Source organism: Prionailurus bengalensis, chromosome B1 (assembly GCF_016509475.1).
Source record: "Prionailurus bengalensis isolate Pbe53 chromosome B1, Fcat_Pben_1.1_paternal_pri, whole genome shotgun sequence".
In the NCBI taxonomy this organism is placed as follows: domain Eukaryota; kingdom Metazoa; phylum Chordata; class Mammalia; order Carnivora; family Felidae; genus Prionailurus; species Prionailurus bengalensis.
Window position 1 is genome coordinate 137109846 of NC_057344.1, and position 72089 is coordinate 137181934.

Below are 72089 nucleotides of genomic sequence, written 5' to 3' on the forward strand. Positions count from 1 at the left end.
TGTCCAACCGTTTTTTAACCTTGGTTCAAAATGCCATTATTTCCATGTACCAAATTCTTACATTTGCTTAGATAATTTCTGGACTTTAAATTCATAGCTTTATTCACACAGGTACAAAACATTTCCCAGTGAATTAATTCTTATATACAGGTGTTTTATCATTGTGAGTGGGATTTTTTAAAATCGATGATATTCTCTAACAAATTATTAGTATTAAATGGGATAGTTATTGCTATATGTATATTTATCCTATAACATACCATCTTGCTGAACATTATTTCTAATAACACTTGAATTGGCCTAGCCAGATACACAATTACACGACTTCCAAATTATTGCAAATGTGTTTTCTGCTTTCAAATATTCATGCTTTAGATTTTGTTTTCATGTCTTGGTTCAAGCTTTCAGAATAATGTTGAATAGTAATGGTGACTGTGGACATTCTAACTCCTGACTTTCATGGGACTGCCTTTAGAGAACTGGTATGAACTCAAATGCCTGGCAGGGAAGAAACAAGTGACGTGGACCAATGTAAGGAAAATAACAAGGCAAGTGGCATGAAACAAGTCACTGCCACCTGTTCTCTGTGCAGAGGAAAGAGTGCAAAATGCTGGTAACTGTGGCAAACTGAAGCATCCATGAGTAGCCAGACTGCTGTGGGAAGCCACTATTAAGCTATAGTTAATTTTTGTCATGTGGGCCTAAGTTGCCAGAAGCCAAATATCTGGACGTTTATGTAAAATATTGTGACTTTTAAATTCTGGCGACGAAGCAGGGTGTTTATTTTCCATCCCTATTCTATATTGCAAGGGGGCAGATTTTTAAAGTTTCCAAAAAATCTATAGGTTAGGAGCCTGTAATTGCCATGACAAAATTCATGTGACAGTTTATTTATATGCTCATATTGCAACTCATATTGCAACATCTAATTACAATGGATTCTTATATATCAGTCTCTTCTGCTGGATGATGAGACCCTTGGTAATGGGGACTATGACTTACTCTTCCTTGTATCTGTGATGTCTTACAGAAGGCCATGTGGCACAGCAAACTTACTCAAAAGTGTTAAATTGAATAGTGCTGCTAAAAATATGAAATAATTTTTGTATATACTTAGAAATTTACATATTTTAAAATTATGTTTGTACACATTATTTCATTTGATTATACATTCTACTAATTTCAAGAGGAAAAACAGCTGTAATCAAAGTAGCTAAGTGATCTTAGAAGATAAATTTCAACCTAAGACTAATAAAGTAAGGCACAGTTTTTCTTTGGTAACAATTGAGAGGTTTTTTTTGTTTTTTGTTTTTTGTTTTTGCAGAAAATATGATTTATGTGGGAAGAATAAGATATATTGGGTAAATATTGAGGGATAGCTCACAATTTGAATGACAAAAACTGGTTTTTGGAATTATGTTATGCTTCCTGGTCTTATTTTCTCTGATGTAGGTCAACTTGCCAAAGCCTTGAACACAGTGCTTGCAAAGACAATAATGATGTTTACTAAACTGAAAGAAAATCTTTTATGCTGCTTTAACTACATATATATAAGGCTGTTTTTTTTTTCTCAAGTGGAAATAGTCATAACCCAGGCCAAAGCCTGAAAACTCCCAAGAGCATTGCTGGTCAGCTGCACAGCAAGACCATGTTACTACTTGCATGGCAAGTGCAGGTAATTCATTCTCATGACAATGTCAAGACAGAAGGGCTGAAATGAAAACAGTAGTGAGTGATGTGTCACTGCTTGACCTTTTTCACTGGGGAAATGTGAATATAAGAGAAAGTAATTTAAACAGAAGTAAAATAGGGCTACCTTTACTTTGTGAAAATCCCGGAAGCCCCTTGTCATTCTTCTAGTACCACACAACTCTCATCTGTGCCCTAGACCAAAGTTACTTGGGATGGCTAAACTAGGGCCAAATTTTTTAAAAAACAAAACAAAACCTAGAAAACAGGAAAACAGTGAAGGAACCGTGGCCTCAATATTACAGGATAATAAGTCATACGAAGTAGAAGTCAAATGATAACGTCATGTTGAAAGTGATATTTCAGGAAGATTAATTTAGTGGCTCTTTTCATCATCACTGATTGAAAGGGAGAAAGAGGAGATCAATAGTTTAAAAAGTCTACTTCCAAGATGTAGGTGTACCTTTGTAGCATACGAACTACAGGAAGGGTGACATGAACAAAAGGGTGGCAGCAAGGACACTGCAAAGGAGCAGGAATAGGGCTCAGGGATCATATGGATATAGGTGTGTGGGGGGGGTGAGAGAAATAAAATATCTCCTCCACCCCATACCGTGGCTTGATGTTCATGATCAAATGGTCATTTAGTGTTAGACAAATTACTCTAAAGTAGACTGGTTTTAAAAAGGAAATTTGAAAACATTCTGTGTATTTTTTTCCTGACTTGGTAGCGATTCCCTTTTACCACATTCTTTCATTCACTAAGAATATATAATTAAGAGTCAGCACAATGCAGTGAATACAACAGTAAAGTAAGCTGGCAGTGCTAAGTTCAAGTTCCTCTTCTGCCCTCAAATAACTCTGTGACTTACCTTTTTGAAGCCTCAGCTGTAAAATGAGTTTGGGCTGGACATTCTGTAAGGCCTGTTTCATTTCTAAATTTCTATATTGCAATATTTTCTCTAATGTAAAAGATGAAAATATGGCATTTCTATGAAGGGTGTTGCCTCCTTAAGGTGTAGAATTTTCCTTTGACCTTTGTCATTTTATTGGCATCTATCTTTATCAGAAAACCCTTTATGTTTAAAGACTTCCATAAATTCCAGTTTGTGAACTCAGGAAAATGGAAAGATCAGAAGAATAATTTAATGCTGTTACAGGCAGTCGGGCAGGCCAGAAAAACAGAAAACGAAACTAAGTCAACAAGCAAAATGATGGATGCCACACAAGCTAAAGGGTGTTTTAGAAGGGAGAGAAATGCCACTGCACCAAACCATATGGCTCATTAAAACCGGAGAGGACATCAGCACATGCCTTGAATATGGGTGGATTTGTCAGCTCATTCCTTCTTTAACCCGCTGACAAAATTCCTATTTTGGGGAATTGAACCAAGATTAAAGTGGCAACAAGGTGAACAATGGGAGATGGAAAAATAACACTTGCCCTGATGATTTAAGCTGAAACTATAGTAAGTCACAAACAGCTTGGAGTAATTTCATTTGTGCCAACCTGGGAGCAGATAGATTTCTGAGACTGCACTAAGGTTCCTATCTGTCTAGCTTCTGTCCACTTCTTTTAGGATCATCAATAGCTAAAGGCCTTTAATCTTGGAAAAATATCACCTATTTCCCAATTAGGACTAAGGTTCAAAATACAGATATTCCTGGAGGCAATATTATGTTGGCTTAAACTCGTACTAGACTGTGAGTGACTGGTAGAAGATTTTGCCTAAAAGTAGGTTTTGAGAGCACAGAACTAGAAAGAGATATGTTTCTAAAATCCATCCTAAGAAGGATGCTATAGAGAGAAAAGAAAAGGTCACTAAAGAACAGTAACTGACTTGCTTGCTTTACACTTTGCAAAAGCTAACGTATTTGATCCTCAGAATTAGTCATTGTAAGCTGTCCTTGGGAGCCACATTTGTGTTGATGGTTTCTGTTAGTGATTAAAGAGATTTCTAGATCTTTCTCTACTCCTTGAATCCTTCTGCCCAAGGCATCAGCCTTGTTGCTCCTCTATTGGTAGAAGCAGAATGGCTAAGATGATTGCTGGAAGGAAACAAGGAGAAACCAAGGTGCATTTCCTACTTAGTAAACCCGTTTCTCTTGGCCTGGGTGGAGCTTCTCTAGGAACAAATACTCCCATGTACGAAGAGATGCCTCAGAGTCAAGATTATTGAAAAATGGATTGGCAGACTAAGTTTCTGAAGGAATAAATATGTGCCTTTCATAAGTATAAGAAACAACTTGCTCATTGGACTTCAAGATTAGCTTTGAAAGCAGCAGTTAAGTCTTGTGAGCACCTACTCTCTATTATTATAGCTAATCGAAAATCCATAATGTGAACTAAGCACATTTTTTACTAAAGGGAAAAAAGATGAGTTCAGCTAGAGCGGTTTGCAAAGTAGCCCGGATGCTGCTCTCTAATGATGTCTTAATGTAAAATTATCAATAGAAGAGAGAAAGGAACATATTGGGTCATGCATTTAAAGAAATGATGACTCAAGAGTATAGGGTTTGAATGAATGGGGTCTTCATTTCTGAACTTTAGCAGACCTTGCTGATATTTTTAGCTGCCTTTAAACAGTCATGAGAATTAGCTCAGCATGTGAAAGAAATTAGGTCAAAGTTTTAAGGAAAACAGGATGAGGGAAAAATTGTTTACATGGAAAGCCTGAGCAATGGCACAAGTCCTGCCCTTCTTCTGATTGCCAATGTCCTCAGCAGAACCATTGCAGTGACGATGTGGAGGTGGAGAGTGGAGAAAAAAGGTCAACAGGACGCAAGATGTTGCCTTAGCCCATCTGCAAAATGTTCATCTGCAAAACTCAGTTTTAGGGCTTATGCAGAACAGGCTTGGAATTACCAATTTATTTTCAAAAATTCACCAGTTTGGGGAGTGGGAATCTAACTGGATTTTTTTTCAACTTTCATTTTGAAATAATTTCAGATTTGCAGAAGAATTGCAAAGATGGTATAAAAGACTTCCATATAATTTTCACTCAGTTTCTGCTATTGTTAACATTTTACATTCCCGTGCAGCATTTATCAAAACTAAGAAAGTAACATTGACGTGATACTATTAATTAAACAACAGCTTTACTCTTCCTCTCCAGAATTATTTTTGCCTCTTTTAGTTCCTTTGCATTTTCATGTAAATTTCAGAATCATTTTTTCAATATCTACAAAATACTTTGAGATTTTGATTAGAAATGCATTGATTCTAAAGATCTACAGACTAAACAATATTGAATCTTAAAATCCATGGGCAGGTTTTATTTCTCTAGCTACTTAGTTCTTCTTCAACTTTTTAAATCATGTTTTGTACTTAACATATGGAAATTGCACACATTTTCTTTCATTTATACCTACATACTTTATTGTTCTGGCCCTATTATAAGTAGTAGTTTTTAAATTTCAATTTTCAATTTGTCATTGCTGACATATGGGAAAACAAATGACTTTTTTATATTGACTTCATAGCCTGTGTTCTCGCTGAACTCCACATTTCTAGAAGCATTTTTTATAGATTCTTTAAAATTTTCAATGTAGACAATCATGTGTGATGGTAGGAGGTGTGGAACAGAAAGCGTTCTCTGATGTTATGATTAAACTTGAGTCTAAGGCAGATATTCAGCATCTGGGGTCCTTCTAAATGCTCCAGCTCTTCCTTTAGCTCTAATGTTGGGCTTAGCATGTATTGCTGTTTTTCCCAAAAAGGCAGCACATTTTTATATTTCATGTTCCTTTACTCCAGATGCAGTGGGCTTCAACCAGTGTACTAAAGTACACTGAAGTAAAGTTGTTTTTTCCTCTGTAGATTAAGACTTTTTCACCAGGGAGATAGGAGATATGGGTCTGGGGATAGTTTTACTAGGGCCACCGTCTCCTCCATCAAGCTGGCATTACAAGGGAAGCTTTTTTGGGATTCTTCCTGATCTTCCCTGTGAGCATCTTGAAGAGTTTGTGGACAAAAAGGTTGTTTGAGGGTGAAAGGCCCCTATCACTGCATTCTCCAGAAAACTTGATTAACTGAATTTTGATGTGCTTTTCAGCTGCTAAATTCTATGGCTTCTGAATTACAGGTTTCCACGTCTGTTTCTTTCTTTCATCTTATCTCTTAGGCACATTTTGTGAAAGATATTCACTAACGTTTCAAGATCTTCAAAGAAAGACTATAATAATATGTTTTTAATTAGCATCCTTCTATTGGGTGCTTTAAATACATTGAATAGTGAGACTCTTATTTATGTATAATAATTTTAATACCCCTCACAAAAATTATTCCTCTGTAGTGTACATGATTATAATTATTACTTCTTATGATAACTAAGCAGAGCTGTTTATTTCTCATCTTCAGTCTAGCATCTAGCACAAGGGCTTGAGTGTTGTAGATTCTCAATCTATATTGATTGTATGGGTATCAATGAATGAAAACTTGAATGTACCCCCCAGAACAGTTACAGTGTCAAAATTAATGACAAATGGTCAAATAGACTGTGTGAGCGACTTATCACATTCCAGGCCATTGTGCTATTAATGAGTATGGACAGAAAAATGCTGATTGTGTACTATGTACATTTAAAGTGGATCCAGGAAGCCCAACCCAGCCCAGAAACAGTATAGACAAAGGAGGGAACTGTTTCCCCATCAAAAAAAAAAAATGTCCTCATGTGTCTGCTAATGCCCTAAATAATTTAAAAAAATTGTTAAGCTTTTAATACCATAATTGATTTAATCTCAGACTAAGGGGAATAAGACTAAGTAATATTCTTTTCCTGTAGCCGATATTGATAGGGTAAAGAAGTAATTGGAACAGAAAGGAGAAAAGTCAGGAAAACGAACCCTGCCAGGTATTGAAAACAGCTTTGTCAACTTTATATTTCTAAATGGGACTTGCCCCAGCCAGTGATGGTGGGTTGCTGATCTGAGCTGCCACATGTAGTGGCTTCGAGCTTTCTGGGTTGTACGGGGAGCAGAACAGTATTGGATTCTCTAGGATGGCTTTCTTTCTTTCTTTCTTTCTTTCTTTCTTTCTTTCTTTCTTTCTTTCTTTCTTTCTTTCTTTCTCTGGGATGGCTTTAATGATTGAGCCTGTATGGTAGTACACCTGGAGAAGTTCCTGAGTAGACACACACCTCTGGGTTTTACTCAGATATCACTTAGCCTATCCTGAAGCAGAAAAAGGGTGATTTCCTTGAGTTGAATACAAGTTCTAGAATTTTCTAAGAATACTGGGGGTGAGAGCAGCAGGAAATAGCATCCACGCTACACAGAAAGTTGGCCCATTACTACTGTCCTGCCCACATGAACTGGCAGCTCCTACTTACCTGCTTTGCAGATCTAATATTTTTAAAACATCAACTATGAGTTCAAAGTGAGAGCCGCCATTATAACCATGTTAAGGGTAGATGCAGAGTAAACCATGGTTGGGGTTTTATCGAGAAAGTTTGAAGGGGAGACCAAAGCCACTGAAGGTTTACGCAGAGGAATAATTTTATTTATAGACCATTATAGACCATTCCTGAGCCTTTAAAGAAGGAAGTGTGCATATAAGCAGATAGTACAGTTAAGGGTTAGAGATGTTAATACATCAAACTGTTTGAATAGAAGCACTTAAATGTAAACTGGGAAGAAAGGAATTGGGATAATTGAAATTGAGATTATAGAGGGAATGTGATTATTGGTAATGATAAGGTTGAAATAATGGAGTAGTTGGGTTAGTGGAGTCCATTACTGGAAGTAAGGAAACCAAGAAGTTGAGAAGTCTTGGAAAGATTATTGATGTGGATGTTGAAATGACCACGAATTATTAAGATAGTAGTGTTTGAGAGAGACCAGTTACTAAAATCTGCAGGAAATGAGGTCTTACAGAGATCTGGGGATGGTTGCTTCAAGGAGGGGTTGAGTGTGGTATAGTCTGTAGCAAGACCTCCAGAAGAAGTGTGAAGTTTAAAAAAGAGAGAAGAAACAATGCATGGTGAGCAGCCCATTGGCAGAAGGTGTGTAGGAGGGAAGCAGCCACTGTTCCACAGGGGTGTTGGTAAGAGAGAGTAAACTTGTGATAAAGCAAGAAAAGTGAAGAGAAACATTAGGGAAGAGATTGAAGCTCTAGAAATTTTTCTCATGACAGACTCTAAAAGGTTCAGAAATTTGGAATGCACTGTGAAATTGAGTCCAATTTGGGGATATATAAAGCTACATGGTATGAGAATCCAGGTAATGAATGATAACCTGAAAATTTTTGATTTCTTGTGCTCATAAATTTGCCCAGAGTTTCTTAGAAAGCATGTGGTCATGATGTGAGTGTTTGGGTCTTGCCAGGATCTAAAGGAACCTTAGTGGGTCTCTACATCAGTCACACTGATGGTTGTGTCCAAGTTGGTAGAGGTGGTCCTATGAAGTAAGCATTGTCACATTTCACAGAAGGAAAAATGAGTTCAAAGAAGTTAAATGATTTGGCAAAGGATAAAGTGTGGCAGGGCCTGGACTGAAGATCAGATTTGTCAAATCTCAAAGTCTGCATTATGGAAGGTCTGATGGCTGCCTTCTCTTAACTATAAGGCTCAATTTTTCCTTTGGGCTACTGTTTTTATCAAGTTTTTAGTGATTAATCCTTCATTAGTCAATTGAAACAGTGACATTTTTGAAATCATGTTCGTATACAAATAACACATGACAATTGCAAATTTCTTTTTACTTTTCTTATTATCATCACAACCTGATTACATTACTATTCCACACAATCATTCAGATGTTCATGTCATTAAAATGTACCAAAATGCTTTCACCTTTTAAGCAATAGACCAAAATACCCTTTTAGTTTCTTATACATATTGTGGAAAAGAATACATGCTCCTAGTCAATTTACAGGAAGATTGGAGGTAAACAAAATAGAATATAGCATTTGTTATATACACTGACACACAAACCAAAATAATAGTATTTGGAATTCTTGAATCATGGAGTATAAGAGATTTTGTTTCACTTTGGTTTTTTTTCCTTCTATATTCAAAGTGCCTAGAACAGTAAATGAATAGGCATTTAGTTTGTTCCCATTTTATTACTGCTACAAAAAATGTGATAAACCTCCCCATCAATGTCTTTTTGAGCATATGAATAAGAATTTCCATAGGATGCAAAAGTAGAAGTAGAGTTACTAGAACCTCAGATATATATATCTCATACTTTTTAGATGCTACTAAATTATTTGTTAAACAGGTTGTACTGATTTACATTCTTAACAGTGTAGAACACTTTCTATTTGTTCTCATTCTCACCAGATTTAAAAATCTACTCACCTGTTAGAATGTTGTTTCAATTTGCAATTTCTAGGTTATTAAGGTTATATTTTCTTATGTTTTATTAGCTAGTTAGGTTTCCTCTTCTATTGCCTATTCATACCACTAGCAACTTTTCTCTTCCTTCCTTCCTCCCTCCCTCCCTCCCTCCCTTCCTTCTTTCCTTCCTTCCTTCCTTCCTTCCTTCCTTCCTTCCTTCCTTCCTGTTTCTTTCTTCCTTCCTCCCTTCTTTCCTCTCTCTTGCTCTCTTTCTCTTTTAAAAAAAACTCTTTGCCTTTTATAGATTCTTCATATATTTTTGATCCAACATTTGTCTGTTACTTGCATTGTGAGTATCTTCTGCAAATTGAAGAGGATTGAAAAGAAGTGAAGCTTTGAATATTAATGCACTCACATTTATCAATTTTCTAAGGTTTATGCATTTTCATGTCTTCTTTAAGAAATTTTTTTTTTCTAGTAGGTCATAAAAGATACTATCACTTTATGTTCTAAAGTTTTACTTTTTAAGCACTTTGGAATTTTGTACACTGTATGAAAGACACTTTTTGGGGCACCTGGGTGGCTCAGTTTGTTAAGTGTCTGACTTCAGCTCAGGTCACAATCTCGCAGTTGGTGAGTTCAAGCCCCACGTTGAGCTCTGTGCTGACAGCTCAGAGCCTGGAGCCTGTTTCAGATTCTGTCTCCCTCTCTCTCTCTCTGCCCCTCCCCCACTCATGCTCTGTCTCTCTCAAAAATAAAAATAAACATTAAAAAGTTAAAAAAAGAAAGAAAGACACTTTTTCCCCATAGGGATGACCAATTTTTTCATTATTTCTTATCAAATAGTCTTTTTTATTCTCCACTTGTAATGTAAATAGTCCAATATATCCATGCATTTTCTTATAGGTGCTATTCTCTGTTCCATTAGTCTACTTGTCTATCCTTACACTGCCACACTATTTTGATTATTTGCTACTAACCATTACCAGATTTTAGATATCTGGTAGGGTAATCCTCCTGCTTTATCCTTCATAGATTTTTTTAAAACAGTTCTTGGCCACTCATTTTCCTATTTTAATTGTAAGTTCAGTTTATTAAGTTATTTGAAAAATGATTTTGAAGGTTTTGAAGATGCAATAAATGTATAGGTTTATTTTGAGATGATTGACCTGTTTGTGATATTGACTTTTTCATTTCAGGCATATTATAAACCTTTCTATTATTTAAGCTATCTTTCATCTCCTTCAACAATAATTAATATTTTTCTTCATAAAAATCTCATACAGGTTTTATTTCTTTTCTTGCTTTATTACACTAGCTACAATAATTAATACAAGGTTAAATAGATGGGGCGCCTGGGTGGCTCAGTTGGTGGAGTTTCTGACTCTTGATTTCAGTTCAGGTCATGATCTCATGGTTCGTGGGTTCAAGTCCCATGTGGGCTCTGTGCTGAGTGCTGAGGGTGGATTCTGCTTTGGATTCTTGCTCTTCTCTCTCTGCCCCTCCCTTGCACTCTGTCTCTGAAAACAAATAAATACAAATATTTTTAAAAAGAAGTAAATGGGGGCACCTGGGTGGCTCAGTCGGTTAAACGTCCGACTTCGGCTCAGGTCATGATCTCGCGGTCTGTGAGTTCGAGCCCCGCGTCAGGCTCTGTGCTGACCGCTCAGACTCTGTGTCTCCCTCTCTCTCTGACCCCCCCCCCCCCCATTCATGCTCTGTCTCTCTCTGTCTCAAAAATAAGCGTTAAAAAAAATTAAAAAAAAAAAAAGAAGTAAATGTAATGGGTTTTTTTCCTTTATTTTAACTTTAAAGGACACATTCTTTACATGTCACCAGTGAGAGAGATTTGTTGTTATAGGGTTTTCTTAGCTGTCTTTTATCAGGTTTGAGAAGCTCCCTTCAATTTCTTGTGGGTATAAGGTATTTTTGCAATTATTAATAGTTGTTGAATTTTATATAATATTTCCCATACTTATTGAGACAATAAATTCACTTTTAAAGAAATAATGTATTAAATTGCTTAATAGATTCTTTTCTTTCTTTCTTTCTTTCTTTCTTTCTTTCTTTCTTTCTTTCAGAAAGAGAGAGAGCAAGTGGGAGAGAAAGGCAGAGGGAGAGAGAGAGAGAATCTTAATCAGGCTCCACTCTCAGCATAGAACCTGTTGCAGGGCTTGATCGCATGACCTGGGATCATGAGGAGAAGAAATCCAAGAGTCGGACACTCAACCGACTGAGCCACATAGGCACTGCTCTTGATAGAATTCTTAATGTTAAATCATTCTTTCAGTTCCAATATAAATTTTCTTTAGTCATTGTTAATTAAAAAGTACATTACTGAAATAATTAGTACATTAAAATTTTTGCTTCTATAGTTGAGAATACTTTATAAATTTTTCTTCTTGTACTTTCCTACTCCAGTTTATTTATGACGTACATATTAGCATTTACAAAATAACTTTCACAAATATTTATTTACAACATTAGGAGAGCTTTTCTTCTTTTTGTAGTCCACAAACTAATCTATATAAGTGGGGGGGGGGGTTCTCCCTGGAAGTTTGGTAAAACTCACCTATAAATTTATAAAATTGTATGGGCCCTTTTCTTCTACTTGGGATCAAGTTTGATGAGACTGATTTCTTTAATGGGGATAGGTCTATTCAGTGTTTTAATTGCTTACTGAATAAATATTGTCATTTATGCTTTTTTTCACAGATTTATCCATATTGCACACATTTTCAAATTTAGTAGCATAAAATTATTCCTAATTACCTTTATATTATACTTTTTATTTTTACCTGTAGGTATGTCCATTTTTCCATTTCTAATATTGATTCCTTTTCTTGACACTCTGTCCCTTCCAACCACCCTGAGTTCGGTCACATTTGGCAGAGTTTTGCCTTTTGTCTTTCCAAATAACTGGCTTTTGTTTACTTGATTCTACTATATTAATTTCTGCTTTTATCTTAACCAGTTCCTCCTACATACATTCTTTAGGTTTTAGTTTGCTAAACTATGTTTTACAGTTTTACTGTATTGTACTAAAAGTATTTTGTTCAGAATTATATTAATTATTTGGTATTTTTTGAGACTTCCTTAGTGACTTAGAAAGATTTTTTTAGGTCAATTTCACATATGTAGGTTTATGTATGCTTTAAGATATAATCCTTCTAGAGAAATTAGAGTAACTTCTTCCCTTGCATGTTACTTGAATCTTCTATATTTTTCCTACTTCTTGGCTGCTTTATTTCTAATTTTTGAGACAGATACGTTCAAATCTCTTAATATCAATATGTATTTGTTTCTATTTGTGATCATAGTAATTTTTTGCTTCATACAATTCAAGATTATAGTGTTGGGTGCATACAGGCTCAGGAGTTTTAAATCTCCCTGGTAACTTTCTGTTTTATCATGAAATTCAGACTCTTTACATTTATCATAATTTGTAATAACCTTTATAATTTTCTAGTGTTAATATGGCTACATCATTTTTCTTTTAAATTTTTTCCGATAATTTTATTTATATAACTATTATGTATATAACTATTTTCAAACTTTAAGTGTCCACATAATATAAACATCATATATGTAGATTTCTTTTTGAAACCCAGTGTCACTTATACATAGCACATTACAGGATTTTAAAAATCCAGTCTGAGTGTCTTTCCTTAATATTGAGCTTAACTTGTTACATGTATTGTGATTGTTGATTTATCATGTCTTATTGGTATTATTTTATTTTGTGTTTCCTAGATATCATGCTTTATATTTTAAATTCCATTGTTCATTAGATTGATTGATTAATTTATTGATTGAAGTATACAGTCAGTGTTATACACTGATACACAGGCATACAGTGTTATAACAGTTTCATGTGTACAACATACTGATTTGACAATTCTATACATTACTCAAAGCTTACCAAGATAAGTATAGTCACCATCTATACTTATCTGTAATAAATGTTATTACAATATTATTGACTATATTCCCCATGGTATACTTTTCATCTCTGTGACTTATGTGTTTTGTTTTGTTTTGTTTTATTTGTTTTGTTTTTCTTAATTACATGTTTCCACTGTATTTTTTTTTCTCCTTTTTAAAAAATTTAAAACCAAGTTAACATACAGTGCAATAATGGTTTCAGGAGTAGAATTTAGTGATTCATCACTTACATAGAATACCCAGTCCTCATCCCAACAAGTGTCTTTCTTAATGCCCATCACTCATTTAGCCTGTCCCCACACCCAATACCCCTCCAGCAACCCTCAGTTTGTTCTCTGTATTTAAGAGTCTCTTATGGTTTGCCTCCCTCTCTGTTTTTATCTTATTTTTCCTCCCTTCCCCTATGTTCATTTGTTTTGTTTCTTAAATTCTACATGAGTGGAATCACATGATGTTTGTCTTTCTCTGACTGACTTACTCTGCTTAGCATATGATAGATACATTGCAGTTCTATCCACATTGTTGCAAATGGCAAGATTTCATTCTTTTCTATCACCAACTAATATTCCATTGTACATCTTCTTTATCCATTCATCTGTCTATGGACATTTGAGTTCTTTCCATAATTTGGCTATTGTTGATAGTGCAGTGAACATTGGGGTGCATGTGCCCTTCGAATCAGTATTTTTGTATCTTTTGGGTAAATACCTAGTAGTGCAGTTGCTGGGTCATAGGATAGTTCTATTTTTAATTTTTTGAAGAAACTCCATACTGTTTTCCAGAGTGGTTGCACCAGTTTGCACTCTCACCAGCAGTGCAAAAGTCTTCCCCTTTCTCTGCATCTTCACCAACATCTGTTGTTTCCTCATTTGTTAATTTTAGCCATTCTGATGTGTGTGAGGTGGTATCTCATTGTGGTTTCAATTTGTATTTCCCTGATGATGAGTGTTGTTGAGCATCTTTTCATGTGTCTGTAAGCCATCTGGATGTCTTCTTTGGAAAAGTGTCTGTTCATGTCTTTTGCCCATTTCGTCACTGGATTATTTGTTTTTTTTAGGTGTTGAGTTTGATAAGTTCTTTATAGATTTTGGATACTAATCGTTTATCTGATATGTCATTTGCAAATAATTTTCTGCCATTCTGTTGGCTGCATTTCAGTTTTGTTGACTGTTTTCTTCTCTGTGTAGAAGATTTTTATCTCGATGAGGGCCTAATAGTTCGTTTTTACTTTTGTTTCCCTTGCTCCCAGAGACATGTCTAGTAAGAAGTTGTTTTACCCGAGGTCAAAGAGGTTGCTACCTGTTTTCTCCTCTAGGATTTTGATGGTTTCTTGTCTTATATTTAGGTATTTCATCCACTTTTAGTTTATTTTTGTGTATGGTGTAAGAAAGTGGTCCAGCTTCATTCTTCTGCATGTTACTGTCTAGTTTTCCCAACACCATTTGCTGAAGAGACTTTTTTCCATTTGATATTCTTTCACGCCTTGTCAAAGATTAGTTGGCCAAACATTTGTGGGTTAATTTTTGGGTTCTCCATTCTGTTCCACTGATCTATGTATCTGTTTTTGTGCCAATACCATATTGTATAAATGATTACAGCTTTGTCATACAACTTAAAGTCCAGAATTGTGATGCCTCCAGCTTATGTGTTTTGTGACTGGAAGTTAGTACCTCTCAATGCCCTTTATCTATTTTGCCCATCCTCCCCCCCCACCTTCCCTCAGGCAACCACCCATTTATTCTCTGTATTTAAGAGTCATCTCGGTTTTTGTTTGTTCCTTTATTTTGTAACTTAGATTCACATATTAGTGAAATCACACAGTATCTCTCTTTCTCTGTCTGATTTATTTCACTTAACATACCCTCTAAGTCCATCCATGTTGTCAAGATTCATTTATTTTTTAAATCTCTTTTTCCCATCCTCTACTGATTTGGAAGTTATATCTTATCATTCTCATTTTCATGGCTTCCTTCAAAATTTGAGCATACATATTTGTGCTAATAAAGTCTAATATCTCTATACTCCTTTCAAACCAGAAGACTCTTAAATTCCTTTAAATCTGATAACCAACTCCCATTTCCATGTGTTCTAGAATTTTTATCTTTTCTTGTTTTAAACACCATCCAATTTGTCTTTATTTTTTTAGTGCTTGTTTTGAATATTTTTAATTATATTTACCAATTTGTGTATATTGCTTCACACAAACCCCACTCTTTTCCTCTTAGATTTAATTATTCTTATTAAAGTATATCCTTTAGTAGTACTTACAGTGGATGTTTGTGTGGTCAGTTCTCTCAGTGTGTTTTAAATATCATTATTTTCCCCTCCCTCCTACTTAATAGTTTAACACTTATGAGATAGTATTCCATTGTCCTTTGGTCTCTGATGTTGCTGATGAGTAGTTTATTGTTTCTTGAAGGAATCTGTCTTTTCTCTCTGAGTTATGTTTTTTTTTCTGTCTGACTTTAATGTTTTACAGTTTCTCTGCTCTTTGGATTTATTTTTATTTTTCTCTGAGCTCACTCTGCTTCTACAATCTAGGAGTTCATGTCTTTCATTAATTATTGAACATTCTCAGTTATTATCTTTTTTTGAATGTGGAAAAACATGGTAGGAGCCAAATTATGACTACAGAATGGAGCATATTTCCATTTAGCCTTCAAGAATATGATTCACTAACATTTAACAGAATACAGGCTCTAACAATTTGGAGATAAAGGGCAAGAGAAAACATGGGTTTTCTATTGCAATTCTATTTTCAGTATTATGTTGTAGAAAATCAAGGCATAAAGATTGTATCACGTGGCATCGAAGATTCCAGTTGGAATCTTCTTCCAGTAAGGAAGAAGGTTAGAGGGCAAATAATGTATTCCAGTAAGGAAGAAGTTAGAGGGCAAATAATGTATTCATTGATTGATTCATTTATTCTTCAAATAGTGATTAAATATGTTCTGAGTGCCAGGTAATGAGTTAGGCTTTGAATTCGGAGATGAATAATATTTATATCTTAGATTTGACCAAAACCTGAATAAAGTTACCCAGTATTTATTGTTCAAAAAAGACAAATCTATTTCAAACAAATTTTTTGCTTAAGCATTCTTGGGTTTATTAAGGTGCTATTGAAAAGTCTCTTTCAGTAGATTTCTTTCATTCAAAATATGGGCTGTATCATACATATATCTTCTTATGCTATTTAGCACAGCCTGTAGTGTTGGGAGATTAGCTTCAAATGGCCTAACTTACTCAAGTTAGGCTGTTTTATTTATGGAAGTAGAACTCCATGTGGGGTAGTGAAAATATCATCTTTGGAAGAATGCCTCTTCACACCTTCCCAAGGGTCAGACTCTTTAATGAGGGCCTCAGTGACCTTGTGCTGTTTCTCTGAGGAGTGGTCTTGAAAATTTCCCAGTTAAAGGAAGGTCTGAAATTTTAGACGTTATCATTAATGAATATGAAAACTAATGGGAGTTTTATTGTTTTAATTCTGTGTCAAGGGAATAAGTTGGATGGTCATAAAGAGAAAGTAGGATCAAATTTGAATAAAGTTATGTGTTCTTTTGTAGAGTAATGCAAAAATTTCAACTTTGAACATGTTTGTGAGGATGAGGGGAGAAGTCTTAGAGAAAGAACTTCTGAAAGCAAATATGCATTAGTCCTGAACATGCTATGTTTTTTTAATCTAATAAAAATACATGGTAAAAGACTGTTTTAGCAGAAAGTCAACATAAATGCAAACCTCAATTGAAGTGGAGAAAGTAAGCATATCAGAGTTTTGTTTTAATATCCTAATTGTTATTAGTTAAATATGTCATTATATTCTTTGATGTGCTACTCTCCCTCAAAAAACAAAACAAAACAAAGGCATGACTTCCTTAAGATTTTGATATGACTAGGTGATCATACAGCTAAATTGAGAATTGTGGGTTATGATTTGTGTCTTTCCACCAGACAGCAAAGTTTAGTCTGACTTTATTTTGTTTGTTTTTTATAGAGGTAAATGTTTTACTCTTTTCCCATATATTTTATTATAGTAGTTAAAATTCTTTTAATCAAGTAACACATACACTTCCCCAGGGATTCTGATAAAGCTCTTGTGGCAGTTAATCCCCAGACAGTCTCCAATGAGCCATGCTTCCTGGTATTCACAGCCTTGTAGAGTCTCCTTCCACATTATACATAGGCAGCCAGGTAATTAATGACCATTTGTTTTTGGAAGGCCCAGAATGGCCATATAAGGAGTCCAGCTATCTTGCTAGTGAAGTCACATGAAGAGGAGAGACACGGAGGGGCAACTTGGATTAGGAAGAAAGGGCAACTGCCTCCATATCCTCACTGATTCTGGATAGAGGAACATCAGCCTCTGTTACAATCTATTTGCAACCTTGTCACAATCTATCTGGGTGGACCTGAGTGAAACCAGAGGCACAGATCAACTGAGCCCAGTCACTGCACAAAACCATGAAAGATTATATAATTGTTGCTGTTTTAAGCTACTAGATTTGGACTGACCTGGTATGCAGCAATAGTTAACCAAAATTAGCCCCAGTGGGCACTGGGTTTCCTCCCTCCCCATCTCACCACCTCACTTCTATTGAAAATTGCTTATACAATGAGATCTGGGGCAGGAAGGTGGATGAATGACATACCAACAGAAAAGTCACTGTAGAAAGATATTTCTTTAAAATACCATACTTAAAGCAATTTGTGTTAAAGAGCCAACATCATAATTCTGATTTCAACTTCATATTTCTGTAAACATGTATATACATACCTATAACTTTATATCTCAAGCTGAGTAGAGGATTCAGTGGGACTAACTACCCAGAGCTATACAGTAGTACAATCTTCCCAAACTTATCTATAGATCCATTTTAATCTCAATTGAAATTTCAGAACTGTATGTGGGAGATGGTAGATTAGCAAGATTATTTTAAAGTCTGTATGGAAATGTAAAGCCCATGAAAAGCCAAGACAATATTGAGGAAGATTCCAATTTGGAGGGTTTACCCTACAAGTTATCAAGAATTCTTTTAAGGTAGTAATTGAGACAGTGTACTCTTGGTGCAGAGATAGACAAATAAATCAATGAAACAGATAACAGAGTTTAGAAATAGACCTACACATATATGAAAACTTGATTTATGATAAAGGCAAACTATGCAGCAGTGGATAAAGATGGTCTTTTCAATAAGTTGTGCTGGATCAATTGGATATCTACAAATAAATCTTAACTCATACCATACACCATTCCAAAATTGAATGAAGACCCAAGTTTGAAATATAAAACAATAAAATTTCTAGAAGTTAGCAAAGGAAAATGAATATCTTCATGAACTGTGGGTGAGGAATGATTTCTTAAACAGAACCAAATAAAAACTAATCATATAAACAAAATACTGATATGTTGAACTTTATAAGGAATGCAGAGTGAAAAGACAAACCACAGAATGAGAGAAGACATTTGCAACATACATTTCTGTCAAATGATTCATGTACAAAATATATTAAGAATTCCTGAAGATTAATAAGAACTGAGGGACAAACTGATTTTAAAATGGGCAAGTCTTGTTACATTGAGATATAATAAGAAAAATATATTTGGTCTTTGTCCCTGGTTCCTGGCCCAGAGCTAGTAAAATCTTTGGAATTTCCTGAGTGATAAGGGTGAAAGGAGCATCTTTTGTTATTTATAATAAGCCCCTTCCAACCATAGCTTGAGTATATGCTAATGAGGTGACTCTTAGAGGACAGGGTGCTGGTTATCAGAGAAACCAACCAGGTGATTTGAAGGTTGAAACTTTGAACCCTCAATCTCCAGGGAGGACCTAGAGATTGAGTTCAATCATCAATGGCCGGTGATTTAATCAATCATGCCTAGGTAATGGAACCTACATAAAAATCCTTGATGACAGGGTTCAGAGAGCTTCAGCGTTCGTGAACACATACTTTCCCCATTCAGCTATTTCTCAGTTGTATCCTTTATAATAAACCAGTTATAGTGAGTGAAGTGTTTCCCTTTTCTGTGAGCTGTTATAGTAAATCACTGGACTTGAGGTGGGGTTTATGTACAGTCAGGAGTACAGGCAGTAACCTGGCAACTGCAACTGGCATCTGAAGTGGGGCAGTCTTATGGGACTGAGCCCTTTCGTTTGTGGAATCTGGCACTAACTCCAAGAAGATAGTGCCCGAATTGAATTAAATTGTAGGACAGTCAGTTGGTGTCTACAGAGAATTGGAGGATTGCAATGTGTGGAAAACCCATACATTTGGTGTCAAAAGTGTTGTGGGTATATAGTTTTCTTTTTATGTTTTTTCTTTAGTATTGAATAAGTACTTCACAAAAAAAGATATTCATATAGCCCATAAACAAATGAACAGGGTCTCATCCTTATTATCAGAGAAGTGCAAATGAAACTACCCTGAGGGGCGCCTGGGTGGCGCAGTCGGTTAAGCGTCCGACTTCAGCCAGGTCACGATCTCACGGTCCGTGAGTTTGAGCCCCGCGTCAGGCTCTGGGCTGATGGCTCAGAGCCTGGAGCCTGCTTCCGATTCTGTGTCTCCCTCTCTCTGCCCCTCCCCCGTTCATGCTCTGTCTCTCTCTGTCCCAAAAATAAATAAATGTTGAAAAAAAAAAAATTTAGAAACTACCCTGAGATATCACTGCACATCTATCACTAGTGCTAAAACAAAATAAAATACAATCTGACAGTATAAAACAAATGTGATCTGGCTAAGTGTTGGCAAAGTTGTAGAGTAACTGGAATTCTTAGTATAACCACTTTGTACAACTCTGGAAATGTCTACAAAATCTTAACATATTCATATTCTATGTCCCAGCAATTTTACTCCTAGGTATATATGTAACAGAAATAAAAACACATATAAGAGTGTTCTTAGCAGCATTAAAAAAAAAAAAAACCAAAACCCAACAACCCCAAGCTGGAATGCCTATAAACAATTGAATGGATAAATAAAGTGTGGTATGTTCTTGGGGCACCTGGGTGGCTAAGTCGGCTGGGCGTCCGACTTCAGTTCAGGTCATGATCTCACAGTCTGTGAGTTCGAGCCCCACGTTGGGCTCTGTGCTGACAGCTCAGAGCCTGGAGCCTGCTTCAGATTCTGTGTCTCCCTCTCTCTGCCCCTCCCCTGCTCATGCTCTGTCTCTCTCTGTCTCAAAAATAAATACAAACATTAAAGAAAATTTAAAGTGTTGTATGTTCTTATTTACAGATCCTGCTAAAAACCAAATTGCATGAAGAAATTTTTTCCTAAATCTGTTCTTTTTTTCCTAATCACACATCAGTGAAAATGAATAAATTACTGCTATAAGCAAAAACATGGATAAATTACACATAATGTTGCATAAAATAAGCAAGTCACAATGAGTACATACTGTATAAAGGGTATAAAGGGTATAAAGTTGAGAAACAAAAGCTAATCAATGTGTTATGGATCAAAATAGTGATGAGGTTTTGGAGGGGAGGTGAGGAGAGTGCTTAAAAACCTGGAGGAGCCGGAAGATTTCTGGGATATTAATAGAGTTTTATTCTTGAACTGGATCCCTGGTTACACAAGACTGTTCACTTTGTGAGAATTTGCCAAGTTAGAATTTGCCACACTTGCAATTTGTATAATTCTCTGCATTATGTTTTACTTCAATAAAAAAAAAATTAAAGTAGTACTAAAGACAGACAGAAGAAGGAGGAGGAAGAGGAGAGAAGGGAGATAGAAAAGAAAAAGAAAGGGGTAAAGAGGGGGTAAAGAAAGAAAAAAGGAAAGAAAAGAAAAGAAGGAAGGGGAAAGAAGGAAGCAGAGAAGGAAGGAAAAAAGGAAGGAAAGCAATTGTATAGCTTTTATATAAAATTATCATAGCTTTGGGGCAGTGTGAATTATCTGTCTTCCAAAATATTGATACTTTAGAATTATGAATGCCTGCAAAGACATCTCTTGCTTAGAATACATATTATTAGAATCATGGAAATTTGGAACTCATGGATTATCTGGATTATCCCCTTACCTCTAAAATGCATGATTGTGGTCATCTCATTATGAATAAATAAAAATATAATCCAATTAATAATGGGAAAGAAATAGAGACTTTTTGGTCAAGTGTCAAGGCCATAATTCTATTGAATAAATTTTATCTGTATCAAACAACTCATATCAAGTGCTAGCATATTTAGCATCAGGTCTCAGAAAAAATGTGTTTACTTAATGACTTTTTCTCCTTTTTTTTCCAAAACCTTCGACTTTATGAAAGTTTTTTAAATGGCTTCATTTTATAGAAAATGTGCTGTGAATCTCCATCATTAACAGATGTTAAAGGGTGGGAGAGTGGGCAAAATACAGAGCTGTGGGCTTCAGCTCTAAAAGACCAGCTACCTCAGCAATAAAGACACATAAACCTCAGTTGCCCTTGGCTGTGGTTAGTGTAGAAAGCCGAAGCCAGCAGTGCCCTAGTAACAGAAGGATCTCATACTGTTTCTCCAAATATATGTCACCTCCCTACATTTTGTGAAAAGCCTTTGATGTTGATTTGCAGATGGATGCCCTGGACTTTTCCTTTTTCTTATGCAAACAAAGCAAGGCAATTTAAGTTTTCTCGGCAAATACTGTCAGATGTTTTACATTCAGGAACAAAAATTAAGTGAAGTTTTTCTTGCTTGAAATTCTGCTACTGACCATAAATTAAAACACATATAGATTCATACAAAATTATTGTAAGGAAATAAAACTACAGAGCCAGTATCTGTACAAAATACTCTTTAGAAAACCAAAACCTGTGAAAGAATGTTTTCCTGAATCTATGCTGTCATTAAAAAAAATTTTTAATAAGATTTTTGTCTTGGAATAATTTTAAATTTACAGAACAGTTGTAAAGATAGTACAAAAGATTTTTATATACCCTTCACCCAGTTTCCCCTAATTTTTAAATTAAGGTATAATTGACCTCCAATATTAATTTATTAGTTTCAGGTTTACATCATAATAATCCAACATTTGTATACTGAGAAATGACCACCACAATAAGTCTAGTTACCATCTGTAACCATATAAAATTACAACTTTTTTCTATGATGAAAACTACTCTCTTAGCAACTTTTCAGTGTGCAGTACAGTATTATTGACTATAAAGCCACCATGCTCTACATTACATTCTTATAACTTAATTATTTTATAACTGAAAGTTTGTACCTTTAGACTACCTCCATCTACCTCAAGTCCCCTTCCCTCTGGCAACCACTAATCTGTTTTCTATATCTTTTAGTTTAGTTTTGGTTTGTTTTTTTGTTTTTTTGTTTGTTTGTTCTATTTTTTAGATCCTACTTAGGAATCATGTGGTATTTTTCTTTCTCTGTCTGTCTTATTTCACTTAACCCAATACCATAAAAGTTTATTCATGTTGTCACAAATGGCAAGATTTCATTTTTTTTAATAGCTGAGTTTGTGTGTGTGTGTGTGGGGGGGGTTATCTTTATTCATTCATCTGTGAATGGACACTTAGATTGTTTTTACATCTTGTTTACTGTAAATAATGCTGCACTGAACATAGTGGTGGATATATCTTTTTGAGTGAGTGTTTTTGTTTCCTTCAGATGAATTCCCAAAAGTGGAATAGTAGCTCTATTTTTAATTTCTTGAGGAGTCTCCATACTGTTCTCCATAGTGGCTGCACCAATTTACATTCCCTCCAACAGTGCATGAGGGTTCCCTTTTCTCCACATCCTTACCAACATTTGTTATTTCTTGTCTTTTGGATACTAGCTATTCTGACTGGTGTGAGGAGGTATCTCATGGTGGTTTTGATTTATATTTTTCAGGTGATTAGTGATGTTGAGCATTTTTTCATGTGTCTTGGCCATCTATATGTCTTCTTTGGAAAAATGTCCATGTCAGATTGTATTTTTTTCTGTTATTGAGTTGTATGAGTTCTTTATGTTTTTTATGTTAACCCCTTATTAGATATATGATTTGCAAATATCTTCTTCCATTTAGTAGGTTGTCTTTCATTTTGTTGATGATTTCCTTTGTTGTGCAGAAGATTTCCAGCTTGATGAAGTCCCATTTGTTTACTTTTTGCTTTACTTGTCCTTGCCTTTAGAGTCAGATGCAAAAAATCATCAACAAAAGAGCTGTTGAGGAGCTTACTGTCTGTTTTCTTCTAGGAGTTTTATGGTTTCAGATCTTGCATTCAAGCCTTTAATCCATTTTGAATTTATTTTTGTGTGTGGTGTAAGATAGTTTCATTCCTTACATGTAACTCTCCAGTTTTCCTGCCACCATTTATTGAAGAGATTATCCTTTCCTCATTGTATATTCTTGACTCTTTTGTCATAAATTAATTGTCCATATATATGTGGGTTTATTTCTGAGCTATCTATTTTATTCTACCAATCTACGTGTCTGTTTTTATGCCAGTACCATACAGTTGTGATTGCTATAGCTTTGAAATCAGGAAGCATAATACCTCTAGCTTTGTTTTTCTTTCTCAGGATTGCTTTGGTTATTTGGGGTCTTTTGGGGTTTCATGTAGATATTAGATTTTTTTCCTTTTTTACTGTGAAAAAATGGCATTGGAATTTCACTATGGATTGCACTGAATCTACAGATTGCTCTGGGTAATATGGACATTATAGCAATATTTATTCTTCCAATCCATGAACATGGAATATCTTTCCATTTATTTGTGTCTTCTTTAATTTCTTTCATTAATGTATTATAGTTTTCAATGTATAGGTCTTTCATCTCTTTGGTTGAATTTATTCATAGGTATTTTAATCTTTTTGATGCAATTGTAAATAGGATTTTTTTTAAGTTCTCTTTCTGATAGTTTGTTGTTAGTATATGAAAACACAGTAGATATTTTGAATATTCATTTTGTACTCTGAAACTTTATTGAATTCATTTATTAATTTTGATAGCTTTTTTGGTGGAGTTTTTAGTGTCTTGTATAAAATTATGTCCTCTGCAAATAGTGAATTTTACTTTATCTTTTCCAATTTGGAAAGCTTTTATTTCTTTTTCCTACCTAATTGCTCTGGCTAGAACTTCCAATACTATGTTGAATAAAAATGGTGAGAGTGGGCATCCTTGTCTTGTTCTTGATCGTAGAGGAAAAGCTTTCAGTTTTTTACCATTGAATATGTTAGCTGTGGGTTGTTCTATATGGCTTTTATTTTGTTGAGGAATGTTCCCTCTATATGCACTTTGTTGAAAGCTTTTATCATAAATGGATATTGAATCTTGTCAAATGATTTTTCTGCATCTATTGAGATATCATATAATTTTTACCCTTCATTTTGTTAATGTTGTATATCACATTGATGTTAAGCCCATTCTTGTATCTTTGGAATAAAGCCCAGTTAATCATGGTATATGGTTCTTTAAATGTATTGTTGAATTCTGTTTGCTAATATTTTGTTGAGGGTGTTTGCATCTATGTTCATCAGGGATATTGACCTGTAATTTTCTTTTTTTTTGGTGACCTTGTCTGATTTTGGTATCAAGGTAATGCTGGTCTTATGAAATGAATTTAGAAGCATTCATTCCTCTTTAAGTTTTTGGAAAAGTTTGAGAAGAATGGGTATTAAATCTTCTTTAAATGTTTGGTAGAATTCACCAGTGAGGCTGTTTGGTCCCTGGATTTTTGTTTGTTGGGAGGTTTTTCATTACTTATTCAATCTCTTTACTAGTAATCAGTCTATTCAGATTTTTTATTTCTTCATAAGTGAGTCTTGGAAAATTGTATGTTTCTAGGAATTCATCCATTTCTTCTAGATCGTACACTTTGTTGGCATATAATTATTCATAATAGTCTCATGAACATTTGTATTTCTTTGATATCAATTACAACTTTTCTTTCATTTCTGATTTTATTTTAGCCATCTCTTTTTTTCTTAGTGAGTCTGACTAAAGGTTTGTCAATTTTTTTTCATCTTTTCAAAGAACCAGCTCTTAGTTTCATTGACCTTTTTATTCTTTTTAGTCTCTATTTCTCCTCTGATCTGTATTATTTCCTTCTGTCTACTAACTTTGGGCTTCATTTGTTCTTCTGTTTCTAGTTTCTTTAGATGTAAAATGATATTGTTTATTTGAGATTTTTCTTATTTTTTGAGGGAGGCCTGTATTGTCATAAACTTCCCTCTTAGAGCCACTTTTGCTGCATCCCATAGATTTTGCTATGTTGTAATTCAATTTTCATTTGTCTGAAGATATTTTTTGATTTCTCCTTTCATTTCTTCATTGACCCATTGGTTATTCAGTAAACATGTTGTTTAATTTCTACATATTTGTGATTTTTCCAGTTTTCTTCTTGTAACTGATTTCTAGTTTCATACTATAGTTGTTGGAAAAGATGTTTGATATGATTTTAATCTTCTTAAATTTATTGAAACTTGTTTTGTGGTCTAACATGTGATCTATCCTGAAGAATGTTCCACAAGCACTTGAGAAGAATGCATATTCTGTTGCTTTTAGATAGAATGTTCTGTATATATCTATTAAGTCCATGTGGTCTAATTTATCACTTAAGGCCAATATTCCTTATTTGATTTTCTATCTGAATTATCTATCCATTGATGTAAGTGGGATATTAAAGTCTCCTACTATTATTGTAATTTTGGCAATTTCTCCCTTTAAGTTTTTTAATATTTACTTTTTATATTTAGGTTCGTCTATGTTGGGTGCATAAATATTTACAAATGTTAGATCTTCTTGTTGAATTGACCCTTTATCATTATGTAATGCCCTTCTTTGTCTTTTATTACAGTGTTTGTTTTAAAGTCTATTTTGGCTGCTAGAAATATAGCTACTTAAGCTTTTTTCTTAAGTTTCTGTTTGCATGAAAGACCCTTTTCCATCCTTTCATTTTCAGTCTGTGTGTGTCCTTCCATATAAAGTGAGCTTTATAGGCTGCATAAGGATGGTTCTTATTTTTTATTCCATTTAGCAACTCTGTGTCTTTTAATTGGAGTATTTAGTCCAATTAGTATTTAGGTGTGTCCTTATATTGGCATTTTTAATGCCTAGACATATTCTAGGTGTTTGGTGGTTCCTCTCTGTTCCTTTCTTCTTCTCTTGCTCTCTTCCCTTGTGGTTTTATGACTTTCTTTAGTGTGATGCTTAGATTCCTTTCTCATTATCTTTTGTGTATCTTTCTTTAACGTACTCTTCATAGATTTTTACCTTGTGGTCACCACGAGGCATATATAGATATATATCAATGAGTCTTTTTTACATTTGTAGTAAGTTAAGTTTAATGCATTCTAAAACTCTGTATTTTTAACACCCCTCCCAATGTTTTATGTTTTTGACGTCACATTTTACATCTTTTAATTTTGTGTATTACCTAACTAATTATTGTTATAATGATTTTTACTACTGTTTTCTTTCAACCTTCATACTAGCTTCATAAGTGGTTCATTCACTACCTTCACTATATATTTACTTTTACCAGTGAGATTTTTACTTTCTTAGGTTTTGTAGTTACTAATTAGTGCTCTTTCTTTTCAGCTTAAAGAAGCCCCTTTAACATTTCTTATAAGGCCAGTTTAATAGTAATGAACTTTAGCTTTTGCTTATCTAAAGAACTTTACTTATTCCTCAATTCTGAATGATAGCCTTGTCAGGTAGAGTATTCTTGATTGGAAGTTTTTTCCTTTAAGCTCTTTGAACATATTATGCATTTCTCTCTGGCCTGCAAAATTTCTAGTGAAAAATCTGCTGGTAGCATTATGGGGATATGTATGTATGTATGTAACAAGTTGTTTTTCTCTTGCTGCGCTTCAGATTGTCTCTTCCTCTCTAACTTTTGTCATTTTAATTATAATCTGTCTTGGTGTAGATCTCTTTGGGTTCATCTTATTTGGAATTTTCTGGGTTTCTTGGATCTGGATGTCTGTTTTCCCAAGTTAGGGAAACTCTTAGCCATTATTTCTTCAAATAAGTTTTCTGCCCTTTTCTCTCTTTCTTCTTCTGGGGCTTATAATGCAAATATTATTTTTGCTTGATATGGTCACATAAATCCCTTAAGAATCGTCACCTTTGAAAATTATTTTCTTGGATTCCCAGGGCACCGGGGTTGCTCAGTTGGTTGAGCATTCAGCTCTTGATTTCAACTCAGGTCATGATCTCATGGTTCATAGGTTTGAGCCCTGCATTGGACTCTGTGCTGACAGCATGGAGCATGCTTAGGATTCCCTCTCTCTCCCTCACTCTCTGTCCCTCCCCTGCTCATTCTCTCTCTCCCTCTCTTTCTCCCTTAACATACATAAATAAGCTCAAAATAATAAAAATGTAAAAATTGTTCTCTTGGGGTGGCTGGTTGGCTGAATCAGTTAAGTATCTGACTCTTGGTTTTGGCTCAGGTTATGAACTCATAGTTCATGGGTTCAAGCTCCCCATCAGGCTTGTGCTGCCAGTGCAGAGTCTGCTTGAGATTCTCTCTCCCCCTCTCTCTTTCTTCCCCTCCCCTGCTCATGTTCTCTCTCTCTCAAAATAAATACATAAATAAATAAAACTTAATAATCTTTTTTCTTTTTGCTATTCTGTTTAGATGAGTTCCACTGTTCTGTCTCCCAGATCACTGATGCTTTTTTCCACCTTATGTGGTATGCTTATTGAATCCCTTTTGTGTATTTTGCAGTTTGATTATTGTATTCTTCAGCTCCATGACTTCTCTTTCGTACTTTTGTATATTTCCTATCTCTTTGTTGAAGTTCTCACTGTGTTCATTCATTCTTCTCCTAAGTTTGGTGAACATCTTTATGATCATTACTTTGAAGTCTTTGTCAGGTAAATTACTTATCTCTATTTAATTAAGGTTTCTTTTCTCTGGGGTTTTACCTTGTTCATTTGGAACATATTCTTCTGGTTGCTCATTTTGCTTGACTTTCTGCATTTTTTCTATGTATTAGGTGGGAAACAGCTATCTCTCTCATCTTGAAGGAGTGGCCTTATGTAGGAGATGAGTCTTATTATATAACCTTGCCCAGTTCTTGGTTGTCTCTTGAAACTTCATGATTGGCTAATCATCCTGATTGATTCTTGATAAGTCTCAGTTGAGGATGCACCAAGTCCCATCCAGAGGGAAGGATCTGTCAGCACCTAGTTTCAGGCTGATTGGAAGTCATATTCATAGGCAGTGGCTTTTAAAGTATGCAAATATATACTGTCTTGTGGGACCATAACATAAACACTGCTGGCCTCTAGACCAGGCAACCTAGATGTGTCCCCTTGGTGATAGTTGGTGGAAAATATTAGGGTTCAAAACAAGTGTATAAGCTTTTTTCTGGGAATTACTGGCAAGCTGTGGCCAAGGGAGAGTGCAAATCTGGTGCCTCCCAATCTACATTCCCTAAAATCACTTCTGTAGCCTCTGTAGCCTCTAGATATGTGGTAAACCAGAAACCTGCTTCTCAGGCAGAGGCTCCAAAACAAGTAAATGGGCCTTTTCACAGAAAGGTTGGGGGTGTGTTTCAGTCTGTGGTCTGTGCAGTGCCTTGGGGTTTCAGCCTTTGTGTCTCTGAATGTTTCAGACCTGTAGGGCCCAGAAGCACAAGCCTTCCTGGTTACAAGAACTAGGCACTAAAGGGGTGTCCCCTGTGTAGACTGTGTGTGCCTGGTAGCTTTAGGGGGCTGCCAGTGAGTATGGTGGTGGGGCATGCCCACTGGTGGTAGCAAGGTAGATGGAGATTGTGAAAATAACATCCACTAGTGCCTCCTTCCCTAGGGAGAGTCCCAACAGGCTTCTGCCTCTCTGATAGACACTTTAAGATTAGCAAAGGAATCTTCCTTTGTGTATGGTCTAGGCACTTTTCAAACTGCTGTTTTGTGGTAAGTCCTGCGGTATGTCTGGGTGTGAGCTCTTTAAGAGTGAACTCTCATTTCCTATGGCCCTATGGTTCTCCTAGATGTATGCCTTATTGTTTTCCAAAGCCAGACATTTTAGGGACTTACCTCTTCAATGCATAGTCCAAGGGTTGGGATGTCTGATGTAGGGTACAAATCCCTTACTCTTCAGGGAGAAGCTCTGTATTTGTGAGGTCTCTCTTGGTTGTGGATTGCTGTCTGGGGTTAGATTTTTGGTGAGGCTGTTTTTCTGCCTCTCCTACCTGTCTTGATGTGATCCTTTTATCCTTTGTTGTGAAGCAGCTGTTTAGTTTTCAGGTCTTTTTCAGGGGGAATTGTTCCATATGTAGCTATAGATTTGGTGTGTCTATGGAAAGTGGTGAGTTCAGGATCTTCCTATGCCACCTCTTAACCTTCCTCTGTCTTATCATAAAAAAAAAATCATATATTCACCATATGCATCCCAAACTCTGGCCCAATTTAAAAAGAGTCAAATTTTAGAAGTGCTTATCATCAAAACAGTATGGTACTGGCACAGAAATAAACACAAGATCAATAGAACAGGATAGAGAGCCCACAAATAAACCTGTGTTTATATGGTCAATTAATTTACAACAAAGTGGGCAAGAATATACAATGGGAAAAAGACAGTCTCTTCAATAAATAGTGCTGGGAAAACTAGACAGCTGCATGCAAAAGAATGAAACTGAACCACTTTCTTACACTATACATAAAAATAAACTCAAAATGGATTGAAGACATAAATGTGAGACCTGAAATCATAAAAGTCCTAAAAGAAAACATAGGCAGTAACCTCTTGGAGATCAGCATTAGCAACATATTTATGGATATGTCTCCTCAGGCAAAGGAAGCAAAAGCAAAAATAAACTATTGGGACTACACTAAAATGTGCTTTTGCACAGCAAAGGAAACTATCAAGAAAACAAAAAGGCAACGTACTGAATGGGAGAAGATATATGTAAATGATATATCTGATAAGAAGTTAATATCCAAAATATATGAAGAAATTTTACAACTCAACACCAAAAAAATAAGCAATCCGATTTAAAAAAAGGAGAACACCTTAACAGACATTTTCCCAAAGACATACACATAGCCCACAGGCACATGAAAAATGCTCAGCATCACTGCTCATCAGATCAAAACCACAAAGAGATATTACTGCATATCAATCAGAATGGCTAGTATCCAAAAGACAATAAGTAACAGATGTTGGTGAGGATGTGCATAAAAGGGAACCTTCATGAACTGTTGGTGGGAATGTAAATTGGTACAACCACTATGAAAAATAGCATGGAGGGTACTCAAAAAATTAAAAATAGAAAAACCACATGACCCAGTAATTCCACTAGTGGGTATTTACTGAAAGAAAATGAAAAATGAAAATACTACTTCAAAAAGATGTATGCATCCCTATGTTTATTGCAGCATTATTTACAATAACCAAGACATTAAAACAACCGAAGTGTCCTTTGGTAGATGCATGAATAAAGAAGATATGGTATATACAATGGAATATTAATCAGCCATAAAAAATGAATGAAATCTTGCCATTTGTGACAACATCGATGGACCTGGAAGTATGCAAAATGAAATGTCAGAGAAAGACAAATGTCTTATGATTTCACTTCTATGTAAAATAAAAAAAAACAGACTAAAATATGGAAAACAAACTAGCAGTTGCCAGAGGGGAGCTAGTTGGGGCAACAGGTGAAATAGGTGAAGGAGATTAAGAAGTACAAACTTCCACTTATAAAATAAATAAGGGATGAAAAGTACAACATAGGTATATTGTCAATAATTTTGTAAAAAATAATAAAAATGAAAGAATAAAAGTGTCTTGTTACTTAAAAAAATTTTCCTAAAATGTTTTAGCCAAAATGTGGTATGTTTGTTACTAGTGTTCAAATGAATTACTCCTCAGATTCAAAATCTTTTAACGATTTGACTCTGAATGTAGTAGAAAGTCCATATTTCTTAGTTTCAAATTTAAATATAATACAAATACCAACAGGGGTCACTTTGTACTATAAGATGTTGATAAGGTTGGCTCAAAGCTTGTTGCACATCTTTTAGAAAGCTTACCACCATCTTCACATTTAGGTTTGAAGAAAGAAGAAAGAGAGAATGAAAAAACTTCTGTTCATGGTCCATTCTGGCTTTAAGATGCTGCTTCTTTTGAACTAGTTTATGAATTTTCTTGTCATCTCACATATGGACTCTGTTCCACAGATTATCATCCCAATTTTGGAACACAGTATTTTTCTATGGTTTCATAAAATATATTTCTCTCTATAGATAGGTAGGTATGTAGGTTGGTAGATAGATAGATAGATAGAGATATGCAGGTACAAATACAAATAAAATAGACATTCTGTTCCTAAAATGTCTTTTGGCTGTCCTACCTCAACCCAAGTTATCCTGAAAAGCATCATGGCTTCCTGACTCTTGTTTACTCCTCCTTTTTCTACCTCCTCTTTTCTCATAATCTACCTCTTAATTGACTATAGAATTATACATTCTGGTCCTTCAGTTTGAAGGGAATTTCATTTCTTTCCAGAACTTCCACCACATTTCTATATCAGAAATGTGCCAAGGTTCTCAGTTAAACCTGAGATAGGGTTCTCTACTCCTTAGGAACCCCAAATACTGGCAGTTTTCTCTGGATTTTTCTCTAACCAGATTCCTTAATAAGAAATAAGGAGTCATTTTAAAGCATTGCTGCTTCCTTCCTTGTTATATCCTTCTCTGTTACATTCTCCACACTCTGGCTTCTTCATCAGTTTGCTACTCTCTATCTGATATAGTGACTCTAAGCCCAAATGGAGGGAAGGCATCTCACATCTTCATACCCCCTACTCCTGGATCAGTGGCATGTTAAAAGTAGTTGCTAAAGATACACATTCTTCAATTACCATGAGCTATTACAGGGTAGGGAACGTGGTGGTGTTTGACTTGTATTCTTGCAGCATCTGGCACAAGGCTTGGCTTGTAGGGAATACTCAAGTGAAATGTTTTGCATATGACTTTGAATGGTGATTTGTTCATGATTAAAATATGTTAACATATACTTAGCACAGTACAACTCATTAAAGAGGCCCAATAAGAATAGCTACAAGCAAGGAATATATTCTCCTGTGCAATCCATTGGAGTTATCCAGTGACCCTACCATGCCCTTTATTTCTAGTTCCTAACACTCTTCAGTTTAACTTTTGACACCTACTTCTTTTAGCTGTAGTATTTAATTGTAGATTTCCTTAACTGGTGGTGGTTAACAATCCCCATTGCTCCTCCTCAGATATCAGACCAAGCTAGCAATTCACTGTGTATACCTGGTTGGTACTAATTTCCCCAGACTCCGGTTTCTAGCCCTGAGCATCCCTTGTGACATTATTCTGCTGGGGACTTTTCACTTTGAGGTAATACAGTGAAGGACCTTACCTTTCAAATGGAAACACCTCCATTTGGAAAGAAGATAGAATCTGTGGGTACATAACACATTCATTTTTTTCCTATTAAAATGTCCCTGGCAATCTTTGGGAATTGTAGATTTTCCATGTGCTGGTCATTGCCTATATGTAGGCTTTAGGGTCCCTGTAGTCTACAAGATAAAAGTGGGTTTATTTCATTATCCCTAAATTGGAGAAAGATGATTGACCAACTTAATGGGTACTAACCAGAGTTCCTTACTCATGAAATGGAAGTTTTCTGTGAGATTATGAGGTCCAAAAGATGTGGGCTTTTCTGGAAGGTGGCAAATATTTTCTTGCAATATAAAGGTTATTATTTCATTCTCAAGCACTTTAATACCTGCTTCCTGGCCCAGAAACTGATGGTCGTTGATCCTGTCTAGTAGGGAAGGATTGACTGGAAGACTTACGGAGAATGGCATCTCACACATACTCACCCAGGGAAGATCCAGCACCTTTGGACATCAAGCCAGGTAACTCTTGGGCTGCAAGATTATCACCTAATAGTAAACTGATACAGCCCTCTTGCACAGACTTAGTGAACTAACAGGAGGTCTAACTATTAAATCAGGGCAGGCAGACGTTTCATAGGAGACTGACCAACATTCAGAGAGACCTTGCTAATGTTGACTTATGAATCCACATTCTTTTCAGCTTTAGCTTTCCTGTGCAAATTTTGGAAGCTGATAGTTGAAATCAGGGTGGGAGACCAGCTCCCTTCCCACAGGTTTCATGAGCTCTAAAACCTTAAAATATATAGAAAAGGGAGTTGCAGGAAGAAGAGGAGAAGGAGGAAGAGAAAGGAAAGAGGCAGGGGAGTAGTATTATTTATTGATCAATTTCTATAAAATTCCAGGTGTTTTTCCTATATTATTGATAATATTCACAACAATATTGCAAGACAGGCATTGGTATTCTATTTTTAAAATGAGTAATTTTGGGGGGCACCTTTGTGGCTCAGTTAGTTAAGCAGCCAACTCTTGATTTTGGCTTAGGTCATGATCTCATGATTTGTGAGATCAAGCCCCACATAGGGCTCTTCACTAACAGTGTGGAGCCTGCTGGGATTCCCTCTCTCTCTGCCTCTCTCTCTCTCTCTTTATCTCTCAAATAAAAAATAAACATTAAAAAATAAAGAATTTTGATGTAGAGAAATGAAGTAAACTAGTCAAGGTCATATAGCTAGGAAGTGACCAAGATGAGACTGGGGCGCCTGGGTGGCGCAGTCGGTTAAGCGTCCGACTTCAGCCAGGTCACGATCTCGCGGTCTGTGAGTTCGAGCCCCGCGTCGGGCTCTGGGCTGATGGCTCAGAGCCTGGAGCCTGTTTCCGATTCTGTGTCTCCCTCTCTCTCTGCCCCTCCCCCATTCATGCTCTGTCTCTCTCTGTCCCAAAAATAAATAAAAAACGTTGAAAAAAAAAAAGATGAGACTTAAAGCCAGGTCTAACTATAAAATCCACATTATTTCACTACTTCATGATGTTAATTAAAGAAAAAAGTACAAGAATTACCTCTTATTGAACCTCTGTATACACAGACACCATTCAAGATGCTTTTATATCTATTTTCCTCATTCTTCAGAGCAATTCAGTGTATTGATATTATACCAACTTTACAGATGGAGATACTAAGCCTCAAGGATACCAATTAACTTCACCTAATATACAGAGTTAAAAAATTGCACAACTGCAGTAGCTTCATTAACCAAACTGTAGTCCTTTGGGAATGACATTCCATTGTGGTAGAGAGATCATGGAAGAAACTGAAACCCAGCCCCAGTTCTAAGGGGCCCTTTACTTTCCAGAAATATTCAGATGACACATTTCCTCATGTTGGGCAGTCTTCAGTTTGTCTCCCGTTTCTGGAGGACTCTCCACAATGCTCCAGAAATTAAAGTGGCCATGCCATCCAGGCTTTGACATACGATCTCCAATTCAGTGGGGGCAGATAAAATACCAACATGGGAAGCTAGCCTAGAAACTAGGGCTTTTTGCCTTGTCAGCCATTCAACTATCCTGCCTTCTCTCCCACTATTTCTGTTGAAGTTCAACCTTAGCTACAATCTAGAACATCCAGTCCTGTAAAAATTGCCAATTTTCAACCTCAATACCTTCCTCCACTCACATCTACCCCTGGGGTGACTTTAGTCGGTGACTTCCCAGCACAAGTTTTCTTAGTGTTGTTTTAGAGTCCACCTATATTCAAGTCAGTAGGTGTGCTTGTTAAAAATTCAGATTGTGGAACCCCATCTCAGATATACTGAATCATTATCACCAGGAGTGAGGCTCAGAGATAGGCACTTTTAACAAGTCTCTCTCACCCAGTTTATTCTCATGTTTACTAAGTTTGAGAAATACTGACTTAGCTGGACTTGGTGAACCTTTGAATCTGCAGGCCAAATTTACTGGTATGAAAACTTACTACAGACCTTTGTACACCAGGTTCTTCATATAAGATGTTGAGTCTCTCTCTCCTTATATGAGCTCTAATACCAGATATAACTTACTGGAAGTGCATACTGGGATCCTGACCAGCTTTTGCCATATGAACTATATAGCTTTCTTCCTGCAGATGCTTCTGTGTACAATGGACATCCTGAACTCAATTCCATCCAGTATAGAGCTTGGCAAGAACCATGCACGTTTCTTACACCTACATCCACTGGATTTGATGAGGAGACTGAATATACCATCTGGGCCTGATAATTCCAGTGTAGGTGCTAATATATGGTGTGCTGGAAAAATGGTAGACCCAAATAGGAGCCCGTTGTACATGTACAATCTCAATTTGATGCCCACAGCCCACTGTCACACCCTCTAAAATTATACATTCTTCTTAGCCCAAAGAAGGTAGAAGAACCTAATGATGAAACAATAGTCAAAACTAAGTAATGTCTTCAAAATAATAGTGTGAAACCCAACATCCCAGAGCAAGAATTTTGGTGACAGAATCAATGAATCACCTTGTAGGAAAGCAAATACCCATTTTCCCTGTTCCGAAGTGCACCCTTTAGTTGGTCATCTGGGGTCTATCTGGGTAATGATTCTTAGGACTCATTATTTATAGAGCAATCTTTTCCTAACACTGCTTCTCAGCTCCATGATGGAACTTGCTCCCTGCTCATGCATGCCTTATTCTGACCCTTTACAATCTCTACCTTCATCTAGATCCCCTGTCACGCTGGATATGTCATTAGTGCTGATTATGTATATTATCTAGAATTTCCTTCTGAGTGGTAGAAAGCACTTTAAGTGTCTCCGTGTTTGAACAGCTGGATTAAATGGCACTCTATGGGTCTGAAAGGAATAATACATCTCCCCAAACTGCCTACCACCCCCAGGGGACTAGCTTAATCACCTTGTAGAATTAACCTATTATCTAATCAATCTTTACCAAAACCCTGCATTAGATTTAAAACTCAGTTAGATAGACACAAGAACTCAAAAGAAAAAAAAAGGTTAGAGATCTCTGCTACATCAGTCCTTTCTCTAAAACACAATTACTATCTTAGCATCAGTGAGGCACTTTAACACTACGTATTCCTTGACTCTACCTTGCTTTTCAGATAAACTCTTGTATTTTTCTTCTAACTCTCTTGAACAAACTCTCCCCATTCTTCTAGTTTCCTGCCTGTCCTTTACAGTACATGGGCAATGCATGTCTACACATGTGCTTTGTATCCTATTATATTCTATAACGATATTATTACAAAAGTTGTCTAACATGATATGTAGTGGCATACAGGTATTAAGAATATGGAAAAATAAAAAGTGCAGTAAAATTAAATCAAGACTAAATAAGAAAAAAGGCACTAAATAGAAGTTTAGAGCCTTAGCAAGAAAGTGAATGTACGTTAATTTCTGTATTACTGAAAGCAGCTGATTGATGGCTGTGGTATTTCCTAGGCCCTTCATGTCAAGTGGATATACAAAATGCATAATTTTCATAGTCATGTAATTTCTCATGAATGAGAAGGATGATCTTTAAGTAATCTAGCACTGTTCTGTTCAAATTGCTGTCTTATTATTTAGGGGATATTTACTGTTGCATCCTGTGAAGGCAGTTATGAGATCTGTCATGGCCCTTGCTTTCCTTTCCCTGCATGCTGTTACTATGCATGTTGAAATTTAAGCACCAAGTACACACAATTTATTCTTTTTATTAGCCTTGATTGCTTTTTAAATTTTTAGGCTCATTTTATGTTCATATACCACAACCGTTGTTTGGCGAGTTGAAAGAAAGAAATGATTTTTAAAGAATTTATTGATGCCTGGATTGGAGGGAAAAAAATAAAAGCCACATTAATAGTTGATATATGGCTTAAATTTGTTAATAGGCAATAGAGTTAAAATGGCTGTTTAAAACAAGATGCTGTAAAATCATGGAAACAGAGGTATTTCATATGAGATATGTTGTTCATTATCCATGGGAAAATAAGTAAAAGTCACAGACTATTTAGGTTGACAAACCTTTCAGTCAGTATCTTTGTATGTTCATCCAATGAATGACAAAGACTGAATTAACCCACTGTAACACAATATTGCTGAATTTTTCATCAAAATAAATAGATTGACAGCTATATTAACAACCAGAAAGATGAAAGACTAAAAATCTCTCAACAAGGTATGTGTAAAATCCATGAAGAAAAAATTTAAATGATGAAATAAGACAAAATGGAAAGTTTCTCATGGTTTTCAGGGATTAAATTAAATGTAATTGCAATTAAATTTCCAATGGTATTTATTCAGAAAAGGATAACTTGATTCTACATATCATATGGAAAAATAAAAAACAAGGACGTTCAAAAAACCTCTGAGAGAGGTGCATAGGTGGCTCAGTCAGTTGAGCATCTGACTTTGGCTCAGGTCATGATCTCGTGGTTCATGAGTTCAAGCCCTGCATCAGGCTCATTGCTGTCAGCACAGAGCTTCGGATCTTCTGTCCCTTTCTATCTCTACCCCTCCCCCACTTACACACGCAGGTGTGTGTGCACATACTATCTCTCTCTCAAAAATAAATAAACATTTAAAAAAATAGAACAACAGACCTCTGAGAAATTACAGCATTGAGAAGAAATTGGCTTTTATAGACATTAAAATATATTCTAAAGGTATTAGCTAAAAAGTGTGGTATTAGTGACATAAGCATGTACAGAAATTTGGTGTATTTTAAGATGTCATGTTAGGTTAGTGGCAAAATAAGTTACAAAGAGATTTCTACCAAGAAAAAAAAAGTTGACTTCCTACCTAACACTTTGCATCAAAATAAAATCAGATAGATAATATATTTAAATGAAGTCCAGAAGAAAATATAGATGTTTGCCTTGTTATTGTCAGAATGAGAAAAACATTTGTGAACGACACAAATCTTCAGTCACACACCACACACAAAAGAGGCAATGAATTCACCCACAGAAAACTCAGAATTTTCTGTTTGACAAATATAGATGATCCCTGACTACTATGGTTTGACTTACAATTTTTTTGCTTTACAATGGTGCAAAAGCTCTATGTACATTCAGTGGAAACCATACTTCAAATTTTGAATTTTGATCCTTTCCTGAGGTAGCGGGATGCAGTACAGTGACTCTGATGCTGGGCAATGGCAGTAAGCCTCAGCTCCCAGTCAGCCACATGAGCACGACAGTGAATGACCCATACGCTGACAACTGTCTTGCACCCATATGGTCATTCTTATAGTCATGTATTTTACTTTCAGAACAGTATTCAACATACCACATGAAATATTCAACATTTTATTAGAAAATAGATTTGTGTTAGAGGATTTCACCCAACTGTAAGTGTTCTGAGCACATTTAAGGTAGGTTAGGCCAAGCTATACTTGGTAGGTTAAGTGTAGTAAATGAGTTTCCCACTTACAATATTTTCAGATTACAATGGGTTTATCAGGATGTAACCTGATCATAAGTCAAGGAAAAGCTGTATAACCAAAAAGAAAGTTGAAAGACAAATGTTTGCATCAAATATTACAAAGGGCTACTTCTTTGGGGGAAAGAAAAGACTAAGTTCTCAGTAGAAAAATAGGTAAAGAATACATACAGGCTTTTTCCTATTAAAGGATAGAAAATGCATTTTATAACTACCTTCACTTATAACAAGAGAAATGTCCATTTTGTAATTCCCATCAGGTGGCTACCCACCTGCGTGCCCATCTATCACATTTTCCACTTCTCCCTCAAAGCATCCACATTTTTGTTGTTGCTCATGTACTTTGCAGTATTTCTTCATCCAAACATAAACATAAATATATATTATTACATCTCTTTTCTTTCACAAATGGTAGAATTCTCAATACATTATTCTATTTCTTGTGATTTTCACCGAACAATTATTTTGGTGATCCTTTTTTATATTTAGAGAGAGCTTTCTTACATTTTCATGTTAATTGAGAGGTTGCACCATAGTTTATTAACCAGCTCCATATAAATGAACACTTCAATTGTTTCAAGTATTTTGCTATTGTAAACAATGCCCCCAAAATAATCTTTTACACACATCATTTAGCATATGTATATTTGTAGGATAGGTTCACTAAAGTAGGATTGCTGGAATAAATGCAATTATATGCATTTATTACCATTATATGAATGTATGCAAATATACGCATAGCATTAAATGCTTGAATGAATGCAAAGAGTAAATGCAACTATAATTTTAGTTGATACTGCTAGATTTCCTTTATGTAAGTTGTGCGAAGTTTTAACCACCACCCCATCCCCATCAATATATGGGGTGTTATTTTCCCTATAGCCTCACCAACAGTCTGGTGTCAAACTTTCGTATTTTTTCAAATGTTACAGGTGGTAGGTGTTTTATTTCAGTGCATTTTTCTACGAGGAGGCTAAATGTATAAATTTAGAAAATAGCAATCAACTTTGATTCCTTTAGCCAGTGGCCATGCTACATGTTTGCACTATGAAACAGCACAGTTTCATAGGTAAGCAGTTTTTATGCTACGACACAGTACTTATTTGGCAAAAAAAAAAAAAACAAACTTGCCTAGTGAAAAATAAACTATTCTCTCTCAGCATCGAGATGGGGAAAAAAAAAACCCAAACAACTGAAGAAGTTCAATGATAGATTTGCACCTTAAAAACATTTTTTTTTCTCCTTAACAAATTGTTGGGGTGAATTTTGTTTGGAGATAGAAATTTAACTTCACATAGTTTTTCTTAAAAGATTGTGGGTGGTTATGCAATAGACTTTGAAGCGATTCATTACAAGGTAATAAAGATGGTTAGAAAATAATAGGGAAATATCTAAGAATGGAGCATTTTTTTCCTTTTATTCTTTTCTATAATTTACATATAATTGACAAAGCATTATGTAATTTTAAGCAATGTGTTGATTTGATACATTTATATATTGCAATATGTTTACTGTGGTAGCATTAGCTAACACCTCTACTAGGTCCTGTAACTATTAATTTTTTTAGTTGGTGAGAAAAACTAAGATCTAATCTCTTAGTAACTTTGAAGTTTCTAAAACAGTATTGTTGGCTGTAATTGCTATGTTGATTATTAGATCTCCAGAATTCATTTATCTACAGTTCCAAGTTGGTACCTTTAAACATCTCCCTGGCACCAAAACAGACACATAGACCAATGGAATAGAATAGAAACCCCAGAACTAGACCCACAAACGTATGGCCAACTCATCTTTGACAAAGCAGGAAAGAACATCCAATGGAAAAAAGACAGCCTCTTTAACAAATGGTGCTGGCAGAACTGGACAGCAACATGCAGAAGGTTGAAACTAGACCACTTTCTCACACCATTCACAAAAATAAACTCAAAATGGATAAAGGACCTGAATGTGAGACAGGAAACCATCAAAACCTTAGAGGAGAAAGCAGGAAAAGACCTCTCTGACCTCAGCCGTAGCAATCTCTTACTCGACACATCCCCAAAGGCAAGGGAATTAAAAGCAAAAGTGAATTACTGGGACCTTATGAAGATAAAAAGCTTCTGCACAGCAAAGGAAACAACCAACAAAACTAAAAGGCAACCAACGGAATGGGAAAAGATATTTGCAAATGACATATCGGACAAAGGGCTAGTATCCAAAATCTATAAAGAGCTCACCAAACTCCACACCCGAAAAACAAATAACCCAGTGAAGAAATGGGCAGAAAACATGAATAGACACTTCTCTAAAGAAGACATCCGGATGGCCAACAGGCACATGAAAAGATGTTCAGCGTCGCTCCTTATCAGGGAAATACAAATCAAAACCACACTCAGGTATCACCTCCCGCCAGTCAGAGTGGCCAAAATGAACAAATCAGGAGACTATAGATGCTGGAGAGGATGTGGAGAAACGGGAACCCTCTTGCACTGTTGGTGGGAATGCAAATTGGTGCAGCCGCTCTGGAAAGCAGTGTGGAGGTTCCTCAGAAAATTAAAAATAGACCTACCCTATGACCCAGCAATAGCACTGCTAGGAATTTATCCAAGGGATACAGGAGCACTGATGCATAGGGCCACTTGTACCCCAATGTTCATAGCAGCACTCTCAACAATAGCCAAATTATGGAAAGAGCCTAAATGCCCATCAACTGATGAATGGATAAAGAAATTGTGGTTTATATACACAATGGAATATTACGTGGCAATGAGAAAAAATGAAATATGGCCTTTTGTAGCAACGTGGATGGAACTGGAGAGTGTGATGCTAAGTGAAATAAGCCATACAGAGAAAGACAGATACCATATGGTTTCACTCTTATGTGGATCCTGAGAAACTGAACAGGAACCCATGGGGGAGGGGAAGGAAAAAAAAAAAGAGGTTAGAGTGAGAGAGAGCCAAAGCATAAGAGACTGTTAAAAACTGAGAACAAACTGAGGGTTGATGGGGGGTGGGAGGGAGGAGAGGGTGGGTGATGGGTATTGAGGAGGGCACCTTTTGGGATGAGCACTGGGTGTTGTATGGAAACCAATTTGTCAATAAATTTCATATAAAAAAAATAATAAATAAATAAATAAATAAATAAATAAATAAATAAATAAAATGAATGAAAAAGAAAAGCAAAAACAAACCCATAAATACAGAGAACTGATGGCTGCCAGAGAGGTGGGATAGGGGAATGGATAAAATGGGTGAAGGGGAGTTGGAGGTACAGGATTCCAGTTATGGAATGAATAAGTCACAGGGTTAAAACATTCAGCATACAGAATATAGTCAATAGCAATGTAATAGAGTTAGATGGTGACAAATTATAGCTATTTGTGGTGAGAATAGAATAACTTATAGAGTTGTCAAGTCACTATGTTGTTCACCTGAAACTTATGTAACATTGTGTGCCAATTATACTTCAATGAGAAAATAAAATTGAAATTAAAAAAAAAAAAAAGAATAAACATCTCCCAAATTCCCCCACCTCCCAGCCCCTGGTAACCACGGCTCTACTCTCTATTTCTGTAAGTTCAGCTTCTTTTAGATTCCACATATAAGTGACATCATACAGTTATTTGTATTTTTCTGTCTGACTTAACTCACTTCTCATAATGTCCTCTAGGCCCATCCATGTTGTCACAAATAGCAGGATCTCCTTCTTTCTCATGGCTGAATAGTGTTTTTAATGAAATAGCAGCTTCTATGTAGCAGTTTCTCATGAACTTAGGAATTTGTGAAATCCACTTTTTACTAAATGTTGAGCATCCTGTCTTGAGGAAAGTGGACATCATATTGAATCAACTGTCAACATTCCTTGGTGCTACACCTACCAAGAGTTTTCACATTATTGGGAAGATTGTAAATAATGAGATTAAAGCTTATAGGCAAATCTGAATTAAAGGAAGAATTACAAAACCTTCTCCTACTCAGTTCATGTCATCTCAGATGTTAGAATAGGTCCAAACATTGCAAGAAATGAAAATCTATGCCCCCCCCAATTCATGCCCTTTATCTACATGTTAACTATGACCAGTAATAACTTTGAAAATTCCATATTTTCCCATTTTATATTAATCATGCATACTCAAACAACTTTAATGTTATATAAGCTGAGAGATTTTGGAATTCCATGAAGTACTTGGACAATTTCATACAGCCTCTGAAACCACAATCAAATACTTAGTGTTCATATAACGTTGTTCTCAAGTAAATATTCTACTTGAGCAATGCTGCATTCTTCCAAAGAGAATGTATTTTTGATGTGATGACTAAAATCAGGAGTCGAATTTATTTTTTGAGCTATTCAGATAGACTTCTGTAATTGAAAAAGAGTAAAACTGAAAGTAATAACAGGTCAGGATTATTTAAGTTTTGTTCTGAATTGTGAAATGTACCTTTTAGAGTTCTATCCATTTTTGTTGTATGCAAATATGATTGTAGAGATGCATGCGTTTGCCTTTTTTAAAAAAAAGGACTTTGAGGGACATTATAACATGACAAATGTGTGATGAAGTTATTAAATTAGAAGTAATTAAAGTAAAATAAGAGGTAAAGAGTATGCTAACATATGATGCTCTTAGTCATCTGTGACTGACTATTTAAAATTAGCCTTTGGGGCACCTGGGTGGCTCAGTCTGTTAAGCAACCGACTTCAGCTTGTGATGACCTCATGGTTCATGGGTTCAAGCCCTGTGTTGGACTCTGTGCTGACAGCTCAGAGCCTGAAGCCTGCTTCAGATTCTGTGTTTCCCTCTGTCTCTGCCCCTCCCCTGCTCATGCTCTGTTTCTCTCTCTCTCAAAAATAAACATTAAAAATTTTTTAATAAAATAAAACAAAATAAGCCTTTGACCTTGCTGGGAAAAAAGGAAAGTAAAATAACATCACATTTTTTTCTTTTAAATATTTTATATTATGGTAATTTATCTACAATGAGTTGGACCACTCTGAAATGTTATGATTCTGAGGGATTTGACAAATGGATACATCCATGTAATCCAGCATCCCTATCAAGATGTAGAACATAACCATCAGTTTAAAAATGGTCCTTCTGCCCCTTTTGCTGTTTTTGTTCTGATTTCTTTTGACATGGATTTAGCTTCATATACATGGGATCATACAATTTATACTCTTTTATACAGACTTCTCTTGGCTTCTTTCTTTCAGCATAATATTTTGGAGATTAACCCTAAGTGTTGTGTTTATCAATAGCCTGTTCCTTTACATTGTTGAGTAGTATTCCACTATGTGAATATATTATATTTTAAAGATCAGTAGTTTCTCTGTATTTGATTAGAAGCTCTCCCATCCTTAAAGAGATTTGCATAGTGATACTAGTACTAACAGATATTTAGCACCTGGACAACCAAGTAGTATTGTAAGCAATGTCTTTAGCAATAACAAATGCAGGACCAATCTTCAACTTTTTTATATCAACTTTTAGTAGTTATCCACTCTACAACCCTATATTGACCAGCACACATCCAATTGTGTGGCCCTTCAGTCAGATTTTAGAAGAATGTAGAGTTTAGATCAACATAAACCCAAAGGATCTACTAATGGTTACATTTCATCCTTCAGGGTGTATGTGGGTCCAGCAGGCAGAGCTGGAGTTGTAATCTCAGATTACTTGTAGAGATGGAATAGATTTGACTAAATTCAATGTAATAACCTAGTTACATTAGATTGATTAGTTTTATTGATCTATATGCCACTAGCATGCCTGCATTTTCATACAGTCTCAATATGCTTTATTTTTTAGAAAGTTTGCAGCAAGGAATCCAGCAGATCTTTCGTTATGTACATAACTCCACACACCTAATTGCCAACTAAGTTCCAGCTGCATCTGACCACTAATGGTGGACCACAATGCTCTTTAAATGATAATTATTTGCCATTCAAGCTTCTAACACACACACACACACACACACACACACACACACACCCCTCTAGTTAATATATTGTATACACTGGGGCACCTGGGTGGCTCAGTCAGTTAAGCATCCAACTTTGGCTCAGGTCATGATCTCACAGTTCGTGAGTTTGAGCTCCATGTTGGGCTCTGTGCTGACAGCTCAGAGCATGGAGCCTGCTTCAGATTCTGTCTCCCTCTCTCTGCCCCTCCCCTGCTCACACTCTTTCTGTCTCTCTCCCTCAAAAATAAATAAAGATTAAAAAAAATTTTTTAAGTATATTGCATACACTAAATAATAATAATGCACATTATTTAACCCTTAATAATAAATGTCTGGTATACCCAGCAGTGAGGCTGAGACACTATGTATTATGAAACTTCTTTCTTTTCTACTAGTGGCCAAATAGACTATTAGAAAACCAGGTGGAAAAGCTGACAGAATTATAGACAGCAAAGATCTGTCACTCATTTTGTTCTAGGAAGTTAAATTTAAAGTTAATTTGAAGTGTGTTTCTAATGTGACTTTTGGCATATAGTTTTTCCAGAAAGATGAATGCTTTTCTTTTAAATTTTATTATATGAAATTTATTGTCAAATTAGTTTCCATACAACACCCAGTGCTCATCCCAAAAGATGCCCTCTTCAATGCCCATCACCTATCCTCCCCTCCCTACCAGCCCCCATCAACCCTCAGTTTGTTCTGTTTTTAAGAGTCTTTTATGCTTTGGCTCTCTCTCCCACTCTAACCTCTTTTTTTTCTTTTTTTCCTCCCCCATGGGTTTGTGTTAAGTTTCTCAGGATCCACATAAGAGTGAAAACATATGGTATCTGTCTTTCTCTGTATGGCTTATTTCACTTAGCATCACACTCTCCAGTTCCATCCACGTTGCTACAAAGGGCCATATTTCATTCTTTCTCATTGCCACGTAGTACTCCATTGTGTATATAAACCACAATTTCTTTATCCATGATGAATTATTTTTTATTTAACATTTATATAACTACTTTTTAAATGATAATAATTGATATTAATTTATGGTATGAATTTAATTATAGATAATATGTTCTCTGATTTTAATAATATTGACTTGAATTTTCTTTTAATGAATTTTAATTAGGACTTTACTGCTTATTGCTTCATCAATATATATGCACAAACGTTTATCTTTCATATATAAAACTGAAAGACCAGTTTCATATGCATAATTACAATTTCTTCTCACAGGATGGCATTTTTACAGAGAATGCTTAAAGGCATGTAAATGATTTCTCTCTGACCTCTGTGGTTGTCAGCTTCATCCACCTCTAGTTCCATATCTTTATGTTGTATCAGGTACCATCTCAGGTTTCTTATAGTAGCCTTCTATCACTCCTCCCATTTTTCTAACCCAACAGTTGAGTCAAGAGTTTTGAAAATCAGTATAATGTTTTTTTACCTCTGATAGAATTACAGATTTAGATAAAATCATTAACATCTAATACTGCGATGCTAAATATTTGCTTTGTTAACTGTAAGTAAATTGTACTGAAAGTGTGTCCCACCCAGTTGCAAAAGTGAAAGAATATAGATGTTAATAATCAAATTGTTTTTTAAATCAAATTGTCACCCTTTCATATGACTTGAAAGTTTACAAGAAAATCCCATCACCCACAAAGACAATTTCAGCCACAAGGTCAAGGGCTTGCCAAGGTTGGATTGCTCAATTCTTCTAGGAGGCCACTTGTCTCAACGGAATTTCACCAATACCAAAGCCTATACTTTTCTTTGTCGAACTTACACAAAAATAGAAGCATGAGACAGAGAAGGAAAAGGAAACGGAAGGGTGAGCACATTATTGTTCTTTTATACGTACTCGGATTTCATATTCATGATCCTCGTTTTTAATGCCTGCCTCAGAAAACTGCCAAAATACTGATGCTAATTCTGTAAGGTTATATCAAATATTCTCTCCATCTATCTCATTTAAATTGTATAGTTTCAAAGTCTATCAATATTTATACATGGTTATAACTAATCACAGAATATACAGTGTTCAGAAAAATCTTCATCTGTATATCCTGTATATCTGTGGGGGTAACTATGTTATTAAAGTAGGCTTTACTTAAAAGTAATTCTCAGAGTGGGGCGCCTGGGTGGCTTAGTCAGTTAAGCATCCAACTTCAGCTCAGGTATTGATCTCATTGTTTGTGAGTTCAAGCCCCACATCAGGCTCACTGCTGTCAGTGTGAGGATCCTGGGTGGATCCTCTGTCCCTCTCTCTCTGCCCCTCCCTCACTTGTTCTCTCTCTCTCTCTCTCTCTCTCTCTCTCTCAAAAATAAATATAAAAAGTTTCTTTTTAAAAATAATTCTCAGAGGGGTGACATTAGATGGAATTCAATGGATCATTTAAAATATGATTTCATTTCTACTTACATACACATAATTTTCCAAGAATGTAAATTGCACTCATAAACTGTATGGTTTCGCACATGCACATATACCTCACACTCATACACATATCTCCGTTTTGAAATTTCTCAGAAGGAAAAAAATTATGTGCCAGACAAGTAGATTTATTTCAGTTAACTACTGGTGTTGCTTCCACAGGTAAGAGCAGAATATTATTTTTTTGGGAATTACCCTAAAAACAAAACCTGAAGGCTTGAAGTAGATACATTCAAAGTTACACCTTCTGTAGTCTGCTCACTTATTTCATTGCCACAAGAATTTGATATTTGCTCTGGGAGTACACTTGTCACTACTGACTCCAGACATAAACTTACTTACGTGTTCTAAAAACTACTATTAAAAAACATACGAGCATTCTCAGTAAGTATTTATGCTGCATGATATAAAATATTTTCCAGTTTTTATTGAGCTTTTCACATTTTTGTTTCATTGCTAACCTTTGTGGTGAAAGGTTGTGCAAGCAGCAATTTCCATGTAATTGATCACTCTACTGGGTGCCTCTGAGTGGATTGATAAGATGTGATGTTGAGTAGATTCCCCATCTGAATTCCATTATCATTCCAGAAAACAGAAAGATTTCAGAAGGGTATTTTGAGTCAATAGGGAGGCTTTTAAGGAAAACCTGAAATGCGTGCACGTTACTAATAGAATATCTCAGTTTCCTCAAAATGTGAGCAGGGATGACTTAAAATCTTTCCTACTGTTAAAATAAATTTGGAAGTTGCTGTCTGTGCTATTCACAGCAACCATGGTCATTCAAAAGGAAGATGACAAAGAGGGAATGAATAAAAACAAAAATTCTCTAATGTGGAAAGATACCACGATCAAACAGGGAATAATATTTGTTTTATTTCTAGTCATTTGGAATGATCTAACATTTCTTACTTCTGGCTCTACCACTCGGGAGATCATCCAGAACTCTTTGAAATGAAACCCACTGTCATACTTTCCACTGTGGCAGAGTCTCCATATAAGCACATTATTTTGCATTTAAATATATATTGCTTTTAAATTTTAAATGGTGATATGAGTGAGAACCCTTGGCAGCAAAGAAATTAGATTGGGAAGTCAAGTGAGAAAACAAGAGGAGGCAAATATATTAAAATGGGCCTTTTCATTTGTTGTGTCTCAAACACCCACCTGGAATCCAGAATGAGTCCACAGATGCCTGATACTCAGTTTGATATTTTCTTGAATGTTAACGTCTTCCATAATGGTAAGCTAGCAAAGTTTTCAAACATACTGTTTGGGAACAAAGGAAAAACAAATATGGATTCATCAAAATAAAAACTGAAAATCTCCCCATCTAGATAGTATCCAAGAGTTAGACCCAGAGAAGGGAAATGAAGAAAACTCAGATATTAGTTCTTTCTCGTATCAATCTCTTTCTCATAAAATTAAGAAATAAAGAACTCATTGTCTCTATTTAGAACAGCAAAAGACCAATAATCTTGTCCTCATAGAGATATATGTAGAGGTAAAATCTGTACATGAATGCATATCTTTTTCTATGTAAAGCAAATTGCTATATGAGGTAATGTAAATTCTTTGTAGAGTGGGAAACAAATGTTATATATTCTTTTGGTTTACGTGTGTGTGTGTGTGTGTGTGTGTGTGCACATTGTCCTTGGGAAATGATATCCAGACTAAAAAAGATCAAAGCAAAGTAAGCAAAGTAATAGACAGACTTAAGAATATAACAGATGGGGAAAATGTGAGGGAAATGAATATATTTTGCCAAAGAAATGATACTGAGCGGGTCAGGAAATGAAAACATTACATAAATACTTATATACTGAGCACAAACACAGGGTCAGATCAGGCCCTCAAAGACTCATAGCTCCCACTGAAGTCAAAAGTCTGCCCTGAGAGTCGTGCACATGCATTTAAAGACACAATTCAGCCTTAAACAGCTAATAGGTGAGAAAGAAGTATTTATTTTGGATAGAAATGGCCAAACAACTGAGCTTAAGAGCAGGAAAACTCACTTTTGAAGTAAAAGAGAACCTTTTTCACCATGAGGAAAAACAGACGCTGAAACAGCTTGTCTGATGAGGTAATCATAGTAAACAGTAGGCACGCTTAATTTAAGATTAATTAGGTCAGTAGAAATTCTATGTTGATTTAGTCAGTGACTAAATGCAAACACCCAAGGATGCTTTTCTATCAAACTACCTCCAATGTAATAATGCTAATCATTATTCTATCTATCTTGAAGCATCTCTTACTCTGCTTACTCTGGATACACTTTTTTTTGCACTTAAGGTGTATTTACATTATCATAGGCTTGAATAAGCATAAAGATAAAATAAGTTTAAAATGTATTTCTTTATTAAGTGGATCTCAGGACGCTAATGGATAAACTGTTCCCTTCAACACAAGAATTCAGTCCACTGTGAGAGCATCTTTGGACTTGAAGAGAAAACTTTGTTTCTGAAAACCAGAAGCGTACTAAGCAGATTGATGGTCTGTCTGCGTTATTATTATTGGTTGCTAACCCTTGGGAGGGGAAAAGAATTCCAGATCAACTTCAGCTCTAAAATCTAGTTTTCATTTGAGTACCTGGAAAGGAGTCAACAGTCATCTCCATTTTACATTTCCTGTAGTTTATGAGATAAGAAAATTCCCCGAAGATCTTAGCAGACCCACTGACTAAAGATCCAAAGTAGGTTTGCCACCACTGATCAGAGGCGAAACATACTGTTGAATTCATTGACATTTTCATTGTATGCATTTAGCATGCAATATCCTCTCCAAATAGATATAACCTATCGCCTTTACAATGTGTAATGGTAGGCAGCATAATTTTTTTTCCAATGCAAGGGAATGTAAAAAATAACTGTGCCAAGAATGAATTATTTGAATTTAACACACAAGCTGCAGCTGGTCACTAAAACCCATTTGTGACTTGTCAAAGAAATATGTGGAATCACAGAATCATTTTCCCAGTTGTAGCTGCCTACTCATGTGTGCAGGAATTGAACATTTCTGATTGGATTTATGAAAGAGAAAGACTTTTCCAAGAAACTCCTTTTAGCACTCAAAATACCAAAATAACAAATTTGAAAAACATAACACTTGCATTTGTGCATCACTTCTCCTTCATACTGAAAACTGCTTCTACAAGTTTCAAACTGCTTCCTCAGCAATATTTACCTTATTTAAAAGATGAGGAAATTGGGGTGTAGCAAACAGTTTTCACAAGATTGTTTGGACTATCTCATATGAACCTTGGAAAATTAAGACATCAGCCCCCTCTGTTTGTCTTGAAACACAATGAGTACAATGTTTACAGACCCAAAATTTCTATGTCAAGACCCATATACCGCTTACCTACCAGCAAATCAGCCACTACCTCATCCTGGACCTAACAGTCATTTATTCCAACTATGATCACCTTGCCAGTTATCTACTTTCCTCCACAGCCACACTTACTTCTACTCTTTTATCCTAGGGTTACTAGAAGTCATTATATCATACATATTGGCTTCACCAGCAATTCATGTGGTCTGACATATTGCTACTCAATATTTTATTTATTTCTTATTAACTGCTGATGGTACTTTAGAACTGCTGAGTCAGAATTTTCACAGGTTAGACCCAGGGAATTCTGAAATACAGCCACTCTGCGAACAACTGTAATACTCAACTATCCTTGATAGCTGTGTTCTATGTGTTCTATTCTCCTCAGATTTGTAGTCCTGCTCATTGCCTCCCACAGCTTCCAATATTGTGTTTCACCCATAGTTCAAAACTCAAATATTTATCACATGGGTAAATGGAAGGATATCCTAACCCTAACCCTAATCCAAACCCTAACCCTAACCCTAGGTCTGCTAAGATCTTCAGGGAATTTTCTTATCTCATAAACTTATCAATAAGCACATGTTCAGTTATTGATTACTTTTATGAGCAACCACAAATTAACAGTTCACACATATATTTTTCTTTGGCTCTCAAAATGTTGGCCCAGATGGTACTTTTAAAGTGTTTGAGGGGCACCTGGGTGGCTCAGTCGGTTGAGCGTCCGACTTCAGCTCAGGTCATGATCTCACAGTCCGTGAGTTCAAGCCCCACATCGGGCTCTGTGCTGAGGCTCAGAGCCTGTGCTCGGAGCCTGGAGCCTGCCTCAGATTCTGTGTCTCCCACTTTCTCTGACCCTCCCCCATTCATGCTCTGTCTCTCTCTGTCTCAAAAATAAATAAACATTAAAAAAATGTTTTTTAATAAAAAAAATAAAGTGTTTGAAATAATTGGCAACATTTGAACATTGGGAGATTTCACATAAAAATATTTATCTCTTGCTTTTAAGCATGAAGACTTAGTAATGTTAACATACCAGCATGACCACCATTAGTTGAAGCAAGGTAGATTGTCTTTCTTTGACAGGTCATGCCCTTTCGTTTTGCCATAGTCCTCTCCTTTTCTGTTGCCTCCGCAATGCTGAGGCTAAGTGCCATTTGCCATTAATCATCAAGCCTGTGATGCTGTTTTTCTTTTGACTAATGACTTCATTTTTAAATTACCTGCATGGTTCATAATAGGATTTTATTTTTATCTGATTCATAGATTTTTGGAATAAAACACTGAAACAGAATACTTGTATTCTGGTTTCAGTTCAACATCAACTAGTTTTTTAATTTTAACCAAGAGTTCTAAGTTTTCTTATTCAACTAGTTCATCTTTAAAAAAATTTTTTTAAAGGTTTATTTATTTTTGAGAGTAATTGAGAGTGTGAGCAGGGTTGGGATTGACTGAGCTGCCAGCACAGAGGCTGGCCCGGGGCTCGAACCCATGAACCATGAGATCATGACCTGAGACTTAAACCCACGAACTGTGAGATCATTACCTGAGCCATAGTTGGACGCTTAAACTACTGAGCCACTCAGGCACCCCAACTTTTTCATCTTTAAAAGGAAGAGGCTAGACTGTATCAATGGTTCCCAAACTTTAGTTTTCATTCCTTTGGTATCATAAAACTAATAACAGGCAACAGGGAACTATTGAGATGACCCTCAAAAATCTAATGGAATTCTATTCCTAGGATGACTGTTTATAGCAACTCCGAATTATGTCAATTGACTGTATGTAAATGTAGTTATTATCAATGAAAATGGGAACAGAATTAATTGCTTTTTAATAAATGCAGTTTTCCAGGTTATTTTTCAAAACATGAAGCCCACAGAATGTCTTTGGTAGACAAATGTTTATGAATCGTCTTTAACACTCATCCTTTTTGAAAAATTTTTAAATGTTTATTTATTTTTAATGTTCATTTATTTTTGAGAAAGAGAGACAGAGTGCAAGTGGGGGAGGGGCAGAGAGAGACAGAGGCAGAATCTGAAGCAGGCTCAGGCTCTGAGCTATCAACACAGAGCCCAATGCGGGGCTCGAACTCACGAGCCATGAGGTCATGACCTGAGCTGAAGTCGGACACTTAACCGACTGAGCCACCTGGGCATCCCAGCACTCATTCTTAATGGAATAAATTCTGTGTAAGTATTGATGTACCCTCTTTATTCTGATGCCTATATGGGGCAAATTGAAATAGTACTTAATTTTTCTCCTTCTTCACTGTTAGTCATTCTAACCTTTTTGTTTCTAATTTTTTCTGTAATGGTTAGTTCATAAACAATTAGCCTCTTCTCACATGCAAAGCATGAGAAATCAAATGAGATCATTCATCTGGAGGCCCTCAAACACTGTCTAGGTTAGTAAATCCAAGGTAGAATTATTATGATTGATAGCCATCTCAACAAGGAGGAAAGGGATAGGTATGGCAGATCTTTTTACTCTGAAATGTCATCTAGTCCTTATGCCACTATAACTTTGATGCTCCAAGAAAAATTGTTAGAAGTGTCTGTAAGAATCCTCCAGGCAGAACGTTCCACTCTCCGCAGAGAGAATGTGATAGAGTTGGTTGATGTGAATACCCCTCTGGGAAGTAGGGAAGAGGAGGGTTAGCTTTCATAGGACGAAAGTGTCTCCAAATTGAAATCAAACTGAATGCAGCACACTGGCTTGGAAAAAAGAAATGGAGTGGGATACAACATTCCCTTTCCACCTTCCCTCTCTCCCATGCTCCTACATCAGATCTGGTATTGTGAGAGGTAGCAGAAAGGGATGCCACTGTTCACAGTGAGAACCAATGAGATTCTGCATCATATAGGGCAGCACCTGTCTTTCTCTCCGTCTCTGCATTACATCTGATGACTACATAACCTTCTAATATTGCTACTTCCTGATACTTGCCAGAGAGTCTGTTGGACTTACTTCAGATTGAGTCATCTACTAATTAAGGAAACATTCCCTGAATATGAACCCTGAGGCAATAACAGACATGAAACTTGCTAGACCTTTCAGCATAGCCAAATGAAAACTGAAGCACCCAGGATGGAACTTGAGGGGAAAAGGTGATTGAGACTCTCAAGAGGCCTCATGGCAAGACAAGCAAGCTCAGTAAGCCTGGCAAGCGTGAAAATTATTTCACTGATGTTACCATTGGCAACGCTGAAGACAAAAATACATCTCTAGCTCATCAATCAACTCTATTTCTGACACAAAACAAATCTTCCTATGGATTTTTAAGGCTCTGGCTGATTTTTTTATGAAAGCTAAAATGAGATATGAAGTAAGTAAAATCACAGATTTTAAAGCCATTCCCAGACCCCTGTTGAGATAAAGACCCAAAGCACACTTCACATGAGACATGATAAAGCTTCTCTCTTCATGCACTCTGCTTTGACAAATAGAAATATCTGTGGAGAGTTTCATGAAATTTGTTTCTAATCACATTTTTATTCAGTGTGTCATAAACATGAGTTTTCACATCTGGAAATACTGAGTATTAAATTTAACTCTACTGCTATTTAAGTGCATGATCTTTGGGGGGCACATTATATTTTGTCCATTAGGTTTTATCTTATTACTCATTAGAAGCAATTACTCAGCATGCCTTGTTTAAATGGATTCTGAGGCTGTAATTAAGACTGCTCAGGGGTGCTGGGTGGCTCAGTTGGTTAAGCCTCCAACTTTGGCAGGTCATGATCTCCCAGTTTGTGGGTTCAAGCACCACAATGGGCTCTGTGCGGACAGCTCAGAGCCTGGAGTCTGCTTCAGATTTTGGGTCTCCCTCTCTCTCTTCCCCTCCCCTGCTCATGCTCTGACTCTCTCTCTCAAAATAAAAATAAACATTAATTTTTTTAAAAAAAGATTGCATGTATGATTTTAACAGTCTGTTAGCAATGTCTGTCATAGATGACAGTGTGTGGGTGATGGGGCCAGTGACAGATACATTTCATCTTTTCAGTAAATGGTCTAAAATTTCTTTGAATTCAAAATTTTGGCACTTTTTTTAACTTATTCTATCCCATATGTGCAGTATAGAAAGCTATTTAGAAATACTTATCATTTGAATAACTGGAGGTAAACATTGGCTGCCAACAGCAAATGATTCAAAAAGAAAAAAAGAACAAAAACAGTATGTGAAAAGAGTTTTGTTGGGAAACCTGTAACACACACACACACACATCTATTTTATGATGCCCTCATTTTCTTCCCCTGAAAAATCAAGAGATGAACTGAACATTTCCACCTGGAGAAAAAAAGATACAGTTATTGTCAAGATGTTCATCATTGCTAACAATATATACTCTCATGGAAAAAGAATTAGTGGAAAATATTATTCTGACAGTTTATTGATAAATACATAATATGGCTAGAAGAGCAAAATCTGGAAAGATAATGATAAAAAGGGTTAATATTTCAAACCACTTTACAAAATGTTTAATACTTTACACAGTGATGGTGATGATAAATAGTTCACATTTATTGAGAATTTACCATGTTCCAGACTCAGTTCTAAAAGCATTTCATCCATTCCATAACTTTCAATGAGTTTTAATTTAATAACTTTAATTAATACATACATTATATCATTTAATTACTATGACAATCCTATTAGGCATTATTTTTATTCTAATTTTACAGATAGGAAACTGAGGAAGTAAGGCATCACATAAAGGTAAATTATGTCAACACTTGAATCCAGCTAGTCTTGGTCCAGAACCCCTGGGCCTAAATCATTATACGAGAATGTGGAACAAAATCCTTCCAAAATAAGGCTAACAAATCTGAACTCTTGAGCCCTGACAAAGCCAAAGTTTGAAGTAGAAGCCATTCTTGGAGCTGTACATGAACCTTCACTAATAAACACTTTGCTTCAAAGGAAAACTCTGAAAGACTACTCTTGACTGTTAACTTAGCCATTGTCAGATTTTCACAATTTGAAGATCTTCTTATATGATTTGGGAGGAGATTAGGTAGTTTAAATAGAAGTTCAGACAATTTGCCTGATCTACTTTGTCACTGGGGAAGAAGAATTACACTGTCATCAAATTGGAGTCGAAATTTGAGCTCTGTAACCATGCTTTTCCCTTGGTTTGATTTCCTGTATTGGACATGCTGGTCTAGCCACATTTTGGGGTATGATTATCTATGCCCCAGAAAATCCTTTATTTTGTTTCCTCTGTTTTAAAAGCCTATGATACTTTGGTGCAATTATAGATAGGATCAATTCTTTGATTTCTTTTTCCGCTACTTCATTATTGGTGTATAGATATGCAACTGATTTTTGTACGATGATTTTATCCTGCGACTTTGCTGAATTCATGTATCAGTTCTAGCCATTTTTTGGTGGAGTCTTTCAGGGTTTTCACATAGAGTATCATGTCATCTGCAAAGAGTGAAAGTTTTGACTTCATCCTTGCCAATTTGGATGCCTTTTATATCTTTTTGCTGTCTGATTGCTGAGGTTAGGACTTCCATTACTATGTTGAACAACAGTGATGACAGTGGACATCCCTGTCATGTTCCTGACCTTAGAGGGAAAGCTCTTAGTGTTTCACCATTGAGGGTGATATGAGCCATGGATCTTTTGTATATGGCCTTTATGATCTTGAGGTATGTTTCTTCTATCCCTACTCTCTTAAGGGTTTTTATCAAGAAAGGGCGCTGTATTTTGTCAAATGATTTTTCTGCATCTATTGAGAGGATCATGTGGTTCTTATCCTTTCTTATATTAATGTGATATATCACACTGATTGATTTGTGGATATTGAACCACATAGGAATAAACCTAACCAAAGAGGTAAAAGATCTGTACACTGAAAAGTAGAGAGATCTTATGAAAGAAATTGAAGAAGACACAAAGAAATGGAGAAACATTCCATGCTCATGGTTTGGAAGAACAAATATTGTTAAAATGTTGTTACTACCCAAGGCAATCTACACATTCAGTGTAATCCTATCAAAATAACACCAGCATTCTTCACAGACCTAGAACAAACAATTCTAAAATTTGTATGGAACCAGAAAAGATCCTGAATAGCCAAAGTAATGTTGAAAAAGAAAAGCAAACTTGAGGCATCACAATTCCAGACTTCAAGCTATATTGCAAAGCTGTAATCATCAAGACAGTATGGTACTGCACAAAAACAATGGAATAGAATAGAGAACCCAGAATGGACCCACAAATGTATGGCCAACTTACCTTTGACAAAGTAGAAAAGGCTATCTAAAGGAAAAAAGACAGTTTCTTTAGAAAATGGTGTTGGGAAAACTGGACAATGACATGCGAAGAATGAACCTGGACCATTTTCTTATACCATACACAAAAATAAAACTCAAAATGGATGAAAAACCTAAATGTAAGACAGGAATCATCAAAATCCTAGAGGAGAAAGCAGGAAAAAACCTCTTTGACCTCATTCACAGTAACTTCTTACTAGAAATGTCTCCTGAGGCAAGCGAAACAAAAGCAAAAATGAACTATTGGGACTTCATCGAGATAGAAAGCTTCTGCTCAACAAAGGAAGCAATCTACAAAGCTAAAAGGCAACCAATGAGATGGGAGAAGATATTTCAAATGACATATCTGATAAAGGGTTAGTATCCAAAATCTATAAAGAACTTATCAAACTCAACACCCCAAAAAACAAATAATCCAGTAAATAAATGGGCAAAAGACCTGAACAGACACTTTCCCAAAAAAGACATCCAGATGGCTAACAGACACATGAAAAGATGCTCAACATCACTCATCATCAGAGAAATGCAAATCAAAACCACAATGAAATACCACCTCACATCTGTCAGAGTGGCTAAATTTAACAACTCAGGAAACAACAGATGTTGATGAAGATTTGATGAACAGTATGGAGGCTCCTCAAAAAAATTAAAAATAGAGCTACCTTATAACCCAGCAGTTGCACTACTAGGTGTTTATCCAAAGGATACAAAAATGTTGACTCAAAAGGGCACATGCACTCCAATGTTCATAGCAGCACTATCAACAATAAACAAATTATGGAAAAAGCCCAAATGTCTATTGACTGGTGAATAGATAAAGAAAATGTGGTATATATATATATATATATATACATATATATGTATATATACATATATATATATATAGAATGGAATATTACTTGGCAATCTAAAAATGAAATCTTGCCATTTTCAAGCAAATGTATTATACTAAGCAAAATGAATCAGTCAGAGAAAGACAAATATCATATGATTTCACTTATATGTGGAATTTAAGATACAAAACAAATGAATGTAGGAGAAGGGAAGGAAAAATAAGATAAAAACAGAGGAGGCAAACTATAAAGGACTCTTAATGCAGAGAACAAACTGAGGGTTGCTGGAGGGGTGTTGGGTGGTAGGATGGGCTAAATGGGTGATGGGTATTAAGGACGGCACTTGTTGGAATGGACACTGGGTGTTATATGTAAGTGATGAATCACTAAATTCTACCTCTGAAATCATTATTACACTGTGTGTTAACTGGGACTTAAATTAAAAAATAAAATAAAATAAAAGGCTCTGCTACTATATTGAAGATGATGAAGCAGCAATGAGTCCTGCTAGAGAAATGGAATCTATATCCTGCTTTCCTCCAAAAGTCACATACCACTCCAACATTGCAAAACAATGAATTTATTAAAGTCATTTAATTGATGCAATCTAATTTCTTTCTTTCAATTGTGGAGAAGCCAGGCAGCCTGAAAAATAATGTCTTTGCTCTTTAGAGATTTCTTCCATAAAATACTGACTTTGAGTCTCTAGTAGGCATTTAAGAAAAAAAATTATATGTATTTGGAGAGAAACATTTAATAATAGTTTGATAAGAGGTAAGAAGAAACCCACTTCCCCCTTTATACCTAATGAGCTGATTAATGTCATCCTATGGAATTGAGATTTTATAAAGGATTCCATTTGTAAATAGGTCTTCAAAAATTTTTTATCTGACAGCTACCAAAAAGTGAGTCTTTCATAACAAAATGTTCATACAAAGAGCTACCAAATCAAATATTTACCTCTTTGGGAATGCACATGTTTCAGATGAGTCTCCCTGTATGATAAGAAGTTGAGGGTCACCTGGGTGGCTCAGTCAGTTAAGTGTCTGACTTTTGATTTCATCTTAGGTTATGATCTCACAGCTGGTGAGTTCAAGCCCCGCATCAGGCTCTGCGCTGACAGTATGGAACCTGCTTGGGATTCTCTCTCCCTCTCTCTCTGCCCCTTCCTTCTTGCACTCTCTCTTACTCTCAGAATAAATAAATAAAAATAAATGTTCAAAAAGAAAAAGTTGAGTCATTCAGGATCCTAGCTGAAAATAGATGGTATACTCAGGCTGGGTAATTTAATATGAGTTTAATAAAAGCATATTTTCATGAAGGATTAGGAAAGGATTTGGGAAACCATAAGGAATAATGCTCCACTCCAGGCATTTACATCCCAAGTGAGGGATACAGTGTGGGGGCCACTTATATCCCAAGACCTGAAGGGCAAAGGAAGGGATCACTTACCAGAAGAAAGGGAGGAAGGGAGAGGGAGAGAAAACAAGAAGATGCCAGGGACTATGGAGTTTTGGTCTAGTTCCACCTTCAACAACCCCACAGAGTAAGAACCAAAAGAAAAAATACTCAGACCTCATTCTGTTTTCTTCTTCTTGTTTGCTGCCCATGTTTTCCAGTGGGATACTCAACAGAAGCTAGTCTCCTGGGACACAGAGCACAGCGAAGAAGTGCAGAACCAAAGGAAAGTAAAGAGTAGCAGGGGAAGATGTCTATAAGAGAAATTTTTTTCCATGTGCTACTTTGCCTGAAGCAAGAGAAGGAGGGAAGGAAATGTTGAGCAAAAAGAAAGGGGGAAAATCCAGCCCTATTCACTAGGGTCTCCTTCTCCATCATTGTGGCTTTATATAGCCACTGTCCAAAGCAGGCCTTTCTTTGAGCCCCTCTCCCTCCTTCATGCAATCCTCACAAGGTGCCCCTCTTGTACCTTACTTTTGAGGGGTTCTGCTCTTAGCCATTGTCATAAATTCCACTGCCTCTTTCCCCCTGAGGAGTTATCTCATGATAGTTTAAAAAGCTACTTGACTTTCAAGAGGGCATGCTTGAGGAGGCACCCTTTCCTAAGACTCCAAGAGATATATCAATTAAGCTAGGATTTTATTACTCTGAAGCACATAGAAACTCTATATCAGATATATACCCATATACTTGACTGATCAGCATCATGTTAGGAGCTGTGGAAAATCTAAAGGGAAAAGGAAGTGGCACATTTTTAAGGAGGTAATTCTGCTGGAATTCCAGGTCATCAAGATACTTTTCTGCAGAGAGAGCATTTCAAATCAAGTCATGAGTTCTTCTTGTTTTGCTCAATATTAGAGTTGGTTCTTCTGTTTCTGAGTTCACTGTGAATATGTCAACAAGTGTTTATTGTTTACTTTATATATTTCAGGCACTGTTCTGAGCTCCTTAGAGCTTTGCCATACTCAGAATTCAGAGAATTAGTCAATCTTTATGTGGATTTTTGGGCAATGATCTAAATTCAGTTCCCTTTGGTATTCAAGATATTTAAAGAGATCCCTGTTCTTTCCTCAGGGAGACTCAATTCACTAGTCATTTTGTTTCACAATTTCACACTCTTGATTGTCAATTTAGGTTTCTTATATTTTGTTCATTCTGCATGGGTTAAACTATACAACTCCATTTAAACAATGTATGCTTTCATGTCAAAATCATTACCAAGAATGAAGGTAGACTTGATTTTATCTGTGCCAGCATTAAAAGCATGACACTAATGACATTTAAAGTAGCATAAATCTGGAACTCTGAAGTGAGTGCTGTTGTTTGAAGAAAGAAATTTTATGGGAAAATGAGGTATATTAACCAACTGAATCAAATAGGGTGAGTGGTTTCTTATCTACTTGAGAAACTTCAAGGCCAGAGATAACACGGGATATCCTCACCATAGCTGCAGTTATTTTGGCAGGTGGAAGTCAACAAGGGGCATTCCAGATGGCACTAACAATGTGAGCAAGGGACTTACTGCCAAAGAAAGGACTTGGAGAGACAGAAAGATTTGACTAGAAAGAAAGATTGGATCCTGGAAATAGGATCAAAGTCTCCTAAGGAATGTGATAGATAAGGGTTTTATTTTATTTTTTTTAGCAGAGGAATGAAATCATCAGAACTATAGAAATATGGTAATCTTGAGTTAGAAATAGCAAGGTGACCTGGCACATTTCAAAGACTTGGATGAAATGGATAAATGTGGGATTCAAGCTGTGTAGGTAAAGTAAAAGAAAGTTCAATAAATACTCAGAAATTCTACTGACTATTTAAACAGAATAAAGTCCTATACATTTAAGAGAAAAGCAGTGCTAAGGATAGAATCTGCAGCCCATTTTGGCTTTAAGGCCTAGTTCTGTGTTATCCCATGAACAAAGATGAAGAAAGGCAAAAAGGGATAGAATTTCTGTACAAATCTGGAGGCCTATGCAAAAGAAAGGGAGAGAGAGGTGGTATTCAACCCCACATGCTTCTGTGTAAAACACAGCCTGGTGGGAGGCAATTTTCCTGTCATTCTCACTGTCACTCAGTCTTCCTCTAGCCAAAGTTAGTCATCATTTACCTGCCCAACATCCCAAGTTTCAATAAAACTGAAGCCTGTATTACCTTTTTGACATTGAAGGGAGGCTGACAATCCATGTCAAGATTTGATCCAAAGTGCAAAACAATGCTGATGAGAAACACAAAGGCCAAATTACTCCATCTCTTTGGTGTCACTGCCCAACTCTTATGGCCTCTGTGATCCCTATTATGTTGCTGCAAGTTATAACACTGAATCAAGCACTGCCAGATTGGAATGGCAGAGTGGATAATGGGCTTCCATTTTCTAACAGACCTTATCCTTGAAGTATAGTCAAGAAATGGCTCTTTCAACTCACTAGAATGTAAACTCCATGAGAGAAGAGAATAGACCTGTTTTTGTGCACTGCCTTGTCTCTGGTATATGGCAAGCACTTAGTAAGCTTGCTACTAAATGGATAAATGATTAATTTAAAGAATAAATGATTAATTTAAATTAATTTAAAGAATAAAATCTAAATAAGTATTCAGTTATATATGTAAAATTTGTATTAAATAAATATATTTTATATAAAAATATTATCTATTACACATCACACACACACACATGCACACATACACACACACACACACACACACACACAATAATTATTGTCATTAGAACTTAGCTCAAAAAAGAAATTCAAACCACAACAGGTAACTATATGAAAATAAGAATTGATCTTTGGACATTAAGATTTTTGTACCTCCAGAAAAAATGGTGAGCAGGATCACCTTTTGTTGTTACTTTTAGTTTTTTAACATTGAGGTCATTAGACTTCGCTGGTAACCTCACCTTCTTAACTGGATCAAAGCTCCTGCCCTAGTAGCAGTTTTCATTGTAAAATCTCAGTAGGATAATTGAACAAGGAACAAAGTGGGGACAAAAAGAGGGGGTTTGGCAGGAAGAACTGGTCATGGTCTCTTGCTCTTCCTGTGTCCCCTCCATGTGGAAGAACATCACATCTACCAAGTTGCTTATATCAGGAAACCCAGAGTCCTGTCTGACAACATTCAGTAGCTCAGGCCTACGTTCAGACCATCACCCAAAGCTTGGCATTTCACAGGGATTTTCAAACTATGTGAGGTGAGTGAGAGGGGAGGGCAGGGTTCCACTTCAACAAAACAAACCTGCCATAATTCCATGTAATATCACAAGATTTTGTTTGGAAAAAAAATTCCACTATGATAACAGTTTTTTGGAAACTTTTATGCTTATCTATTGTGTCCATCACCTCTCCTCCATACTACTGCCTTTGCCCTTGGTCAGGTCTTCATCATGTGCAACCTGGACTGTGACAAATGTCCACTCATCAATGCCCTGCCAGTGGTCTTCCTGCTTCCTGTTCCTGCTTCATTTGTTTTTTTCTCTCCTAAAATTTCTTCAGTGGTTCCCGTTGAAGCTATCTAAAATAACAAGTATCATTTCATAGAAAGTTAAACCTCTATAACCCTTTTCTTTGTTTTGTCTTGTTTTGTTTTGTTTTTTTTTTGTCTACCAGTCTGGCTTTCCTTCTACCAGTAACCTCTTCCCTATCACTGCTCACAACAGTTCATGAAGGTTTCTTTTTCTGCACATCCTTACCAACTTGTTACTTTGGTTATAGCTTTTCTAACAGATATGAGGTGATATCTCATGGTGGTTTTGATTTGCATTTCTTGAATGATTAGTGATGTTGAACATCTTTTCATGTGTCTGTTAGTCATCGGTATGTCTTCTTTGGAAAAACGTCTATTCAAGTCCTCTGCCCATTTCTTAATTGGATGGCTTGGTTTTTGTTTGTTTTGTGTTGAATTGTAGAGGTTCTTTATGTATTTTGGATATTGATATATATATATTAATTGGATATATATAGGATATATATATATCATTTGCAAATATCTTCTCCCATTCAGTAGGTTGTCTTCTGTTCTGTCGATCATTTCCTTTGCTGTGCAAAAGCTTTTTATTTTGATAGAGTCCCAACAGTTTATTTTTGCTTTTGTTTCTCTTGCCTTAGAAGACATCTCTAGAAAAATGTTGCTATGGCCAATGTCAGAGAAATTACTGCCTGTGTTCTTTTTTAGTATTTTATGGTTTCAGGTCTCATCTTTAGGTCTTTAATCCACTTGGAGTGTATTGTGAATGGTGTTAGAAAGTGGTCCAGGTTCATTCTTTTGCATGTAGCTGTCCAGTTTTCCCAGCACCATTTATTGAAGAGACTGTCTTTTCCCCATCGTATAGTATTGCCTCCTTTGTCATAGATTAATTGACCATATAGGCATGGGTTTATTTCTGGGCTATCTATTCTGTTCTCTTGATCCATGTGTCTATTTTTGTGCCAGTACCATATTGTTTTGATTATTATAACTTTGCAGCATATCTTGAAATCTGGAATTCTAATACCTTCAGCTTTGTTTTTCTTCTCCAAGATTGTTTTGGCTATTTGGAGTCTTCCATGGTTCCATGAAAATTTTAGTATTATTTATCTTAGTTCTATGAAAAATGTTGTTGGTATTTTAATAAGGATTGCATTGAATCAGTAGATTGATTTGGATAGTATGGACACTTTAATATTTATTCTTCTATTCTCTTCTCAAACTATTCCAAAAAAGTAGAAGAGAAAGGAAAGCTTTTCAATATATTCTATGAAGCCAGCATTACCTTGGTACCAGAAACAAACACACCAAAAACAAACAAACAAAAAAAACAAACAAAAAAACAAACAACAAAACAAAAACCATTAAAACTGTAAGTCAATATCCCTGATAAACATAGATGCAAAAATCCTCCACAAAATGCTAGCCAATCACACTCAACAATACATTAAAGTATTATACACCAAAATCAAGTGGGATTTATTCCAGGGATGCAAAGATGGTTCAATATTTGCAAATCAATCAATGTGATACACTACATCAATAAAACAGAGGATAAAAATCATACAATCACTTCAATAGATGCAGAAAGCCATTTGACAAGGTTCAACATCAGTTCAGGATAAAAACTCTCAATAAAGTGGGTTTAGAGGGAGCATACCTCAACATAATAAAGGCCATATGTCAAAAATTCACAGCTAATGTAATACTCAATGATGAAAAACTGAGAACTGTTCCTTTAAGATCAGGAATAAGACAAGGATGTCCACTCTTGTCACTTTTATTCAAAACAGTACTGGAAGTCCTAGCCACAACAATCAGACAAGAAAAACAAATGAGGCATCCATATTGATAAGGGAGAACTAAAACTTTCACTATTTGCAGAAGACATGATGCTATACATAGAAAATCTAAAGACTCCACCAAAAAAATTATTAGAAGTAATAAGCAAATATAGTAAATTTGCAGGATACAAAATAATACCCAGAAATTGGGTAGCATTTCTCTAGGCTGATAAGGAAGCACAAAGAGAAATTACTAAAATAATTCCATTTATATTTGCACCAAAATGAAAAAAAAATACGTATGAATAAACTTAACCAAGGAGGTGAATGACCTGTACTGTGAAATCTACATATAATATTATTCTATGGCAATACAGAGCCCCTATTCTGTGCCTTTATGCTTGCTGATCCTCACCTGGAATGATTATCTTTGTGTGCACTTACTTTTCTTTAAAATTCAACTCAAGCACCATCTCTGGGAGGTGTTGTATCAACTTAAGATGACTAAGTGATTTACATGTTTTAGGAATCACATACCAAAATAACAATTTTCAGAAACCTCAAGTTCTTACCTTTTTATTTTTTTTAAAGAGAAGTTCTCATCTGTCTACTTAAATTTTTTTTTTACCCTAGTGCTCTCAGTGTATGTGTTTTCTGGTGTTCAGCTTTGAGGAGACCTTAAGTATGTAAGTTTGTGCCTTCAAGAGTTTAAAGTCAAATTGTAGAGCTAATTAACAGAATTTATCAGACTTTCCCAGGATTAATATATTTATCTTTGTCACCAACCCACACATTCAAGAAGACCCCTAAAATTGCAGGCTGGGAAGCTGGCCAGAACAAGTCACTTGCTAAGTGATTCACTCCCTGTGTTAGGTGCTTTGTGAAGGACTAAAAGCTATCTCATTTAATTATCATGATTATTACATAAGAAAAATATATTATTACATTTCACAGGTCTTTCTTATTATTGTGAAGAGTAGAAATTTTTGGTATTAAAACACAAATGTGAAATCTGTTTGTACTGAGGGTCTAGAAGGTTAAGAAAAAAGCAAGGCAGCCAAAACTAGTAGCATAGTGAATAAACCTGTGACATTTATAGCTGCTGAATTAGCACTAAATTTATAATGCCTTTTCTCCTGATGTTCACTTGCTACAAGGTCCTTTGTCTGTAATTGTGTACCTGCTATCAGAGAGGGGTATGAGATGAAAAAAACATAATCTAACCAATTCCAGTTTAAAAAACACTATAATTCACAATTTTTATTATTTTAATAGACAATTGCTATCTTATTTCTGTATCAAAATTTACAAAAGTATTACCTGAAGCTAGATGTAAATGAATACAATACCTAGTCTTGGACCAATGCCTTCTATCTAGTCATTGTTAAGTGTTTTTAAACATGACCCTCTTTTGCAGCTAATGAAACTTCACTTTTTAGAGTCAAAGGCCTTCCTGGTCTTGATTGCAATCCAGAAAACTCTTGGACTTTGTGGATTTGCAGTGTATTTTTTATAAAACTTATACAGCCTGTTTTCTTCTCACGTGGCATGTGAGGCTTTGTTTTACCTTCCTCCATCTGTGCCTCTGATTTCTTCTTATCTTCACCACTGGTCCATGCTGTGTCATAGAGTCACTTGGTGGTGCCTCAGAGATGTAGCTGCCTTAGTGCCCTGCCATTTGCCTGGCCACACTCTTCCTTCTCTCCCAGTCCAACTGCCTACCCTAGCAGGCCCAGGCCCAACTACTTGGTTCTTTTCTTCCTTGTGGCTTTAACCCCTCAAAAGAAAATACACAAAACATGACAGAGGCTGATGAGCTAAATCTAGATTTTCCTATGATAGCAACATCACCATGTGCTTTCTTTCCCACTTTTGATGTTGTTCTTTATGACTGCAATGAATATTTGTACAACTATACTTAGGTATGACCCATGTTAGACAATTGGTACTATCTCCTAACTCCATTTTAAGGAGACATAGCCTCTTTATTCTTTATTATTCCCCGCCCAAACCTATATGGATAGACTTTCCAAATTGTGAAAAGGGTGGCATATTTACTGCAAGAATGGTGAGATATGGCATATTGGAGTCAATTTTTATTTGCTTCTTCATCATAGAACTCCCCTTAATCCAGCAGCCCAGTGTAATTCTTTATTTGGGTATCTATTCCCCCTATTTTGAGTCCATGTGACCTATGTGGGATGCTATGCCAGATCCAGAGGTGGCTTATGTGGCCCAGCCCTAAGTCAATTAATGCACCAAATTCTGATGATGATAGTAAGCTTGGGGTGGGCACATGATCTAAGCCCATGAAGTCAGAGTGAATCTCAGGTCTGACTATCCATTTGACTTGAACCTGAAAAAAATATGAGGCAGAAACAATTGTAGATATCTTGTGATCATGTGGAACTACAAATGAAATCCATACAATAGGTAGAGGACAGCAGAGAGAGAGAACTGGTTCTGAGGATACCGCTTGAAATCTAATGCAGCCCTACCTGATGGCACATATCTCTCAAGACTTTCCACTAATATAAGCCAATATATTTCCTTTTTTAATAGTTTATTTGAGCCAGATTGAGTTGGACTTTGGTCACTCGCAAAAGAAAGAGGCCTGTCTGACATTGTCTGATACTCTATGCTAAGTTTAAACACACAGTTAGCTTGTCTGTGGTCAGGGCTTTGATATGTCTGATATGTCAGGGCCTAGATGTACAAACAAGCAAATACACTTCACAAAGACCTTCCAGTAAGCTGCTCCTTATGTAACAGAGGCATCACATTTACCTCCAGTTCTGCTCTTTAATCACTTAAATTTAATTCTTCCTCTCCACCTTAAGAAATATTTAATGTTTTGAAATCATTACCTTTACTAAAGCAACCATCAATTATTGTTTGTTCTTCTATCAACCCATACTTCTACTTTGTTGTAATAAATAATACCATCTTACTTAAAACGTTACTCTTTCCAGCTCACAACTGAGGTGTACATTTCTCATCCAGCTGTCTGAGATCTTCTGTCCTTTAGGTTATAATTGTGGGAAAGTCTCCAGTTACAGGAAGTACTAATTGATCCTTAATGAGTACAAAGATTATTTCGTCACACTATCTTGGAGCTAGACTTGTTTTAAAATAGATTAGCTTCTTGCTTCTTTTCTGTTCTCTTTAGCAAACAGCCAGGCAAGCCATGTGTGGCACTTTTGTTCCTGTGATTTAATTTCAGTCTCATTATAGTGTTATTAGGCAAAAGCAAGTATAATTTTAAATAAACGTCACTTACCGTAAGAGGTTTTCTATCTGGATCAATCACCTTTTGGCAATCAAGAATTAAGAATATCTTAGTAGTATTTATAAAAAAAATTAAGAAAAAATACAATAGAAAAGAGGGAAATACTTCTGTTGTTTTCCTTATGAATTTTCAAGTGATTTCTGTAGAAACAAGAAAAGAAGCAGTAGCAAGTATATTTATGAAATTTAAAGGTTAGAGTCACAGTTTCACTCTGTTCTTCTATGAAAAAATATTAAAATGTTAATAATAAAGACTACTTTCTCCCCAAGGAGGATATATTTGGCTACATTTAGACAGGCAAATATTTTGGAATGCCTTTAAAGTATAAAATAAACAAAACAATTTTCTTTCTCAGGAAAGGTTATTTGATATAGTTTTGTCACCCCTTCTATGCTATGCATATCCTCTTTAATGAGGTAATACTGTCTGTTCATTTCCTGTCTGGGGACTTTTGCAGAGATAGATATATTCCAATCATGTTTATTTATCAGCCACCATTACTTTTTTCAATTCCCAGAAGGACCTTTTTTCCACCCACAGATTATAATAAGGAGAAAAATTGTTAGAAATGTGACCATGTCCCTTATAATCATAAACGAAGTACTTGCTTATGTGCTTGCCTTGGCTAACAAATTTTCAATTTTTATCAATGGATTTTCTGAATTTTTCTTCTTTTAGACTTGAGTAAAGCAAATGAAGTTTCAGTTCCCTTATCACAGCCTCCAACCATATGACAAAATTGTGTCACCAAAGTCTGCAAGAACAAAACTGTGTTTTGTTTTGTTTTCATTTTTTTGTTTTATGTTTTAGTAGGGTGGTTTGTGTGTGTTATGTTTCTAGGCCAGGGTCCTTTTCTTTTTTCTTTACTCCTTTCCCCAGCATCTTTTTTTTTTCCTCCTACTTGCCACCCAATCCCAGAAAATCTTTTGTTCACTGTCAGGTCAACAAGAAGCCAAATTAAAAACTAACAACTTTTGAATTTCAACAGCCAGACAAAGTGAATGTTGACTAAGAAGCATAAAAAAAAAAAAAAGAAAAGAAAAGAAAAAAGAAAAAACATGAAAAAGAAAGAAAGAAAGGAAGAGAAAAAGAAAGAAAGAAAATAAAGGAAGAAAGAAAAAAAAAGAAAAGCAGAGAAAGACCCTAAGGAAAGAAAAGGCCAGCTGAGGGATTTGGAGGGCAGCAGCTCTGGAGGGGCAAGCCTGCCTCGTTTGATGTGGGAGGTCTGAGCACAACCTGCTGGGATGCTCTCTGGGACATCTCATTAACCGTGTCATCAAAGCCCCCTCAGGTCCAGCGAATCATAACATTATCTCTGACATTACCACACAGATACAAGGTTCCCGAGGCAGTCTATAAACATGCCTGTACTAACCAATTCATCGTGGCTTGACACCGCGGCAAGGGCTGGATGCCCTTTAGTGAGCTCCGTGAATTGCCCCAGTCATTCATCAAAGTTTCTTGGAGTGCATTTCACACAGCATTAAATTTAATTAAAGCAACATTGACTGCATTGTAATCCTCGGGAGGCTCTTTGTCAGAGGGATCTGGAACACTTTCAGCTTAAAATATCTATTGTTTTCTTGGAGTTTTTCTTGGTTGTCGGGTTTGGGGTTTGAACACTTTTTTTTTTTTTTTTTTAAGGTTGGATATCCGGATCAGATTGAAGTAATAGTGACTTCCCTTTCATTATTCTTTTCTTTTCTTTCTTCCTTCTTTAGCTGCTGCTGCTTCCTCTCCTTTTTGTTTTTTAATTTCCAAAGTCAAAAATCCTAAAAATTTGTTTTTGAAGCAGTTTCAAAATAATGGGTCACAGTAAGTTAGGTAGCTTTGTGACCCCAATAATACCATCCACACATATTATTAAGAAAGCGGGTACACAGAAGCACACAAAGATACATTCCCTCATGGAGATACGCTCACATCTACACCTAAATAGATAAGAAGCCCAGCACAGAGTTGGAAGGCTCCCCACAAGCACTGCATTTTAGTCAAATTGCTTGGAAGATAGCTATTTTTAAATCTGAATGTTGTGCAGCTAGTGGTTAACTGTAAATGATTCTCCAAGACACTTGGTGTCATTTTTGAATAAAACTAGGCATTTTTAAATAAATGCCTTCAATAGGTGGGGCTGAGGAAAAATAAATGTCTTTTCTTTCATCATTAAAGAAGACTCAATGGCAAGGAGAGGAAAGCATACCCAAGAAAGTCAATGAGCTATTCTAATATCCTTTAGTGCTTGTATAGCCACTGAGTTATTTATGGAGCATGCAGATATGTGTGTGTGTGAGTGTATGAGTGTGTGTGGTATCGTGGGGACTCATTAGGCAGGAAGAGAGAAAGAGGAAACATAAAGAATAAAATGAAACTTGGGGGAATTTAAGAATATGCCTTTACCTGGTTTTGTTTTCTGGATGCTTTTTGAAAAGTATATGCAAACCAAGCTTACCTCTCCCTCTATGCCTACCTTCACAAAAGTATGCAGAAAAATCCAACAATTAGGCCAAACGATATAATTCAATTTTGGGCTAGTGTAATCTGGTATAATCTGGTTTAGCCAAGATCAGATTGGAGAGTACATTTTCTTTTTAGGGCTGTACACATTAATTTTATTTGGTTGTCCTCACAGTTGTGTAATTGGATGACTTGATTTCTCCATTAAGTTCCCATGTGTTCAATTGTATGGATTAGCTGTAGTAGGTATTACTAGGTAAACTTACATATATCTAATCTATTTTTCCATAAAAGGAAAAATTAGTTAAGTTTTATGTTTTAGTTTCTTGGTCTGAAAAAAAGAGAATAATAAGATCTATCTTAACTGAGTTCTTAAAGATACTATAAGGATCGTACAAAATAATGTATATGAAAGTTTTTAGATAGAATAAATATGATTTGGGGGCTCCTGGGCAGCTCATTCAGTTAACCACCTGACTCTTGATTTCAGCTCATGTCATGACCTCATGGTTTGCGGGATCAAACCCCACTTTAGGCTCTGTGCTGACAGCACAGAGCCTGCTTGGGATTCTCTCTCTCCCTCCTCTCTGCCCTTCCCCTGCTCACACACACGTGTACATAGTCTCCCTCTCTCTCTAAATAAACTTTAAAAAAAGAATAAATATGCTTTATAATTATAAAGTGATTTTTAAAACAAAATGTCTAAGAAAAATAGCACCAAAATTGTGATTTTTTTCAACATTTAAACATTTAGATACTGATAAATGATTTGAAACCCATACCATCTTTTGAATTTGTATGGTAGTGAATAGGAGATATAGGGAAAAAAGAGGAAGATAAAACTATTAGAAAGAACTGATATACATTTGGTCTCAAGAAGGAAAAAAAATAGATTTGACATTGTTAATCATGTAGTGCAGAAAAAGAGAGACCAGAAATGAAAACAGTATTTAACATAAGCATAGCAGATTCCAAAGGAGGCCAGGAAGAAATCTGCCTTGGCACTAAAAAAACAACTTTCTGATTCAATGTGGTCTCGCAGTAGATGTGGCTAATTGCTAAAGGAGGGCACCAGGGTTGGGTTCACGCAGGCCTGACCCCAGACCCAATCCCCAATGTCTTACTAATTAAATTGTATTAGGCAAATTGCAAAAGAGCTTTGACTTCCTACCCATACTATGAAAATAAGCTCATAGATTTATTATAAGGATTATAGAAACTAATGCATACAGAGCTTTCAGCAGAGACTGTCATGTTGTAAACACTGATATGAAAGGGGAAAGTTAAAAGTAGGATTGTGTGATGGAGTCTAACTAGTTTCTTGAAGATGAACAACAGGTAAGTCTGAGAGCCTCAGTCTATTTTGCCACTTTCTGGACAAAGAAAGCATATTCTTCCAACTGCTCCAACCCCTCTGTCCAGGATGGCAGTGCTAATTTCATAAAAGCTTTTGATGGGCTTTCACAAAATAGGGAAAAATCACCACCCTGTGGGAGATAGTTTGTAACATCAACAGAGAGTGGGGTCAGAGAGATATGCAAAGACCACTGGAAGTAGGTAGAAAGAGGCCCAAGCCAGGGAGATTGAACTGGATATTGAACATATCAGTATCAAAATGTGCAAAGAAGCCTATCAATGAGGGAGCGTTACTTATCTATTAGAAAAGAAGAAGTCAAGGAGGCAAATACCATTCATGGCTGTCCTTACACCCCCTTGAAAGAGTGCTTTATCAAAGGGACTTTATTTCAGCTGCTTCTGGCAAGGAAGGGTCTTTATGCCAAGATGGATGCATAGATCCTCTTAGCCTATTGTAATTCTGTGTTCAACTGTCCCTGTTTCTGTGTCTGACTCCATAGGTCTTCTGAGGATGTGAGTGTGGCTATGGGAGGAGAATATACCAATAGTGAACTTTGAGTATTTCTGGTGTTTCAGTTAACCACTTCAGTGTTCTGCCGTTGAGAATCAGGCCCACCTTTGATGTTTCTGACAAATAAGCTTTCTCTAATACTGTGGACTGTATCAGTTAGTGTTCAACCAGGGAAACAGAACCAGGAAAGAAAAGATATGTATTCAAAGATTTGTTACAAGAAATTGATTGCACAGTTGTGGGTGCTAGCTAGGCAAATCTGAAATCCATAGGTTAAGCTATCAGGAAGACAGGCTGGAACTCTAGGGCATGAGCTAAAGCTGCTGCCCACAGACAGAATTTCTTCTTCATCAGGGGAAGCTTCAACTCTGCTCTCAGGGCCTTTCAACTGATTAGTCAGGTCCACCTAGATTGTCTAAGATAATGTCCCTTACTTAAAGTCAACTTGTTATGGATTTTAATCACATCTATAAAACATCTTCACAGCAACACATGGGGACTGTAGCCTAGCCAAGTTGACATATACAACTGACCATCATATACACCAAGACTGAGAGTTAGATTCTAGACTATCTACCCTGTGGTAAAACCCTAGAATATGATATACCAACCAAAGTAAGAATTAAGAGCCAGATCCTAAAATATGATATATCTACCACATAATAAAAGTTACCCAGTCCTGTAATATCTCCAAATCACTATGGGAGCTCTCTGTATTTCCATGGAGATCTTTTCTTTAATATTGTAAATTATATAATTGGTAGATCCAGAAAGCAATGGTGACCACCTATAAGAGCTTGGATATGTTTAGGATATCTCATTG